This window comes from Phallusia mammillata, chromosome 6 (assembly GCF_965637545.1).
Source record: "Phallusia mammillata chromosome 6, kaPhaMamm4.hap1.1, whole genome shotgun sequence".
Lineage (NCBI taxonomy): Eukaryota > Metazoa > Chordata > Ascidiacea > Phlebobranchia > Ascidiidae > Phallusia > Phallusia mammillata.
In genome coordinates, this window is record NC_137257.1 from 21,463,805 (window position 1) to 21,535,893 (window position 72,089).

At 38.1% G+C, this 72,089-nt stretch overlaps 2 protein-coding genes, 2 long non-coding RNA genes and 2 pseudogenes across 5 annotated transcripts in view; 4 read left to right on the plus strand and 2 right to left on the minus strand.

Annotated features, from left to right (window-relative positions):
* The first annotated feature begins 462 nt into the window (after positions 1–462).
* On the plus strand, positions 463–9,568 carry LOC145233247 (DNA-directed RNA polymerase III subunit RPC4-like). 2 transcript variants are annotated; one of them, XM_080097939.1, is made up of 11 exons: positions 463–1,060; positions 2,237–2,361; positions 4,316–4,365; positions 5,296–5,401; positions 5,764–5,891; positions 6,330–6,399; positions 6,864–6,963; positions 7,860–7,908; positions 8,266–8,404; positions 8,497–8,643; positions 8,885–9,568. In XM_080097939.1, the coding sequence occupies exons 1-11, from the start codon at positions 988–990 to the stop codon at positions 9,008–9,010; spliced, it is 1,113 nt and encodes a 370-aa protein (XP_079954065.1). In that variant the 5' UTR covers positions 463–987; the 3' UTR covers positions 9,011–9,568. The 2 variants fall into 2 exon arrangements, with proteins under 2 accessions (XP_079954065.1, XP_079954066.1); XM_080097940.1 differs by lacking the exons at positions 463–1,060; positions 2,237–2,361 and adding an exon at positions 3,153–3,458.
* A 2,114-nt stretch (positions 9,569–11,682) lies between these two features.
* On the plus strand, positions 11,683–12,429 carry LOC145234493 (fibroblast growth factor receptor 1-like). Its single transcript, XM_080099221.1, has one exon. The coding sequence runs from the start codon at positions 11,683–11,685 to the stop codon at positions 12,427–12,429; it is 747 nt and encodes a 248-aa protein (XP_079955347.1).
* Positions 12,430–16,091: 3,662 nt separating this feature from the next.
* On the plus strand, positions 16,092–24,299 carry LOC145234097 (uncharacterized). The gene is made up of 8 exons (XR_013861272.1): positions 16,092–16,185; positions 16,441–16,515; positions 17,577–18,834; positions 18,903–19,003; positions 19,377–19,491; positions 20,019–20,105; positions 23,384–23,451; positions 23,711–24,299. It is a non-coding gene; the product is annotated as an uncharacterized LOC145234097 (long non-coding RNA).
* LOC145232595 (zinc finger BED domain-containing protein 5-like) lies at positions 21,631–22,841 on the minus strand (annotated as a pseudogene).
* Positions 24,300–35,645: 11,346 nt separating the features above from the next.
* Positions 35,646–38,651, minus strand: LOC145234651 (uncharacterized; annotated as a pseudogene).
* Positions 38,652–39,081: 430 nt separating this feature from the next.
* LOC145233582 (uncharacterized) overlaps positions 39,082–72,089 on the plus strand; it is a 124,475-nt gene continuing 91,467 nt past the window's right edge. Inside the window, exons 1-2 of the long non-coding RNA XR_013861139.1 lie at positions 39,082–39,706; positions 45,870–45,961. This is a non-coding gene — a long non-coding RNA (uncharacterized LOC145233582). The remainder of the gene's footprint in view (positions 39,707–45,869; positions 45,962–72,089) is intronic.

The window sequence follows — 72,089 nt, forward strand, 5'->3', positions numbered from 1 at the left end:
CTCAAACTCCTGTCCTGAGCTTGTCAGGACAGATCCGCGCAAACTCCACACAGGTGTCGGTTCGTTTGTTTATTACTTCTTGATAAAATATATGGACATATACAAAAAAGGAAAGAGGAATAAAATCAACTAGTGCGGTTTTATATATATACAAAGCAGCGTCCAATCACAGCACGGGACGATAAATACGGTTAAAGCAAGTAAACACCAGATCACAAAGTCGCATCTTCATCGATTTGTCAAAACAGTTGGATTCAGTTCTTACTCGCAAGCTTTGAGCTATTTTAGTAAACTATTGCAAAGTTTGCACAAATAGACAAATTATCTTTGCAATCGCCACAATTCAGGTCAGAAATTAAAGTGGAACAAGTTTTCTCAGCAAGCATAGAAATGTAACAATTTAGGTACAGCACCTAAAGGGGAAACACCGATTTTCGTCTCGGCATGGTTTATGGGTCGTGACACATGGGTCGCGCAGGGTGAAAAAATGGGTCGCGCTATGGTGATTTAATTCTGCCCGAACTTTTTTCATTTCATTTCTCCATTATACTGAATTACTGCATCATAAGCATTTATGTTGCTTCATCTATTACACCATAAGCGTTTTTCTGAGAGTTTTGATGTCAGCCAGCTACAGTATAGCCATCATAGCCAACTGCCTACAGCCTCACTCAAACACGTTGTACAGTAAAATAAACCAATCATTACAACATACCGACAATAGTCTTCTAATTTTACTGTTACGCACATTTCAATTGTAACGTCATAGGACGGGTAATAATAGGACAAAGTAATCTGAACTTGGAGATGTAACAGTTAGCGTTAAGGATGAGTTAGTATTCGTACAAAGAACAAAATACATTTTTGTTGTTGTTTGAGGGTTGGGTTGTGAGACCTTCGTAAAGCTCAGATTTGGGTCGCGCTCAAAAAAGTTTGAGAACCAATGCTGTAAAGGTTTAATTTTGCACGAGCTACTAAACCATCATCATGAGCGAAAATCCAACCCCTACGATAAAAAAGGAACCAGGGACCGTAATTAAACAAGAACCAGGAACTTCTGGTGAGTACAAATGCTCATAAAGTTACTGTAAAGATCAGTAAGTTTAAAAAAAAAAAAATTATCTGTATTTTCAGTTTAGAGTTTAGAACAGGGGTGGGCAAACTTTTCAGTGCAAGGGCCGCATTCAAAAGTTTATAATCTTACCGGGCCGCATAGTATTTCACCAACGGCCGCCAATTGCTTGCTTGTTGTTTTGTTTTAAAACAACTGATGCAAAGAATAAGGTTTGTATCATATATATACCATTTAAAGTCGCCTAAAATGCTCTGATTAACAATTTATAACTGATGCATAAATTTAGCTGAACCGAGCTAACTGTTTATGACGTCATAAACTGTATTGTGACGATTGCAGTGCCTGTTTTTTCGCATTGTTTGCAAATAATAAGCGGATAAAAAGCCTGGCACATATGGTTACTAGACTGCTAATCTTTTTTCCAGTCCCACGAAATCTGTTTTAGCAGTTCAAAAATCAAAATATTTAGCAAAATAGATTGCGGCCGCAGGTTGTGCACCCCTGCGCAAAATTATTACATAGTATATTTTCAGCTTTATGCAAATACGTTTGTTCATGATTGTACAAACATTGGTTGAAACGCTACAATTGTAATTGTTTCAAAAAAACAAGCGTTTGTTGCAACAAAGGCTGAACCACGTTTTTTGTTAATAAAGTCCGAGTGCCAACAAAAAGTACTGCAACGACCTAAACATGATCCAAAGTGACCAAAGTTTGGGCATCAACAGTGCAAAGTGGGCTGTTTTTGAAAACGTGAATCGCTTTTACTTTTATCGAACGAAGAAATTGTGTCAAGTGACGATTTGCATAATAACGTGGCAGAAACAACACACGTGAAAAGTATCTGTGTTTAGTTCCAAAGTATCGAACGGGTACAGACATTGCATATGGCATTGGTATCGGCAAGTCGCACCCCCGGTATTTTTAAAACTCTGCGCCTGTGCTCATAGTACTATTCAGCGTTACTCGGAAACATTTGGCGGGCCGCATAAACTCCTTTGGCGGGCCGCATGCGGCCCGCGGGCCGTAGTTTGCCCACCCCTGGTTTAGAATGTAACCTTTATGGTTTTATATAACATTGCATAGTGCTGCGTATATTTGCTGTTGGTAAGCTTTTGTATAGCAAATTAAACGAGCACGTATTACCGCACTTTTCTTTAGATCAAGCTTTTCTAACACGGCCTGGTCGATCAAAGTCTGCTTCCAAAACATCATCAGAATCAACACCTAATCGTATGCCATCATTAAGAGGTCCCAGAGATTTAACTCTGGGTGGGATTAAAAAGGTAAAGTAGATTGATGTTCTGGATCAGTGATTCTTAACCACAGCTCTCAGGGCTGCTTGCGGCTCCCAACTATTTATTTTGCGACCCTCACCAGTATATTTATGATATACTATGAAGCTAGTATATATACAGAAAAACTGATGTTTCAAAATTAACTATTTGTAAAAGTTTACAATGCAGCATATCTTATCATTATTCAACATAATGTACCTTTTACCAATAATAATTATGGGTCCCCTTCCATGAAGGGGACTCATATTGTTTTTGTCCGTATTTTTTTTTCTTTTTTTTGTCTAATGCTGGTTTGTGAGACGCGTTTGGTCAAGAAAGACTGCTTTAAATTTATTCAAATTTACAGAGATGTTAATTAATAATCCAAATTTGATCCTCCTGAAGTTTGACCCCGATTGACCCAGCGTTTCACCCGCAGGCCCCCAAAACGTAAATTTTTTAAAACGGCTGTACTGACTAAAGTACAGCATCTTGGAGTTTCATGCTTTGTTGTTTGGTGCAATGTAAGATTCTTTGAAGAATTTTGTATCTTTTTTTCGGATTTACCCATTTTTTTAAACCCCAAAATATTCGGTTTTAGTTTTAGGCCAAAAATACAAGCCCTATGGTGCAGAAATATTTAAAAATTTTAACAATTGTTTGAGCAGGGTATTCGTTTAGTATTTAAAATTTTGCCAGTTACCTTTACAACCCATAATATGTGTGCGCTATCAGTCATATATAAGTCCCAAGGGAGGAATTCACTGGTTTACGATTAAAGCCGCAGAGCGGGAGTGCTCAGCTTGACGTCCGGACAGACGTTTTATGAGTCAGTCGTTTGGGTGATTGGAAATCAGCTGGTTTTTTTGTGCAGCAATGCTGTGTCGTTTTATTGAGTTATCACGTGCATTTTCAGTTTTGGTGAAGGTTTTACATCTAAGACTTAATTTAAACTCGATAAATGTACTTCGGTTTCGTTTATGTCAGGCAAAACGTCGTTGATCAACATAAATATGAAAAAAACTTGACTTTTTCGAACGCCGCGATAAATGGTCTTTAAATTCTCGTTGTCAGCTTTGCCGTCGCATAACCACGGGTCACAGAAGGTAAACTTGTAGGCATTACAACACAGTTAAGAATTTTTCGTCATAACGTATCTTCTTTATTTTTGACAAATCAATTCAAGAATTAGTACTTAACTCATGTATAAATTAGGCTAAACGGTATTGTTGACTGCTGTTAAAAACAGTGTCAAAAGGCCATTTAACTGTCGTTTTTGCGAAACAAAGTTAAGTGAAAAACAAGTTGTTATGTATACCTTTGTAGCAAATGACTTTTTTCATGTAGTGTATAATGTAACAGTTAAGGCTTTCTAGTAAAATTTGTGTTTAGTAAAATTTGTGTTTACAAAGTATTTGTCCAGTTCTTTTTTGACCAATTTTTTGTAATTATATGACAATAATGATGCAAAAAGAATACGGACAAAAACATTTAAAGTTAAGTTAATGCTTTGTGATAAATTTGTCCTTAAGAATCTAAAAATAACCGCTGCATAGGTTTACCGTGAATCCGCACAAATTTTTTTGCTTGCAAAAACAATCATATATATATGTAGATAAAATTGTGTATAGTATAGTAAATTGATATATATCGTATAGAATATATAAAATGGAAGTATATCAGAAAGCCACTTTTCTAGTTACATAATGTTTTTAATTCATGTGTTAAAAAAACTACCTTTTGGCTCTGACAGTAAAAAAGGTTGAGAAACACTTTTCTGGATAGTAGCTACATTTCCAGTTGTTATAAATTTTGACATGAATTTTAACAGCGTTTTATTTGTACCTATTTAAATATTCACAGTTGTGATTTTAAAAGTGCTATGTAGCCTAAATATTTCAAATAAACTTTATCTGTTTCAGTTTTTTTTTAATATCGGATTTTACTTTTTTATTGGTTGCAGAAAACATTTTCACCCAACATTCCCATTAGAAAAGATCGGACAAAAGTGGAGTAAGTAACAAATAGTTAATTTGACATTATCAATTCTCATATATATATATATGAATTACAAGTACAGGAGTGTTTACTAGAGATTTACCGAATATTCAGTTGCCCAACTTATTCAGCCGAATCGGACATTTGTGCAAAGATTCGGTTTTGGCCGAATAATTTTGTTGCACTTCAGCCGAAACTGAGTTTTTTTAACACAAATTTAAAACAGGTAACATGTTGTTTTTGCTATTCAGGCACCACTCAATCTTTCAACTAAATCCAACAAAAATTGTTTTAATTATTATTATTATTGAAACAATATCGTTTATCCCAATGTAGACAAAACTCAGTAATTTATTGGCAGGTTAGCAATCATGCTTGAGGCAATGCTAAACCCCACAGAACTAAAGTTAGGATGAAACACACTTATTCTGCACTGTTTGCCTGGTTAAGATTGTGTTTTTATGTCAAATGTGTAGCACAAAACTTCTTGTGATGTCATAATGTATTCGGCAAAACTGCTGAATATTCGGTTTCAGCCGAACTGAAGTTTAGCTGATTCAGTACATCCGTACTGTTTACAACTGGTGGGACTAAATACCATATGTTACCGCATGGTATACCGCTTGGAATACTGCAAGGTGTGTGAAATGTGAGAGTACAAACCCCAATAAGCATAAATTCAACCAAATTTTTGAACTATTTTTATTACAAACACGAATAGCTCTAACTTTCAGCGCTTGCAAAAGTCCACAAAAGTATAATTTCGCAAAAGCATAGTCCAGTAACTACCGGTTTACAACCAGCAAATGTTGCTTTGAAATAATCTTATGAAAAAACTTTCACATCTTGCCTACTCTACGAACCAGAATAGTTAAAAATATCTTAACCACAAATTTGCTCTTTGTCATGCATAACAATGTGGGATTTAATCAACTTGATTGGCAGAGTAAAACAAGAAGTAAAACTGGCAACAGATGGACGACAACAAAGGCCAGGAAGGTCAAACACTCCCAGACAAAGAGGAAGGGGAAGAGGGTTTAGAAACAAAGAGGTATTTGCTAAACTAGGGGACCCAACTATTTTAATAGTACATCAATCCAAATCAATCCAATAGTAATGTATCAAAAACAAAATAATTAAATAAAATTGGATAAAATTTTGGCCAGTGAAATAAAAACAATTTGTATCAATTAATAAACAAAATAAAACATAAATTACTGTTGCCTTTCAGCGATAGAGTATCAGTAATTCATGCGCAGAGAGCTTAATCATGGAAATATAGCACAAATACTCGACTATGTTCAGGACTGGTTTTATTGTCACAACTTTTCCAATTTTTTGTGGTTAGCAGAGTGATTGTCTGTGCACATCTTTCTACTGTTGTGTACTGCAAATGAGCTGTTTTGTTGACAGATAATCCAATCACACTCAATTTTTGAAGCTGGCCCGGCAGGTGAAGCAAATAGAAAAGGCCGAGATGCACAAAGTCATAGTGAGCCAGCATCAAATCAAATGCAAAAACCAACAATAAAAAAGGAAAGGTAAGAGTCTTGTTCCATCATATGCCCAAAAGGCTGTTTTTTAAATACTGCTTTATTATGTTAGTAATGAATATGACAAATAAATATAGGTGTGCTTTTTCATTCAAGTTGGTATGTATTACTTGGTGAAGAAAATTACAAGACAATTCATGCACTGTAGTGTCACAGGTAAAAGGCCAACACACATCATTTGGGCAAGATAAATCGGTTGTTATGATGTCAAAAATATTATTTTCATACACCAAAGTCTTTTTTTGAATGATGTAAATAATGCTGAGTTGGGTTGAGTTTTCTTGGTAAAATAACACATAGCAAAATTGTTGCTAAACAATAATATGTTTAAACTTTGTATACTAAAAAAGTAACAGCCACTGCTGTGTTTGTTAAAATAAGCTAGTGTGCTTTCACCATACTTTTGTGTCATTTCAATTATTATAGTTTTGATCCAGCAATGGAAAAAGCTGAGTCTGAGGAAGTAATGAAAAGATTAGAGGAAGGCAATCTGTCGGTAATTATTTGTAACGAATATTCTCTAATATAACCTGGCCTCTAAAATTTGTAAAATAATTTTATAAAATGTAAAATTTGTTATTTTAAAGCAGTGTTTCTCAAACTGTGGTACTTGTTGTATCACTAGTGGTACGCCGGAACTTTTCAGTTGGTACGCGAGTAGCTTTCTGTGATACCTAATTTAAGTCCGATGTAAAATTACAACTCAACTGACCCCACTGATCAGCCCTTGTTTGGGCGAAACTCTTGTTTTGCTCAGTTTTTTGAATAAAATTGCTCAACATGCTAGTCAGGGCGAGAAAAGGGGCCTATTTTTGTCTATCTATTCAAACAGGGTGGTACACAGCGATAGAAAAAAGTTGCCAGGTGGTACACGAACCGTATAAGATTGAGAACCACGGGTTTAAAGGTTAATAGTGATGAAATCACTCCCTTATGCATGTAATGTTTAAATGTTTTTAGTTGATTGCTGATTTACAAAATGACGAAAAGTTAAAACCAACAACTTTGCCAATGCAAGAGGCACAAACACAAAACTTCACAAAAGTTAAAACTGAACCAGGTATTTTTTAAAGAGTTTTTTCTTTGCTGTTACTGCTTGTTTGTTTTGTTTTTATCTTTTGTCCAATGCATGCAATATGTCCACCGACGAGCTGCCTGTAATGTAGTTTGTTGGATCATTTTTGTTCAACCTATGACATGGGTGCACAACATGTTCGCCACAACAGCTGCATTGCAGTTCTGTATTTCCGTAAAGGCCTTCAATTGCCTGCTTTTATCTGTCCAAAATTGCTGAAATAGAGAAATAGGTTTATATCATATAGAAATACCATTTTATTGTACCTAAAACGCCCGGACTATCTTGATGCACAGATTTGAACAGCCTGGCGATCAGTGTTAACTGTTAATGACATTATAATCTTTGTTGGGACGCTTTTGGTACCTGTTTTTTCGCACTATTTGCACACAATATCCGTACAAAAAGTCTGACGTGTAAGGCTGCTTATATTATTTTCAGTCACACAAATATCTTTCAAGCAGTTTGAAAATCAAATTAAGTAGCAAAAATTGTTTTTTATGTCGGGGTCGCGAGTACATATATTTTAATAAACATGTTCATGATCGACAAACTCGTCTCACCCTCCGCAGGTTGTGCACCCTTGACCTATGAGGTTCCTGTGGTTTGCAGCAATGTTGCCTAAAATTACCTGTTTCCTAAAAACTACAATACATAGATTAGAACACACAACCGTGTCAACACAAGGTGACAGCACTAGCCACTCAGCTGTCTTGTCTTGAAAAATATTCTCCAAGCCATTTATTGATTGAGACGTAGTCATTTACAATAAATCCAATTTTACTGTGTGTTGGATAGGCTTATCTATTTGTTTTTAAGTCATCGAAAGTTGTGTGATTGTTTTATTAAATGAGAACCAAAAATGTGTTGTTTTTATGCAGGAATAATGGGAGACATGAAACATCCTTCATATTGTGCATCCATATTCAGGTATGATCAAATCTATTGTGTTGTATAGGGTAGTAATACCACACTACTTAATGTGTTTTTCACAGTTTTAACATGCATTTATGGCCACTATTGTAATGACCAACTTTATTAGCACTTCTGCCACTGGTACCTGCAGTATTTTGGAATGTCTGAAAAAAGTAACATTTTTCTTGTGTTAGTCTGTCGTATGTAGTAAACTATCTGCATACGTTTAAAAAATTCCACTGCAGACTAGATTTTTTTTAGCCTATGCCATGCCATATAATGGTGAATGCTTGGTGACCGGCAGATTCGATATTGCGCCTGGTGTATGGCGTTTTAAATATATTTTTAATAATATTAATTAATATGCTATAGAGATGGATATCAAAATGACAAACTTGTTGTATTTCAACTTCCTGATGTTTTGCCTGGAATTGTTCCATCTAGAGAAGATGAAAAAATTCATGTTAAACAGGAACCTGGTACTCAGAAGAAAGATGATAATAAAACAAATGTCTGTTCTATAATATCTCAAAGACAAACTGATTAAAATTTGGAATAAGCTGAGTTTATTGTGCTTTACTCATTTTAAACCAATACTTTCAGGATAAAGAAGAGGAGAAATGTAACCTTGCAAGTTTATCAGAGGGCAAAATTGGAAAAATTCAGGTTTTAAAGTCAGGAAAATGTCGACTCATATTGGGAAATGTTGTCCTCAACCTTAAAACTGGAGTGTCTTCTTGCTTTTCAGAGGTAAACTCTTTTTTATATGAAATTATGTTTCCTTTAATAAAAGACCTTTACTCCTACAATCATAATTTTACTTTTTTTGTGTGTGTATAAGTTTGCACCACCAACCTAATATTACATAATGTCCAGTGGCTGCTATGATTATAATATCTGCAACGCTTAAATGTATTTTTACATTTTTTCCTGTTATCTTTTCTTGTGTGTTTATGAAACTGAAGTAATCACAATCATATATTCCTTGTAGGAACTGATATCTGTTAAGCTGCCTCCTGAAGACAGTCCTAGTGATATCAAAGGACATGTCAGCGTTTTAGGAGGCGTGGATCACAAATTAATTTGTTCCCCAGATATTGAATCACTTTTAAAGTGACCAACAAGACTTTTTGCATACCTCTCTCTGCATAAAGCGTGGTTGGTGTGGGGTTGCTCTTCATTGCACGAGGCACACGGTCACAAAACCCTAAAAACCTAGTTGGTATTCTGTGATTATTAAAGGGTTTGGACGAAATCCACTGGGTACGTTTTGGTAGATTGGAAACTATACAACAAAGAGAAAAAAGTGCATTTCTTTTACTTCATAACAACATCGTGAATTGTGTCGCAAACCAGGAAGTTACACCCGCTGGAAAGGGTTTGATTTCAACTTTCCATCTACAATTACTTCACTTTGTTGCTGGTCTGAATTACTTTTAAATTATGTCTGATTTAATTTGTCACCAAGATGGCTAAGTGGTTAGAGCTACCCCTCATATTTCCAAGGTGCGGAGGCCTTAGGGTGCCGGTTGGCTATCAAAGCATTTGGTTGAACGATTTGGCAATAAGACTTAACTGTTTATGTCGTCCCCATCTGTATTGTTTCGTTGTTTATGGCTGTTTATTCAATCGTTTGCACGCAAAAAATAAACTCAACTCAATAGCCGTACAAAAAGTCTGGCGCGTATTGATTCTGGGTCTGTAATATACTCTAATGTTACCACTCCAACAAAATCCATTCAGACTAATTTTTTTAAGCCAAATGTTTAGTAAAATAGTTTTATTAAATACACGGCCGCCAATATATGTATATATGTTTAAATGCGGTGTTCGCGGCCGCAACTTGTAAACCCCTCGTCTAGGGTTTATCGGAGGCACTGGTATCGTATCTTTTAGCCAGCTTATTGTGCTCAAGCCTGGTCAACTTATAATTAAACGCTTTGCCAGGAATGCGTTTCTAAAATGTATTCACACACCGCTAAACAGGCGATGTTGGGACTTGCGTTACATTCCATCGCTGTTTACTTTTTGACATCTGTGAGGCATTAATCTATGACGAATGTGCGTTGTCTTAAAAAAAACAAATAGTTTTAGAGCTGCTGTCACTGCACAGACTTGCCATTTGTTTTTGTGCCTTTATTCAACTGCAGCAGCGCAAATCCACACGGTTTGGCATCACTGTTCAACTGAAACCCGTTTTTTTAGTAATGTTTAATTCTACTTTGATTTAAACCTATTCAATAGCACAGCCAGACGTCAAATAGGTTTGCAGAAGTACTTCAATCTCTCGATGGTCCCGGCGAAATTCCTTCACGGACCCCCGTCGGTTTATAACCATCAGACAGGTTTTCCATGCATCACTGCGAAGGGCCACGTGACTGAAGTGGCGATATTTGCGCCGCCACAGTTACTGAACATATTGTATGATAGTTACTGCACAGAATACGCAAAACTGTTGTTGGTATATGTGTTACTAGTTTTGTGTTAATTATGTTGGCATCATTTAATCACCAAAATGTAATACAATTTCGAAATCACACCTTTAACACAGTATGGTCACGTGTTTCGTCAAGTAATTTGTGTTGAGCGCCCCACCTGGTGAAAACAAATTCAAAGTTTTTCCGGTCGTTGGCACTAAAAGACAGAATTGTTTCCATACAAAAAAATTGGAACTTTCCAGGGTGTATCTCGGGCTAGGGTGTATCTCTATTGACTTAGATGGGACCCACCGCATGGGTTGGCATCTTTGACGTGGTGTTGCGTTGATTTACCAAATGGGTAAAATGTGTACAGAAAATAAGTTTGTTTTTTAAATCAGTTATGAGTAACTTTTGCTCAGTAAAACCATGTTCGGGTACCACACATTTGTTAAGCATCAATGGCAGTCATAGGCCACCAGTTCGTAGCATAAATAAAAGTCTTTAGAAGCAGCACGCGTACGTCTACTTGGCCAGACCAAAAACCTATCAGTCCAAATTTTGCACAAACCAAGTATTAGTCTAACAAATATTTAACTAAATAAATTAACGGGTCACAGTACACACATGTTTTTGACAAACACATTTAAGTTTGGATTTGAGGCATACAATTCATCTTGGTGGTTTTCGTGCAACCTGTTTTTAAGATTTATTTGTGTGTACCTATTTTGCTTCATTTGTGCATTTAATTGATCTTCGAAAGTATTTGAACGTGGTTACAGGTTCTGTGTAACTAGAGGTGGGATTAAATTTTTTTGTTAGCCGATTCTATCACAAGAGTCATATTTTTCAGCCGGTTCAGTTACAAAAAGTCTATTGACTGTAACCAGTAATGCTAACCGTTCGCTGAGCTCATAAAATTTCGTGAGACGGTTCTATAGAATCGGTGCGAGCCGGCTGAATTCCACCACTGTGTGTAACACTTATTAATATGTCAGTTTGTAGATACCACTACTGTTAGTGGTGGTACGGTGGTACGATCTTATCTACCGCTACAACATCTTGCGGTTCAAATTCGAACAACACTTATCTCATAACGATTGCTGTTTGGCCTCGACGTCTGAACTTGCTGATTCACTTGTGGTAGGAAGCTTTTTGGGACTGCTGCATATATTTAGATTTCTGCGCAGGATTCAGAACAATGCGCTGCTTTACAGTTTTGTTGTTGGTTGCAACATTTCAAAAAAAATTCGGTACACTTGATATATTGTCGCTGCCGTTAGCAAATGCCGAAGAAGCCTTTGCAGTCGAAACGGGAAAAAATAAATCAATAATTGGCAGGGTGCCTCCGATTTGGACAAATGTAGAGAAAATGAGGCAAACATTTTTAATCACCACTGAAGGAGACAGGGCAAAATTTAAGTGTCTTGCAGACGGTAGCAAACCGTTACATGTTGACTGGTACAAGAACGGAGATCTCGTTACCAAGTCGATAAGATTTGGCAGTTACAAATTTCGACGCAACAACCAAATGTTGATCCTAAGTTCTGTGGTCCTTTCAGATGAAGGTGCTTACCGCTGCGTTGTGGGCAATCAGTTTGGCTCAGTTACTTTTACAGGACATCTGTATGTTGAAGAGCGAACCACACACAGACCCATACTTCAGTTCCATGAGCCAATTAATGAAACTGCACGCGTAGGTGAAAACGTCGAATTTATATTTAGAGTTTTCACTGCTCCTTCCGGTGCTTACGTAGAGTGGTTAAAACACATTGAAGTAAACGGTAGCAAAATTGACCCACAGACGAATACGCCATATGTGAAAGCAATCACTTCACTAAAGGCAAGTCCTGTTGGAGCTGATTGGCAAAGCTATGTGTTGAAGAATGTGACTTTAGATGATTCTGGAATTTACACTTGTCTGGTTAGCAATGCTATTGGAATCTCACATCTTAGTGCGTGGTTAACTGTTACTGAAAAACCTGGTCTCGGCGAAACTAAATCGGTTTTGTATTTTGTTGTAGTTGGCGCATTTGTTGCTATTGTTGTGTTTTTCGTTACAATTTTTCTTGCATATTTACTTTGGCGTGTTTGGCAAAATTGTGTTAACGTTCAGTGACAAAACCTAACAAATGCCTAATCCACATCAGGTCAGTTTATTTCGCTCGGTACTTTGCCCTGTTTAAATGTGTTTTGGGGCCTCTTTTCTCCATAGGCCATTACTTTCAGCAAAAGTTTCGTAATCAGTCAACCGCAACCGAGAAATACCCTGAAAAATTTTTTGTGTGTGTTGCATTTTGTCGCTTTATGAGAAATTTGTTGTGCAAGCTATGTCATTATCCTGATGAAGGCGTCTTGTATAGGACGTTAACCGATAAAATGTTGTTCAGTTTTGTGTGAAAACTATGTCAGTGGACATTATTGTTTTAAAGATACTGTTCTAATGACTGCAGCTTGTTTTTGTTCATAAATAACGTATTATTCATTTTGCATATCTATAAAACTTTTGAAACAAAAACAAAGGCCTTTAAGTAAACAACATTTCTGAAAGCAAATAGTTTAACTGATAGCCAAGATGCAATTTTATTGTACAATTTTGTCCCTGCAGCAAAGTTAACATTCAAACAATCATTTTGATACATTTATTACATTAATCAACACAATTATTGGGTGGTTGCCATACTTGGCGCAGACTCTGCCAGAAATCGAATCTTTCTCCCATCAAGTTTACCCCTAATTAAAGCGGCATGTTTACCACCAGGAGGCGCTGGTCATCTTTTTGGAAACTTGCCTAATTTGTCAGACTCAATGGCGCGTTGGGATTCCTTCGGTTGGCTAAAATCCTTGTGATGGACATAGGGGTTAGTAACACAAAAGCGTAAATTATTACTGAGTAGCTTAGTTAGTAAAGCTCGCAAAGGCTTCGAATCTCACCGCATGCTAGCTTGATTAGAAATAGCGCCTTCAATACGCCTGACGTACAATGCTTGTTGGAAAATAGACTCACCAGCAAGCGACTTAAGGCTACTTTGAAGCAATAAATTAATTTGAATGGTTACCTAAAACGAAAATAAAACACGCATTGCGAGATTAATCACTCCCATGTCACGTTTGTATTTACTTTTTTAGCATTTCACCCTTACTTTTCAAATATTTTAAATTTAACTTACACAGCAAAGTTGCAAATAAACGACATCCACTGCTGGAAGAGGTTTTTCTCGTCTTCAGTAAACTTCATCTCTTTCGCCACAGGTCCGTTGCCAAACGGAACACCAAAAGTGAAAACTTCGTCAACAATATGATCAACTTCACAAAATTCTGGCATATTCGTTATATCCTTGCTAAATGCTTCGTCATGGTGCATTCGTAGTCGCTGAGTCATGTAATACATGTAGGTGAGGTGACCAGCGTATCTTTTCATAAACTCGTTTTCATTCCACCCCAATACACCACTTTGTAACTTAGACTCTTAACCATATGAAGATCATTTAAAATGGGATTCTTTATCAGCTTTACAGGTTTTATTCCCAGAGCTAGAGTGTCAATAATTAAGTAAATTCCTCCCCTGAACAACTGCAATAAACATTTTGTTACCAGATCCACTATGATAATAATCATACGTTTGAGTGTAAAGGGGAATGGACGTTGTTGGTGCACCGTTGTTGGTACACCATACACCTGCGAATGTATTGACTTCGATAATCCAGCACGCTTGCGGTGTGGGCCATTCGACTCAATCGCTGGAGCTTGTATGCACACAGCTGGTAGCTTTGTATACAACAGGACACAAACAGCTGTTTATCAAGTTCCATGTAACGCTGCTGCTATGTAAAAAAAACTTTGTATTGTCTGAATCCGTATTTTATTGCGTGGTTTTTGTGGTTGAACAACAAATTATTTCAATGTAAAAGCATAGAGCCAATAAATGGCTTAAATTATTTCATTATTCTGAAATGCGATGAGAAATTTTTAAATCCTTCCACAAACAAATTGCCCTACCAATTTATTTCCACATTTTTGGCATTAGGTACGTTAGAAACAACTGATTGATGATTTGTCGTTGCATGCTTTACGATTTCTCAAGTGGATTTAAATGCATAATACAAAGCAAAATCCCAAACATTGGAATTTGTGCTTTTTTCTACGAAAGAAAAAGAAAGTGAAAAGAGCCTGGTCACAATTATACAAATATAAGTTTGTAACCCCCACTTATTTTTTTGCTGTGATGATAATAGAGTACATTATTTTTGGCTGCAGTTTATTCAGTATCACTTTTTATGTCAGACACATTATTTTTATCTTGAATTCTGAAATTTGCATTTTCCAACTACTGACTTAAGTTATATGATAATTAACTGAATGTTTGCCAAAACTTGCAGTAAGTCAAAACTAAACGTCTTCATGAAAAGGGTAACCTAAACAAACCTTTAACAAGAACAAAATAAAAGCATAGCACAACCAGTAATGATTTTCAATATTTTCCGTTGTTGTTATGTTGCAAACATCATTCCTCGAATATTTTATGTGTTTATTTAAGTTTATAAGCTCCCTGTACATACATGGGAACACTGTGAGCACCCTTTGGCTACCGACCTTTATTACACCTGTACAAAACCTGAAATACGAGCAAAAACTGTTATAAGTGTATTAGACAATTGTGTTGGCTACTGTGATATTGAATGAACAAAGACGTCTAGAATGAGACGTCCAAACCTGGGAATGTTATTTCCATCATCTGTTGAGCAAAAGAAAAGTTTACGAAATGAAAACAACAATATATTCATTGCATACAGTTTGTTGAAAGCCATTGAAACAAATCTATTCGTGACCTTTAAGTTGGCCTTATGACTTAAATTAACTTTCCCAATCCGATTACTTCATTTAAATTTTCCTTTAGTTTAGATTGCTGGTATGCCTTCAAGGCATTTAATTCACTAAGTCAGTTATTTTAATCACAGAATAAGCAAAAGGAAATTTTGTGAAATATGCCTGAAAACAACACTATTTTCATTGGATACAGTTTGCTGCAAGCAATGGAAAAAAATCTAGCCTTTAGAATGTTTAGATCAATGGTTCCCAACCGCCGGTCCGCGGACCGGTGCCGGTCCACGTAAATATTTTGCCGGTCCGCAAATTACTTTACTTTATTTATACTTTTTAAAGTAGGCCTATTGCAAAGTTGTTGGTACCTATTGCAAAGTTGTTGGCTGTAAAACTGGAGTAGCTTTCCACCGTTAATATCCGCAAAATTACTTAATAAAGCTTTTGTAACGTTTATGATTGTTTTGTCATAAACTGCGTCTAGCGTTCAAGATTTCTTTCTAAAACAGTTATTCTTCACTTTTAAGATGAGATTCATACTGGCAGCTAAACAACATCAAACATCCACTAACATATTGCCTTTGTATGTAAATAGATCGGCGTTTTGTTGTTTAAGTTGATTGCCGTTTGGTTCACTACGATCTTTTGTTGCCGGTCCATGGAAATTTTTTAAGTTTTTACCGGTCCAGTGGCGTAGAAAGGTTGGGAACCACTGCTTTAGATGACTTAAATTAAGGTCCTGATTCCAAATAATTTATTTTAAATTTACTTTAGTTTAGATTGCTGGAAATACTTTAATGGCAGTTAATACATTATGTCAGACTGAAACATATATGTAAGTCTACAGCATGTATAGTTGCTAAACACTAGTTATACTTTTAATTATTTACATTAAACACCATAAAACAGTTTACTTTGAAAATGTCCCTCATGATTTCTATGGACAAAACGTTGTTTTCTTAATCACGTGATCTGCGCGAATCTCTTCTTCACAAGATGAAATACTGAACGAGAGCAAAATGGCGGCATAGCTTAGTAATCTTTGAATATCAAGGTAAGTTTGCGCCAACTGTTCTAAACTTAACTTTTTAGAAGCAGTTTATAGTTTAGGCGATTGTTTGTAGATAGCAAAGCCATTGTTATTGAGTCGCTTTACTAGTTGCTGGTGAAATAACTAAACTATTCTTGTTACGTAACAAAAGTATCATTGCGCCAGTTACCAACCGATAAGTTTGAAAACAAGTCGATGAAATAGTTGTGAATGATTATTAGGTTGGCTTTTCGTTCATTTAATTTGTTTATATTTTAGTTGCATTTGTGAAAAACTGAAGAAAATGTAGAATCTTGAGGCAAAAATCATCCGATAACAGCTTGAAAGCTAAAGGTAGGCTTAAGTTAATTACATGACAGTTAAAGAGTTTGCAGATAAATGTTTTGGTGCACGCTTTTTAGATAAATTTAAGTTTCAGTTAGATAAAGCAAACGGTATTACCACCAATGGTGTTATAAGTTGTAGCTAAACGTTTTATGCTAAACGTTCGTTTTAACACATTTGTGCATTCTAAAATGTAAATGGTCATAACATTGAGGTAGAATTTATGTTTGTTTAAAATTATTTTAAAACATCCTGATAGCATATGAATAACTTAACACTACATGTCATGTGTACAGCTGTTAACAGTTGCAATATTATAGCTCGCAAGTCGAATTTATCACATACCAGTTACACCTTCCTGCACGTTGTTTCAGAGGCGGGGCGCGTTTTGTGCGTGAGGCGCTTTTTGCCTCAAGAAACTTGCCGCAAAGTTGGGGTGTTTTGGTTAAAATTGCACACAGCAACTTGTTGTTGGTCAGTGGTGTACGACCTTTTTTCAGACTGCAGGTCGCTAAGTGCAATTCGATAAAGAGTGTGTTCATGTTTTTTATGTATTACGTCATAAAGAAATAAAAAAGAAAACTTCTGTCATAATATTTCATTTAATAGTGCGTAAAAGTACAAAGCCTTGTGCCATTTCAGTTAAAAATGTATCTGTTTATCAATACATTCTCAAATGCTTATGTCGTCACTATAAAAAGTGTTACGCTTCGTGTGGCTTGTTTTCATGCATTGTTTTTCAAAACAAATCGTAATACACCATCTAGCAAGTGGGCGCTTACCTATATTACGCCAGTAGAAGGACAAAACGTCGTTTGAGACCAATTTCAGAAGGCAAAAGTATAGTTTGGCAAAATTCACAGCGCTAATAGGGTTATGTATGTGTGCAGAACAATTTTTATTACGTGATCAAAATGGCAACAAAATTCGACATTTAAACCGACATTGCGATTTAATCGTATACATTCGATCATACCTTTGATGAATTTACTTGTCGCACAGCATCTATTTTACAGGTTACTTGTGAATACTTCAACAAATTGACCGTAACACTTTCTAATGCATTACAGGCGGAACCAAAACGGAAACATCCCATCGCGTAAAGAGCACGAACTTTTATCAAACAAGCATTGCAGGACCATCAAGATATTCTAGAAACGTTATACCCATACGGACAAACGAATTGCATTTTCGCAAACGTTTTTAAGGACAGTCTTGTGCAAAACTTGCAAATATCGTTGGACTTAAAAAAAACCTGAAATATGTATTTGAAGTTTATTGTTATTTACTGCAATACGGATTTTTAGCTTCTTAGCCCACTTTTCGATTGTTTGATTGTTGTTTAGACATCCCTTTAGGCCATATTATGTTAAATCCAAATACTGCCTCGCACATCTGTAAAATCCGTTTGCAAAACTGCGTTTGCCTTAACTAAACTGTTTTGTACTCAACTCTTCGGGTTTATCACATATAACGCTGTACAACCCCAATATGGCTAAATTCCCAAACCGGTACGCTTTGTCTTAAAGGAAAACCTGAATCCTTTTGTTTCACCAATACTTGAACACAGCATGGTTTTACGCGGCGCATTTTTTTGCTTGCTTCTAATTTACGATCCTTTTTTGCTTTTTCCTTTGAGGGCTTGTGCACGGCCCTGCGTTTTATTTTGTATGTATTATTTTGCGGATTTAGGGCAAGAGTATTGGTGAAACTTTAGGCAAAAACTTTAGCCCTTGAAGGCAAAATGGGAAGGTTTAGAATCCAGTTAAAGTCGTTTAGCCTTTGTACAATGTTATGTGTAGTAAACACGAAAAAATGAGTCACTTCAGTACAGTTGTTGCGAAACGCGGTGATGTAAAACAGTTTTTACAGATGTGTTTCGAAGTTTGCGGATATAATTTGAAATGTCTGATGTGGCATATCCACCTAACGTTCAAAATGTACGATAAATGAACGAGCCAATCGTGTTTTGCATTTTTGTATTGTTTACAAAATGGAATTTTTTACTCCAGCGACGGCTGGCAATAATTCTAAAAACACAGCGTAGGCTGGCGATAAATGAAATTAGCCAATCTTGTTTCATATTTTTGTGTTGTTTACAAAATGGCTTTTTTTACTCCGGCGACGGCTGGCAATAATTCTAAAAACGCAGCAAATGCTGGCGATAAATGAATGAGCCAATGTTGTTTTGCTTTTTTGTGTTGTTTGCAAAATGGTTCTTTTTACTCCAGCGTATTTTCATGTTGCGAGTTATTGTGTTTACAATTATCTTCGCAATTTTTGTTCGCTTCTTGGCTCCGTCTATTTATGCAGTGCATTAAAATAAAAGTAAGTATGCGTTTCGCAGTTAACCAACCTTAAACACAATTTTTACTTAATCTTATTGTGCTTTGCAGGTTGATGCACAACAATGGCGACGTCATCAACCGTTGCTATGGGAACGTGTCCACGTTCGCTAGGGTGGGTGGGCTCATCCGATTTAACGAACTCTCGACTGGTGAGTTTTATTTCTATGGTATTTCATGTTTCCCTGTATTTTTTGCCTGGTATGTGTTTGCACCTGCAGCAGTAGTTTTTAGTATTTGACGCATTTAAAACATAAAAAACTAATTACATTTTAAAATTATTTGGTTTGGTGAGCTTATAAGTAAACAACCGGTTTAAGACAAGCGGTTTGCAAAGTATTTTTCCGATTTTCTGACCCCCCCTATGAAGTATGCATTATTAGTGTACCCGTGTGTTTGCTGTAACTTATATCTGACTGCAGGTTTTTTTAATGCATAATATTGCACATTGACATCATTAATTCTGCAATGTATAGTTTTGTCTGTAACTAAGTTTTAAAATAAAACTACATTTTCTATTACCAGATGAGATGTCTAGATAGTTCTGTCACTAAAGGGATCTCCATGAAGCAGAAAAAAACACCAATTTAAATCCGTTTTCGCGTTAATAACCTTCCTATAAAACAGCAGCTACAAACAGGTTTGAGGATTATTAATTTGTATAACAGGTTTTAAGGATTAAATAAGTTTAATACATTTAATAATTAGTTAAACCAATGATTCTTGAAAGTGGGCACCAGCGCTTCCTAACAGGCGTTTGCAATAATGTAGGGGTAAAATGTCTGCGCAGTAGCTAAATATTTAAATACAGCGTTATTGCTCTCTATCTGTCCAAACTTAGACAATTTAGCGAAATGTTTTCGTAATATTAACTTACATAGAATTTGTGGGCAGTATACCTTGTCAGTGCACGAGCCTAAATCAAGGGAGGGGTTTTAAAGCCAAAGTTTTTGCGAGGGAATATGAAAAAATAAAAGTTTTGCAGCATCACGTTACGCAATACTGTCGGCCGAATGATATCAGGCGATCGAATTAGGCCTGGATTTGTCCTCCAGGGGCGCGGTGGGTTCTTTTCGCCAGCGCTTGGTAAATGGTCAGATCTATAACTCTAAACCTGACAACAGCAATAAGTAATTTTACAAAAATTTTAAACTACTGTTTCCACAGGGTGCTGTGTGATCAGATTGGACAAATGCACGCGACATAACGTAACTTAGCTCAGTGTTCCTTTGACAAAGCTGCAGAAAGCTAAACGTAAGTTTATTTTACGCTCTGTGTCATGTATCTAAACCCTATCCAGAGTTGTAAACGGGCCTGAAACTGGAGCCCAAACCCGAAAGTACAAGCCCGAAATCCGGCCCAAACCAGAATCGTTTTTGGGAAGCGCGTTTTGGCCCGAAAGTTTAATTGGCCCAAACATTAAAGCCTAAGAAAAGAAACAGGGCGTTTTAGGGCTGTTTGGTATTAGGTCATGACCAGCAACTGGCTACTTAGCTAGCTAAATTTATTGAAAAAAATGCTAAAACAAAGTGTAATGTCAGGCCCGAATCGAGCCGATTTTCTTGAATCCTCCCCGACTTACAACTCTGACCCTCTCATACTTGCCCTTGTTTTTTAATTTTAACAAATGTACGTGTACATGTGCAAATGCGTTCCTTAGATCTGTATGTAGGCGTTAGTAGAAAATCGATTCATCAAAAACTGTTAGTCTATAATGTTTTAACAAAACGTGAGAATTTCCAAAGCGTTTCGTTATCAATGCCTAAAGCTTGAAGTGCCTATCAGTAAAATTCGCAGGTAATTTAGACGTATTGTTAGGTCCTGAAAGAATAGCACTGGAAGCATTGATCTGCTCAGGAACAAAATAAGAATTCGTTCGCTATAGCAATGTACTAAAATAGTTTAGAAGGTTATACAGTACCGCAGGCTGCAAAACTATTATATAATGGGTTGCTGCTCTAAAGGCCTTAAAAACCAACCAGAAACTTATTAAAGGCCTTAAAAACCAACCAGAAACGAAACTTATTGATTGCTATGTGGGGCATTTTTTATGAAAAAAAAAGTTGAATGCAGTAAGCTCCCTTCTTTTCCTTATGTAGTAGTGGTTTCCAACCGTTTTTGTCCTGTTCACATCTAATTCTACCCTGCAAATTTAGTTTGCTAAAATATCGACTTGCGGGCTTTTATAGATAACCTTCTTGAATATATCAAAAAATCTGGCATTATCTAAATCACATACTATCACACAAACAAAATGACGCCACAATCAGCTCAACCAAGTGACCTAGACTTGCACAATAGTTCGTAAACAAGTGCAAAGTTCTATCTTTTCCCACTTTCTGCATTGCTGCCCTAAATCGATTGTACGAGAACTCTTTTTTTCTCAACTTATGTATGACAAATGCAACAATAACACATAGCACAGACAACCAGTAAGAGATTAATATTGTGACACAGATTCCCCCTTATAAATTACAAAATTCTCCCCTAGTGGGGAATTCCCTACTGGTTGGGAACCACTGGTTTGGCGGGTTATACACTACCGTGGGTCGCAAAAACTATTATATAATGGGTTGTTGCTCCAAAGCAGTGGTTCCCAAACTTTATCTACTCGCGTACCTTTTTTTTGTTCATGCAGCGTTCTCGTACCACCTAGAATAATTGTTAGAAAACTCCAGAATTCACAACAAAAAAATGATAGGCAAAATGTTTAATGAATACCATTGAATGAGATAATTAAAACTCTCAAGTCAAAAATTAACAAAACCACCACACAATTTCAATGAGATGGATGAAGTTGTTTTTTCTCGACCAGTTGGTCGATGCGAGGATTCACTTTGCTGACAGCACACCGAAAGTCATGTCCAGGCGCAACAAGACGGTTCCGTTTCTTCGATTTAATAGTCATCATAGCAGAGAACCCCTGCTCGCACTCCCACGTAGACGGAAAAATTAATAACTGGGGAACAGCACGCCTTGTTGCATTACCTCGGGAGAGCCAGCGCACTTCCGTATAGTAGAGAAGACAAGTGTGATCGGAGATTAAATCTTCACAGAGACGCTTGAACAACCGAGTATTCAGGGCTGACGATTTAACAAAATTTACGATCTTGATAACTCGCTGCAAGCATGATAACATATTTGGAGGGAGCACCTTAGCGCAAAGGGCAAATCTATGAATGAAGCAATGCACAATAACGGCGTGGGGAGCCACAGCTTTTACATGGGCCGTAAACCCCGATTTTCGGCCAAGCATAGACGGAGCCCGTCTGTTGTGCATCCAACCAACTTTCCCCAGTCCAATTCATTCAGTCTGAAAAAATCGTTAACAATGTTAAAAATATCCTTTCCTCTTGTTGTACTGGGAAGATCCTGGCTCATAAGTAGCTCTGTCCTGACAGAATTATCTTGCGTAAAACGAACATATACAAGTAACTGACAGCAGTTGGTTACGTCCGTTGACTCGTCTAGTTGAATTGAAAACCCAAACTTTGAGGATTTAACTCCTGCAATTACTTGGTCAGCGATATCGACTGACATCTCCTCTATTCGATTCTTCACAGTGTTGTTAGATAGGGGCACACTATCAAGCTTTGCAACCGCTTCCTCTCCGATCACTTGTCTAACCAAGATCTTCGCTGCTGGCATTATGAGAGACTCTGCAATTGTGTGCGCCTTCATGGTTTTAGCCACCAGCAAGGAGACTTCATACGACGCTTTAACAATGCCCATTTTTCTTTGGTAAATAGTGCCAGTTTTGTCCAAGCGTTGCCGCTTAACATTCTCGCCAAGTCGTTGAAAGTAACTGGCATCTCGGTCCTTGGTGCTAGCATGATTTGTCTCCAGATGGCGTTTGAGCAGGCTGGGTTTCATTGCTGCATTAGCAAGAGTCTTCATGCATACTACACACTGCGGCAGTAACTCTCCTCTGTGCTCGATTACTATGAACCCGTACTTTATATAATCTGGGCTATACTTTCGTTTTGACATGTTACTAAACTTTACTAACTAACCTTAGTAACTTTAGCCTTTAGTAACCTACAAAAAGTACTCAAACTTTTACCGCCCTGGCTACAGTGCTACTGTCAACACAAGTACTAGCTTATTATAAAAACTGACTAAGGATTTATTACGTCGTAATAAACCTATTTCGTCACAAAGAAACCCTGCTTTACAGTTCAATGCGTCAATACACCAAGGAATTAGAATTTAGTAGGGAATATAGTATGAAATTTCACGCTCTACGTAACTTGTGTGAAAAAAATAATGCTTACGATAATCACTGGAAGATCATTTGCGATCGTTTGGTGTGAACTTAATAAGTTGCTCGCGTACCACCTTGGAGACCTTCGCGTACCACTAGTGCCATAGTTTGGGAACCACTGCTCCAAAGGCTTTAAAAACCAACCGTCACAAACTTATACATTACCACGTGTGGCATTTTTATGCCAAAAAAGTTGAATGCAGAAATCTCCGTCCTATTCCTTAGCCTTGTGACTAGTTTGGTAATAACTGACATATCTTTTGCACAGGCGATCTGGATTTCGTTGCTGTTTCGACTCATACCTTGCCATCGACGTAAACTTGCCAACAACCCAAGGTACGGGACATTTTTCGGGCCACCATCTTCTACCAACTGCAATTACGACTTTAAAATTATGTAAACATAAGCTATTGCTGCCAGGCAAAATAGCTCTTCTTGCAAATGTATTTTTATTCCGACGTTTCGAAATCCTATACAGGCCGCCTTCATCAGGGTGCTTAAAACTATTTGTTTGGCTAATTTATGAAAATAACTGCATAACACAAACGTATTTGGCACATGGTACTTAATTTCTTAACTTATTTTTCTTTTTTAGACTCTTCAGAACCAGCACTCTTCCCTGAAGCACACAGCCTACCTTCAACTTCAAAATTACGGGCTGTCAGTTATTCATAAGAGACTGCTGCGTTATAGTCAACACTGAATGCGAGATTTCCACCTAGGCCCATAACTCTATGCTAACTTGCGCTGGGCCTCCATTCGTCATTGTCAGGTCCAGCGGATTGGAGGCCCAAGTTATTTTTGTTTTTTTGGTGCTACAAATTAAGTCGCAATTAGGTTTACGTAGTTGTAGCACCGATAAATAGGGTTAAAATAGTTAGGCTGGGGTTTTTATGGGTTCGCGCGCCGCATTCTCTCACAGTTATGGGTTTAGTTAGGCGCGGCGCGTTAATATTTAGCGTTAAAACCTAGGGCTAGAACACGTCGCCTCTCACCCACCCAGGCCCGCTGGGGTCCAAATTCCACCGGAGTTTGATCCCCAAGAGTCAAAATTCCACCGGAGATGGGTACCGGTGCAGGCGGCCTCAGTCTCCCCTCACTCTTGGGCTGAAGAGGAAAGGTTCGCGAGCACGCCGGCTAAAAATACCGTAAGGCTGTTTTCAATTCCCCGTTAAACTGTCCGAATTCGGGAGGGTCCGTCTTTGATGATGATTCTTTTTCTATCCATCTTTGATGATGATGATGATGATGATGATGTTGTTGTTGTTTGTGGCAGTTGCCTACTTCTATCTGTTCTGCGCCTTTATACGTGGCTTTATCGGGGTCTTCCCTTGTCGTCATAAGCTTGAGCGCATTGTAAGTAGGGACTTGTCGCTTGATGTCGCACTGCTCCTCCAGTGCCGTGCATCTGTATTGGCTGAACGACCCACTCTCAGTTTATTCTTCCATAAGAAGACCCTGGACTGTGGCTGGGTTGCGATGTCATGCAGGTGCACACAAAACTTCTGTTCATGTTCTGACGAAGACTGGACTCCAAAATGCGTGTTGTTGTTTTTTCCACAGGTTTTAATTATCACTTATTTCAGGTCCGGTTCGTTATTTTTTTTCACAGGTTTTCAGTACCATCCGGTTTTTAATATTTTTTATTATTACTTTTAGCTTTTTACCATACCTACTCAAATCTCGCATTCATGTTGACTCGGCCTTGTAAATCCACTTAAAAGCTATGTTTGTTTCATAACTTTGCTTTTGGTGAAGTTTGCACTGTCAGGCGCGACAGCCTCACATTTTACTTTCATGGGCTAACTGCTGTTGCAAGGCCAGCCAGATAGCTAGCGAGCGAGCTCAGAAGTTGTTTTTCTATTGTTTTTGTTTGTGATCTAGTTGCGGCGGCAATATAGGGACGCGCAGGACGATGGCGGTCCACCTGTATGTTTGTGTGGGAATGTTTGTGTAATAACGTGAGGTGCAAATCGCACTGAAGAAGATGAACAACCAATCATGTACGATTTAATAGGAGTTCAACCAATCGTGTACCAGATGAACGAAGGAAAATTTATCCATTAAGAAAACAAGTGGACATTAGTATAACCTAAACATAATTGAACTATGTTCTAAACTGGTTCAATTGCTTAATAGGGCTTTTTGGAGGAACCGATATTGTTTCATTGACCACAACTAAACTTTGGTGGTGACTTCTGGGTTGAAATTCTATTCAATTGACCACGACTAACCCCTAGTGGCAACTTTTTGGGATAAACGTATTGGTTTTGGCGACCACAACTAAATTTTGGTGGTGACTTTTGGGCTGAAAACTTATTTAGTTGTCCACGCCTAACCCTGGTGGCTACTTTTTGAGTTAAAAACGTTTGTTTTCGTTACTGCAACTGAATTTTTGGGTGAAACTATGATATTTTAGTTCACCACAACTAAACCCTAGTGGCAACTTTTTGGGGTAAAAATATTTGTTTTTGGCCACAAATAAAGTTTGGTTGTGATTTTTGGGACAAAATTCCGCTTAGTTGACCACGACTAAATATTAGTGGCAACTTATTGAGTAAATAATATTGTTTTTGACACCACAACTAAAATTTGGTGGCATCTTTTGGGTGAAATTCTTATTAGTTGACCACGACTAAATACTAGTGGCAATTCTGGTAAAAAATACTCGTTATTTCGACCACAACTAATTTTTGGTGGTGACTTGTGAAATTTTATTTAGTTGACCACGACTAAACCCTGGTGGCAACTTCCAGTAAACCTAAAATATAACCACCTTTTATTTCTACCAGATTCCAGTTTAGGAAGCAATTCCAATTTATGCACAGTTTAAAATACTGCCTTATATAAGTAGTTTAATATAGGAGCATTAGAACCTATAGCTACTTTTAATATGTTTGCATGTTAATTAAAATACTTTTAGTTTTGTTTGTTGTTAAAAGACGCGTCGCAATATATGCATTAACTCTTCCTTCCATTAATGGAAAAGTGATTTAATACTAATAACTTAATTTATTATTGATGTGAATGTGATGTATATGAGGTTATATTCTCTCTAATTCGGCGCTGCGAAGACTAATACAGTTTAGTTTTTTGAAAACTGCGAGCTGCTTCGTGGTTAAGGCAGTCTAGCTAGTCGGGCCGCCATTGTCAAAAGCTAGCATTCAGACGTACAGGGTCATAGTAACAGAATCTGAGCTGCTTTTAGAATCTGCTATGAAAATGGAACAAGTCAGCCAATGAGGAGCCACAAAGACTATTTAGAATGCCGATTATTTGAATCTAACGGTTTTGTTTTCCAGGTTTATCAAGAAAGAAGCGGAATAAAAATTAGTTGTTAATATCTCATGTTAACTTGTTTTCATTGTTACAGTAGTCATGTGAAAACAAAAAATGCTTTACATTGGCAGTTTGGCCTCAAAATATTATCTGGTAAAGTCCTGCAATTTTCTTGTTTTTTTTTGCCAAATTAACCTGTACTTTATTTCTTTCAGGTCAGATATACCAACAAAGCAAAAAAAATAAAAATAAACACAGTAAATGGGAAAAAGTACGGTTTTAGGTAAAACTTAGGTAAGTCTTATTTAAAATAATGCAATGTCTTATAGCTGGTTGCAGAAATTTTAACAAAAATTTTGTTTGCAGGAAATAACTAACAAAATTCGAATGACAAAAACTGAACGTTGTACTGGTTTTCTTTTCTTAAGGTAAGCCGTTTTATAATGGCACGTTAAGTTCTTTTTTTATCGTTTATAACCTTTGTTCTTTGTTTTAAAGCAAATATAATGAGAAAAAAACATAAAAAACGCCCAAATGATGACAAGAGTGAAATAATAAGGTAAGCATTTTCATGCCATTTTCCACTTCACTTTTACAAACATCCCCATAACCTTAATCTTTTTTTTTTCAGGGTAAAAACGGGCGAATTTTACTCATACAAAGGATCCACATAACTCAGAGGTATGTTTATCTGGGGACGTACATGGACTTATTCCCTTTGTATGCCCCCACACCAGTCTGTCTTCCTCGTCACGGTTGTAGTTCCGCACCGGACGAGGGTCTCTCTACTGACTTAGACGAGACCCACCGCATGGGTTGGCACCTTGACGTGGTGTGGTGGCTTCTTGACAAAGTCCAACTCGCAGAACCCAAACACTATTAAAACTTTCAAAAGTTGGATTATGCTCAAAAACTGCAGCTGTTAGTGCACTGTTTCTCAAAGTATAAGTTGGGCCCCATGAAAATTATTTTGGTCGCCTTTATTTGCAGCAAGAGCATCTACTACTTAACTTCGTTTCTTTGCGCTTTTTATTTCCCCAAGACCTCAAACTATTGCACAATACTAATAACATGGCAACTATGTTTGACGTAATAGTGGATGATTTCGTTTGTGATGTCATAAATTGTTTGTCGTCTCACTGTGAAGTGTTGTTTGCTTTAAATGCGCAAAAAATAACCAAACAAACCTTAATTCAAACTGATCAGTTGTTTCGTATGTATATGGGCTGCATTGTGCATCCAAGACCGCGCAGGCAACAATTAATAGTAATTTTAAGCTAAGATTTGTAAGAAACACTCTAGGCTACTAGACGCTAAAATTCCGGACATTTAGGTTTTTTTTGTATTTATTTTCGGACACAGATTTTACGCCCAACTTTAGGATATGTCCGGAACATTTTACTCTTATGCACATATAGGTACACTTCATTTGTTAACGGTAAAAGATCAGAAAAGTTGATTCGATTAACGTTTTGTCGACACTGGTTCGTAAGCCCGTGCCGTAACCTTTTGCTGCCATTCCACTACAAATCTCCACAGTGGATACGGTTGCCACAGAATGCGCTTCCACCAACAAAAGCATGTTGATAGACTGTGAGACCTGCTGGGTCAACCTTAGCTCCAGGGCAGATGGCGTTAATGTTTTTCGTTGTGTTGACGGTTCAGAACTAAAATAAATCAATAAAGTTGTTATTCAAGTAAATGATGCCAAATTTTACTTTTTAGATTTTAGAAGCTACATGATTAGCCTAAATCAATATAGCGTCCAAATTACGTTAGTTGGTAAAAATATCCAAATAGTCGGGTTTCGGGCCAAAAACTGAATTAGTAAAACCTGATCGACCTGTAGCAATAGATGTTTTGAAAAGAATGCGATATTATGATTGTAGATATTTTAAAAGTACGGACAGAAACGAAACATTCTCAAAACGGCACATTCCACCAACTGCGGGTAATCTAATATATATATATTTATATATATATATATTATATATCCTGCAGTTAAATAATACTATTTAGCGTTGCTCGGTAAATTTGTCTGTCAAATTTACTAACATTTGACGGGCCGCATGAACTCCTTTGCTGGGCCGCATGCGGCCCGCGGGCCGTAGTTTCTGAACTAAAAGATCATGGTCTTTTGTTTTTGAACTAGTTTAGGAGTAGAACCCAATCAGTTGCCCCACTAACCCCCTAAAAAGGGCGAATTTATAATAATGTAATAATGTTCGAATGGAATGAAATTTGGACAGCTTGTTCATTGTGTCATGTTAGTTGTTAATTGTTGTTTTCCAACCTGTAGTCCGGAACTTTTGCCCACTAGCCCCTAAAATGGGTGAATTTTTAAAACAAAGTCCGAATTTAATTGAAATTTGGACAGCTTATAGAGCAGCGATCTCAAACATGCGGCTCGCACAGCCCTTCAATGAGCGATGTTACTTTTAAAAGTGGTTTTACTGAGGCGGAATGCCGTTTTAGACCCGTGAGTTTACATTTAAACGATACCATCACTCTCTATTTCGGGTATATGCAACGTTTTAATAGGAAATAGCCCATTTTTAGAATCAGCAATGGCGATTGTTGCCTCCTATTTTTTTACATTGTTGCGTCATTGTATACCATTGTTTCCACACAAAGCAAGAAAGCACAGTTGACACTTATATTGTTTTAATGTAGTTAATGACTTTGATAAACATTTAACTTTTTATTCATGCAATATTTTTGTTGCCATGTTACACTGTAACAAATGTTTCGATGGTGTGGCCCTCGACTTACTTTAAATTTTGTTTTTGGACCTCAAACTTTTGAGTGTGAGACCCCTGTTGTAGAGTATGCCATTTCTAGTTGTCGACTGTTGTGTTCAACCCTATGGCCCCAACCATAGGCGCCGAATAGGCGGTGACTGAGTGGCGCCACCACCCTCTAGTAGCCCCGCAAAATATATTTATACCAGTTTTTATACCCTAAAAAATAAGTTTAAATCAACGCATGACCGCTGACACATATACTTCCATATTCAGTATCGCACCCGCACTAATTCGTGTCCGAGTACGCACCCAGTCAGAAATTTTTTTGTGTTTTTCTCCGACCAAGCAAAAACTTTCCCCCACGTATCCTTACGACACCTACCTTCTGCCATGTTTGTATAACACAAATCAACGTGAAAGATAAATCTGTGTTGTGCAGTGGTATGGGCCATACATACCAAAACCACACATGACACAAACATAAACGCCAGATATGACAGGTAGATCGCCAAATGCTCTGCCGTTTAACATATTTAACCGATACAGTTGGGGTTGTATAGGATGTCAAAACTTCGATTGTATATAATAAAACTGCTAGCAATACTCGGTTATACATTATGTCTGGCAGTAACAGTTTATTAATTTGGGGTTGTCATTAATAATCATTATCAGCACAAATAACCCGACCGTTTATTATGCTATTCTTGAAAATTGTCACAGATGTGTTTGCAGTGCATGAGCATAACTCGCAGCAGTTTTTTGGGTTTCAGTCGAGCGTGATCGTTTTGTGATAAAAAATGAGGTTGTCGCATGGTTTCTAATACGGTTTAAGAAAGTTCAAAAACGTGGGGCTTAGTGATACAAAACCTTCTGGCCAATCAGCTACAAACCTCTAATTTTTTAAACAACGAATGACAATGTCAATTGTGACGTTGTCCAATCACATCGTGTTCTATTTGAGAAATCAAAATGTCGCAATGCTACGAGACAATCATTTGCGGTTATTGTACTTTCTGTAGAGGACGCTTATAACACAGCAATTGCTAGCTAGAATTCGTAGAACTGTTCGTAAGGAAGTATTTGGCAAAAGAATGCACCGTGAGTGGTCTTGGTGACAACAGCTTTACTCCAGTAAGTGTATGTTTATTATTCATAAAGTAAATATAACTTTTTAAGCAATTTGCAAGTAAAGACGAGTGAGAATTAGTATTTAGATTCAGTTTAAGCCAAAACCGATACGTGGCAGCAAAAAGTCTGATTCACATTATGAAAGTCAATTATTGTTATGGTAAGTTTTTATTTTTCCTGTACAATTGAATTTAACTCTTCTGTATCTGTAGGTGAGATGAAAGGAAGGAAATTATCCAGCAGTGTCATAAAGTGAATTGGAAGATGCTGTTTATTTGGTGTTTCCTGGGCTGTTTATTTTGTACGTCGAAGTGTGAGTACTGTCAATGGTGTAAACGTTATGCGCTAAAAATATATTGCAAAGAGACCATATTTGATGTATTGTGTTTGCTGGAGAGGTCAGTGGGATAAAAACGCAGTAAATTATAGCTGATCATAGTTAAAATGGTGAAAATTGTCAGGTAACCTAAAAAGGCCCAAAGAAAAAACAGAGAAAAGCTGACAAAGGCCCGCAGATGAACCATACAAAAATTCTTATCTATGATTTATCTGTGGTCCGGCGTCAAGTTTCATGGCAAGTTAGGTAGATATAGGTTCCTGATATCATTGGCTCAGTATCAACTTTTCATCCTACTTTTTCCCCGGGTTTCCATTTCGGGGGAAAAGTCATGGATGGCGGGAGATAATTTTTCTGACTTGGCATACGTCGGCATATGTTGATATGTGTTACACGACGCATCATACGAAGTTTGGAAATTATGAACTCAGCTTGTTTGTTATGGAAAACTTCAAAATATTTCGTCACTACAAATTTAATAGCTACAAATCCGTTGTAAATGTTTGTGCAGCGGGTGTGACGTGTTGTTGAGTGCATGTGTGTTGCAAATTGTTTTTGAGAACCATGCTTATCATGAGAGTAAATGTTTATTTTAGGTTATAAAAGAGAGTATGGAAACCACTCCTTAAATTGATGACAGACATGTCATGTGAATTGATGATTGCACCTTTTACACAGTTAGCGTAGCATCGCGACAGAAAAATTAAAAAGTTCAGTATGCGACTAACGTAATTCAGTCGCGGCTTGATACAAGCGTGTTTTTCACAAAAACAATATCGGTAAATCGTTGCCAAGTCTATTTTTCCGCTACTTGTGCCCCTGCACCAGTACTTCGTTATTATCTTGAGAAAATTAGTTATAATTGTGGCTATAATTTTTTTTCCTGATGTTATTTATTTGTATGATTGCGCATAAACATCACGACAAAAAGACGATTACAGCGAGCAAACACATATAGCCATTAGCGCAGGTGGGCATTCAACTTCACTCTATATTTCCACATAGTATCATTTTTTTGAGAAACATTTTTTTTCATTGCACTTACAACGTTTCATCTCATAAACAAACATTTCCACCGTTGGCCTCAGTTTTTGAATCCTACTTTTGTAAACAACAAATCTGGCAATCAAAAGCAAGCAGTTAATCAAGTTCAAAAAACATTTTTCAAAGCATTCATTGTTGATTCCAAAGAGTTTTATACAATTGTTAAGGTCGATTCGATTACACATGGCACTGTCAATCCAGGCACTTACGCTTTCCCAGTATACCTGGACATGAATACATTCACAAAATAAATTATACATGGTTTCTCTGCACACACCACAAAATTTGCATACATCAGCATCCGCAATCCCAAATCCATAAAGCTTATCGTTTAGAACAGGGGTGGGGAACCTTTTCGTTTATAAAGGCCACCAAATGGTTTATCAATAGTCGTTTAGGCCGCATGGACTATTTCCCAGGCCTAGGATCGTGGTGTGTTCAAACTTTGTGACGTACAGAATGGTCATTATGCAAATCCCTTGTAGAGTTAACGCACTTACGGTCCAAGCTAAATACAATTCTTTACTGCATTTCAATCTTAACTGCAACATCCAGGATTTATTTGACCTAGAAACTCGCTTGTTTACAAATATATAAGAGCACCTTGTGACATTACAGACGAGTTTAAGACTTTCGATTATGCGTAAACAATTGTTCTTTTGCAACACAAGTAAGATTGTAAAATCTTGGACTCTTGGTTGTACTACGGAAATCGCAATGTAAACCACTATGGGACCGTTCGGCTCTAGTTTAAAAACCGCTGCCCTAGAACTAATGAAATAGTAATGTGAAATAAAGGTCGAAAAATACGTTTCTGTCTACTTTTCAACGCCTGGTGCAGTCTGTAATATTAACATTCTAAAATGTATTTTGAGATCGAAGGCCGCACTTAGTGCCCTATAAGGCCGCATTCGGCCTTTAGGCCGCAGGTTCCCTACCCCTGGTTTAGAATAGTGGTTCCCAACCGGGGTGCCGCGGCACCCTCTGGTGCCAATTGCAAAGTTCAGGGGTGCCGCGAGATATTGATATTGCAATACTGCGCATTTTTTCTTTCCATTCTTTTCCCATTATTTACTTTTCCCATTCGACCCATTCTTTACTTTAACTTTCACCCGTTAAGTGCGGAATTTATTTCTAACCGAGTTTCTGTGTGTATTAAGTTTCGCGTCTCGCAGTTTTTCCAGCTCCATTCTGGAGAGTCGCTTCGTGGGGAAGTCGCTGGCGGTAAGTTTATACTTCGCGGTAAGCTTTGTTTTCTCGCCCAGGAAAAAACAGAATGAAAGAGATTTCGACTCGTTGCGTTTCTTTCCATAAACAAGTTTGAATAGAATAACGATGGAAAATTTAAGCGTAACGATGGAAATTTTAAGCTTCTGCACAAGCAGATGTCTCTCGACGCGCATAAAAAATGAAAATGAATATCTTTGCGTTGGAAAGAAAGCTATTGTGCTTTTGTTGCAGTTTTCCTCGTCATACCTATGTGAGAGTGGATTTTCCGTATCAACGAACATGAAAATTAAAAAAACGAGAACGACTACTTATAGTCGAGGAAGAAATGCGGGTGGTTTGTTAAGGGACTTTGTGCAAGAAGCCAAGCCCAAATTTCACACTGCTTTTGAATAAATACATTTATTTACACGCGCTATACTGTACAACTCAGTCTGTGTTGTTTCATACAGTTATTTGAAATACAGAAACCTCATAAAATTGGTCCAGTTTTGCCAGGGTGCCGCAAGGTCAAAAAGGTTGGGAACCACTGGTTTAGAACAATGGCTCTTAGGTTGAATTTAATTTGGAAGGAGCGCAGTCTAGTTTCCATTGCACAGTCGTACAAGTTTTTGTAGATATTTGACCAGTTTAAGGGCGCCCCTTGTAGAATTAGTTCCCATTTTTGTTGCTGCTTGATCGGTTGCTGTTTATTACACGAAGCAAAGAACTCGTACGCATTTTTGGCTGTGGATAATTTGTCTTGTATTCCTGTCCATATTTTGTCCAGGACTGTTTCTCTGTCTGGTTTGTCAGGTGTGTATGTTTCCCAAGTTGTTGGAATTGCCGCAATAAGGCACTGGTAGTTTGCATGGTTTTAATTGTTGTTTATCAGTTTGTAATTTTCGCAAACGGTTTCGAAGCTGCGATAGTCTAAATTGTTGTCTTTGTTGGTACTTTAGTATACCAGCGTTTATAAAACTTTCGAAGGCGATGGGTTTCCGTTTGAATATTACTTTGTTGTTTAACCAGATACCATAGTTATAAACTGTGTTCTGCTGCCAAAGTTGGTTACACATTCTTTCCATAGGTCAAATCGATGAATGTCGAGAGGGGAGTTAATTTTGTGACCTCTTTGTGCGAGAGTTTTAAATTGGTGGCTGCAATGCAGATCATGGCGTTTAGTGAAGTAATACTAGTTTCAATTGTTTTCCAATAAGAATCATGGTTAGCATCAAATAGTTTCCGTATCCAGGAGAAACGAAGTGATTTTGCATAGGCTTCTAGGTCTATCATTTCCACGCCACCGTCCTCTATTCTACAATACAATATTTTCCTGCCGACTCTCTCCAAGTTGGAGCCCCAAAGAAAAGTAAAAAGTTTTCGTTTCATTTCTTTCAGAAATTTTTGCGGTATACTAATGGGCAAAACGCTCAGTTTGTACAGCAGTTTGGGTATCGCAAGGGTTTTAATAATGATCACTCGTGATTTTGCCAGCCTTGGTTTTGTTACAGCTTCAATTTCCTTTCCTATAGATTCAAAGTTGAGTGAAAACAGATTGGTTTATCACTGGAATTTTTACGCCTAGATATTTTATGAACGTATTTGGCCATGAAAGACCTTCCGAAGAGAGGTGGTGATTGGCGTTAGGTTGTCTTTCGCCTATGAGTACATGGCACATGATTTCGCAATATTAATGTTACAGCCAGTGTGTTTGCCAAATTCCTTTGCTTCTGCAAAAGCTGCACGAAAGCTTTTTTCTGAACCGTCTAGAAAAAGTAAAGAGTCGTCCGCAAAAAGCGAAATTTTAACTTCCTTTGCACATACGTTAATTCCCTTTACGGCTTTGTTCTGTTTAATAGCCAAGGCCAGAAATTCTATGGCTATAACAAACAACGAAGGGGACAGCGAAACCCTTGTCGAACGCCTCTTTCTATCCTAAAAGGGGCAGACATGTGGTTGTTATTAATGATCAAGCATTGTGAGATAACATAGAATGTTTTAATCCATCTGCACATATCTTTTCCAAATTCAAATTTGGAACAAGCTATGTTAACAAAGTTCCAATCCACTGAATCAAAGGGTTTACATATATCTAAAAACAGTAGGGCCCCATGCAATCCTTGCTCAGAAATATGATCCAAAATGTTGACAAGCGTTCTGATATTATCTCCTATGTATCTACCTTTTACAAACCCCGACTGTTCAGGTGCTATAATCGTGGGTAGTACTTTTTTTAAGCGACTGTTGATGGCTTTAGAAGCTATTTTAAAATCTGCGTTCAATAGGGAAATAGGGCGATAGTTTTCGGCGTATAAAAGGTATTTTTCTGGTTTGGGGACTAAAGTTACGACCCCCAAGTCATTTGCCCAGAAAAAGCACCTGTTTCAAACGCGTGGTTAACCAACGGACATTTTATATCTTTCCAAAATACTTTGTAAAACTCCGCCGGGAAGCCGTCTAGTCCCGGGGATTTGTTGTTTTTCATTGTCTTCAGTGCTTCATAGCATTGCTCGCCGGTCAGTTTCTCTTCCCACGCGTTCGCGTTTTCCTTATCTAATCTTGGACACCCTACACTGTTTACGTAGTCGTTCATTTCATCTTTTGTAGTGCGGCACGGGTTTTTACTTGCCCTATACAGCGTTTCAAAATGGTCTTTTTGAACTTGTAGAATAGTCTTTTGGTCTGTTTCTATTTTGGAGTTTGAGTTTAATCTAGTAATGGCCTTTTTCTCCATTCTTTTTTTTTGCCACCATATTCTGCCCACCGCGCCCTACTTCTCGCTTTTGCGCTTTTGCTGTATCTTTCAATAATATTGTCGTATTGTTGTTGGGTTATTGCGATTTCGCTCGTCGTGCGTTCGTCATGGGATTGGGGTGATTTTTGCATATCTGAAAGTTTATTCTCTAGCTCTGTTTGTTGGGCTTTAATTTGTAAAATTGTATTTTTCGCGCGGCAGTTGCTATGCGTATTTTTTCCTCCGGTTTTATCTACTTCATCATAAAGTACGCAGTTGAAGTCCCCCGCTAAAATAAATTCATCTGTTCCGCTTTCGGCGCGTTGCTCCTCCAAACGGTTAAACAGGTTGTCGTAAAAATGCGGGCTGTCTTTGTTAGGTCCGTAAACATTACATAGTGTTAAACGCTGGTCGGATATTTCAAGGTCTATGATAACAAACCGCCCAAGATTGTGAACTATCACTTCGTGTTTTAAGTACGATAGGTTCGTGGAGAACAATACCGCCACTCCTTTGCTTTTTGTTGTGCCGTGCGAGGCTATAATTTCCCCACCCCATTCTAATTCCCATTGTTTGAGGCAGGATGCGGATGTGTGCGTTTCTTGTAGACAAATTATATCATTTTTTTTCTGACGCAGAAAATAAAACACACTTCTTCGCTTCTTGGGGTTTTGTAACCCAGCAACGTTGTAAGTTATGATAGAAAGCGGCATTTAAACACGTTCTACACCTATTTCAATGTCAAATTCATATTCAAAGCCACAATCGCATAAGTACGGGTTGTTAGGTCCCATTAACTGAGATGCTATTTTCCCACAGCTACAGTGGACAAGCGTATTTGTGCATGCATTATTTACACAGTTAGTAGTCATTGTCCGTTTTGGTATAGCGTTAACAGTTTTACAAATGCAAAACATTGAATACCTTTTGCATTCCACGCATTCGAAAGTTATTTTATCTGTTTGGTACTTCGGCTAAAACTTGTGACAGCACGGCATCCTTCTCATGGGTTGGTGGCATGTGACACAGTTAGTTATCACCTCCTTATCCGGGACCAAAAATCTATCAATTTCGTTGCAGCACGATGCAGCAATGTTGAACTCCGATGAACATTTCCAGCAGAAGAATGTTGAATTTTTTTTCTGTTACGTACCTCTCCTCTACATTTCGGGCAGGAAATTGGTATTTTTAGTTCACTTAGACTTATAGATTTCGCTTGATGTAAGTTTCCTTCGGTTGGGCTTTGTTGGTGCCGTTTCCTTGATGACCTATTTTTAGTTTCCAAAAGCGATCCGTTAATTAGCTGTTTATCAGGAAACTTAGTTTCGGGTTTTCTTGTCTCCTTTTCTGCTGTTTCGCTTGGTGTCTGGACGGTATCAAAATCTATTGTTGTCCCGTTCGAGTCAACAGTGCCCTTATCTTCTCCCGCGCCGTCCAAGTTGTTTCGTTTCTTATCAGAAGCGGTGCAATCCTTGCCTTCTTGGTTCACCTTCTTGCTTGTTTCTGAGAGTTTTGGGTAGTCTTGTATTCTTTTTGGACAGTCTTGCTGTTTATGTCCGACTTTTGAGCAATATTTGCAGGTTATTTGCTGGCCGTTATACGTACAATAAAACTCATATCCGTTTAATGTCACGTAACTAGGTATTGGATTTTTTTCCACATCAGCTTTCTCTAGAGCAGTGGTTCTTAACCGGGGTTCGATCGAACCGCAGGGGTTCGGCAACGCCGAATCAGGGGTTCGACGAAGGTGTTTTTGAAGTACAATACAAATACTCGTTTTTGTTAAACTTTAGGGTCTATAGTCGCTGAAAACGGCAATTTGTATTTGCTCAATATCAAAACACTGGAAGGTCAAACTTAGGCAGGGGTGTTTTAAACTACTCCAAACAATTTTTGTGGTACTAAAAAGAGTATTACCAGCCTAATAACCATATGTGTCAGACTTTTTGTACGCCTATTGTGTGCCAACAATGCGAACAAAACAGGTACCACAAGCATCACAATATAGATTATGACATCATAAACACTTAAGACTGATCTCCTCGCTGTGCAGTTCAATCTATGCACCGAGCTAGAAATTAATCTGGGCTTTTTGGGCGCTATTAGATGGTAAATGCTTGATATAAACCAAGTATTTTAAAACAGAAATAAGCAGCTAGGTAAATGGCGGCTGTTGGTAAAATAAGAATCTGAGACGCGGCAGTCCTAGCAAAATGTTTGTGCGACCCTGCACTAAGGTTTTATTTTCTTTCTTTTTTTGACGTAACAAAGAGCATTGTTCGCAAACAGAAAAAAAACGAAATTTTGTTGGCAGCAAAAATTTATTGCTTCATCTTTTTCATGTTAGTGTAGAGATGCTAAAAATACAATGCTTTATTTTGGTAAAAACTAAAAATTGCCGGAATTAAAGCAATCCTGAAACAAGTTGCTTGTATTATGATGTCAGAATTTAACAAAATGACAAACAGTAACTGTTGCCACTACGTTTGACAAAAAAACAAAAACTAATTATGACCCACCAAACAAAATGGGTTAGAAACCTAGGATGTAACTTGTTGGGGTTCGACCAAAGGCTGAAGAATATCGTAGGGGTTCGGCCGTTATAAAAAGGTTAAGAACCACTGCTCTAGAGTAACAATTCTCATTCCAGTTAGTAAACCATTCTTGTCTTTTCGGTGCTGGATATTCTTCACTTCTCCGAATCTTTTTTGAAATTCTGTTTTGATTTCTTCATTAGGGAAGGGTATAGGCACCCATCCTACCGCCACATTAAGCTTATCAGATTCGTAGAGTCGAACCGAATAGATTGTGTCTACCTGAACCAGTTTTTGAAACAATTCTAAAACAGCCTTTCTTGTAGTACATGTAATGTCGACTAGGTTTCCCTTCCTTTCTGAAATTCCAATCAGTTTTTGGACAGAGAAACTTTCTTTTTCTATGATATTCAAAATATCATCTCTTTTACTTTGATTTTTCGTTTTAAAACTTAGACAGGTGGGCCTCTTTAAATAGCTCCACCCTTTTGTTGCGTGATTTGCGCAAAACTTGGACCTTTATCCATTGCTTGATTGCGTCCGCTCGCTACGAGCGCCAACCGTAAAAAATGATTGTGGCTACAAATTACGGTCGCGCACGTAAGTTTATCAGTTGCGTGGCGCGACTGTGCGACTGTGCGACTGTGCGACCGCATTTTTGCACTCCTGTTGTAGAGTATGCCATTTATATGTGTACATTGTTGTGTTCAACCCTGTAGCCCTATTATTTACCCCACTAGCCCCCTACAATGGGTGAGTTTTTTAAACAATGTCTGAATTGAATGAGATTAGGACAGCTTGTGCAATTGATGACTGTTGTGTTTTAGCGTATTTTTCAGGTAAAACATACAATAGAAAAACCTTCAAAATGTATAAATGAAATGAACATTGGATGGTTTGTACTCCATACAGCTTGTTTATTTATGCACAGTAGCAGTCATATATATCAGTAGCAATCACTGTGTTTGACTCTACAAAACCAAACTTTCACATATGGTTATCTCTTGAATTGCATTATGAGTCTGCTTGCAGAAACAACTAAGATTATAAAAGACAGTGGCTGATATGGGACCCAATATAACATAAGTGTGGGGAATATATATTTTTTTTAACAGGTTATAGTGTATATGCAAGGGCAAAATGTGCTAAGCCACCCTTCTAGTTTTTACCTAATCATCAGTTTGACACTGCGGCCCCTAAATCTTTAAATTGTTGAAATCAAACAGTTTGCATAATATACTATTGTGGTGTATGGAATAATTCAATTCAACTTGATCAGTGCAGCTCGAAAATTGTAGAATGCATTTCAGACAATTTTGCATAATTCCGGACATAAACTGTAATTGATTTGTTTCAATGCAATGATTTCTGCCTAAGCAGTATAATGATGGCATCATTTTAGTGAAAAAATGTTGGTAGTTTTGTACAGAATTCAAAAAAATCGCACAACTGTCAATTTTCTCACTCCAGCACTGGCACTTTGCTCCCATGCTGTTCAACTTCAACCATCAAAATTTATTCAGAAGACAAACAACCGAATAATTTCCTGCCTTATAAGAAAAAAGTTGCAACATTTTGAAAGGTGTCTTGAATTTTGTTTTATTCTAGGATATGCTTTTAGGGAATCCTTTTCTGGCCTGTGATCTATTTAGTATTAGTCAGTCCCAAACTTTTGCGTAACCGTGCAAACGGGAACGTGACATCTATGTCCAAAGTTATCCCACCAGTTTGAATTTGGAAAGTTTGTCGAAGGTGGCATTGTAGGGTGTGGGCTGTTGTGTTTTTTTAAGCCTTACAGACCCCTTATAAAGATAACATTTTTAAACAATGCTTGACAGTGTCGTTGTAGGATGTCTATTGTTGTATGTCACTCTATAGTCCCACCAGCTACACCACTGGGCACCTAAAAAGAGTTGGAAGTGGATTGTATTGAGATAGTTTGTCTAATGTAATGTTTTGGGGTGTCAACTGTTGTGTTTTACCCTACAGCCTTACCGGTCCTCCTTAAAAAGATTAGCCAAACTCGTGCAGTTTGTAATACTTTTTGAGGTGTGAGTATTGTGTTTTACCATATAGCACCACTAGTTACTCCACGGGATGCAAAAAAATGATTTTCAATTTTATGGAATTGTTTTTTGGTATCTTTCGTTTAGACCTCCAAGCACCAAAATTCAAAAAAATCAAATTTTTAGCTTTTTAAGTAAGTTGCAATGTTTTGAAAAATGTCTTGAACCTTGTTTTGTCCTGCGATATGCTTTTTAGGAATGCTTTTCTGCCTGTGATCTATTTAGTATTAAAGGTATATTTCAGGATAGAACTATCTGGAATACTTATTCTCTCTGGTGGTATATTTTTTTATTTTTGGTTCTTTTTGGTATATTTTAAAAATACTAGGTAATAAACATGTACATGCATGAAAACAATCCACCTCATTGCAAGTTGAGTAATTTTTCCATCATTTTGAGAAAAAGATTAATATGCAGTGTACTTTTGTAACCATAGATTTATGGTCAAGGTTTTTGATAAAAATTGTTTTCTAGCTTTTCTCCCTATGTCTTGTATGGAAAAATTCTTCTACTTATACTGGTCGCCAACACTTTATTTCAAGTTCATGCTGTTAAACTTAAACTTAAGAAGTAACTAACAATGTTTTCGTTGATTTTGTTCTATATGATAATAGTTATGGTAATAATGCATTGGGGTACTTGATGACGTCATATTTTGTTGTCTAAATCATTAGGTTGTGTTCCCCTTCAAGCAAGGGGACGCATATTGATTTCACTTTTTTTCTCACTTGAAGTTTGCTAATGCACTTTTGGCATGAAATCTTTGATGGATTTGGATGAAACTTTTACAGGTGATAGATATAGTTATGTAGATGTGCCATTTGTTTTCTTTGACTCATTAGCCCTACTATTTACCCCGCTAGCCCCCTAAAATGGGTGAAGTTTTAAATGATTTAGAAATTAGCTAAAATTTGGACAGTTTGTGTATTTTGCCATTTATAGCTGTCGATCATTGTGTTTTACCATGTAGCCCCACTATTTACCCCGCTAGTCCCTAAAGTGGGTGAATTTTTAAACAATGTGCAAACTTCATGACATGTGGATAGCTTGTGAAGTTTGCCATTTATTGGTGTCGAGTGTTGTGTCTCACCCTGTAGCCTCGAAATTTACCCTGTTAGCCCCCTAAAATGGGTAATTTTTTAACAATGTCCAAATTAGCTGAAATTTTGACAGTTTATTCATTTTGTCATAACTAGGTGTCGATCATTGTGTTTCAGCCTTCAGCTTTACTATTTACCCCCACTATCCCCCTAAAATGGGTAAATTTTTAAACCATGTCCGAATTGGATGAAATTTGGACAGTATGTTGATTTTGCCATTTATAGGTTCTGACTATTGTGTATCAGCCTGTAGCTCCAACATTTACTTTTCTGTCTTTTAAAATAAGGTAAACTTTTAACAATGTCTGAATTGCATAGCAATAAACCCTGAAATGCATTGTGTACAACCTTGTGTGTTTGTTTACTGCCTGCAGAAACAAACCAAGGTTATAAAAAATGTTGGCACATGTGGGACCCAAAATAAAATAATTATAGGCAATATATTAACATTTTGAAATAAGGTATAGTATCAACGGCAAAATGTGCTAAGCCGCCCTTCTAGTTTTTTAAGTTACCCCACAAATTCACTTTGTAGAATGTGGCATTGTAGGGTGTGGATTGTTTTGTTTTATCCTAAAGCCCCACCAGTTGCCTCACATACGCCCTCAAAAAAATGATAATATTGTTTAACAATGTTTGATAACTTTAAATTTTCAACCAGCTTTAAAAGTTGCAACTGAATTGTATATTTATCGTTATGTTTTTTCCTTTGAAGCATCAAAATTCTATTAGATTATTCAGTGAAATGCATATTTAATTACACCTGTGGGGGCCCTTGAGTTTCTGCTTGTAAAGCAACCTAGGTGATCCAACTGTTGCCAGATATTAGACCCAATGTTGAATAGTTTAGTTAATACTAAGTAAATGCTGTTTTTAAAACAGGTCATACTTATGTGCAATGGTTATATCAGCAAACCTACTGTTAGTTGATGTTCAAGTTTACAAACTAAAAGTGTGAAAGGCATTTTAACCATTAAATGTTTCGGAAAAGCACAACATATGTGGTAAAAACTTTCAATTGCTCAAATCCATAAATAACAAAATTGAGGTAATGAAATCATATAATTCTAAAAAGTTTTGTGATTAAGTTTTGTTGGGAATGTGAATTAACAAGTGTTAGGCAAATAACACTTTTTCATTTTCAGGTATATACATTATAAGGGGACGCATATTGTTTTTGTCCCTATTTTTTCTGTCTGTTGCTGGTTTGATCCCAATGTTTGGTCATGAAAGAGTGTTTCGAACTGTTCAAATTTACAAACATGTTTGTTTGTTATCTAAAGTTGCTTCTCCCAAAGTTTGACCCTGGATGACAAAGTAATTTTCAAAACTTCTTCCTTACTAAAGTACATAATCCAGGAGTTCTATACTTATTCGTTGGTACATTCCAAACCAGTTTAACGCAAGTGCATCATTTTGTGATGTTTTGTTGGATTTACCTCTTTAACTCAAAATAATCTTTTGTAGGTTTACCAGTCCTTTAGTCTGAAAATACTAACCCTAATGTGCTGAAATTTTAAACAGCTGTTTGTAGGATGTTTTTAGGCAATGTTCATGCTAAAATGAAGTTGCAATGTTTTTTGTCACTATTGTCATGGGTATCAGATGTCAAATATGTTGTTGGACTTGCTACTCTGCTGCCTGTACAGTAGTTTGTGTAGTCCTATGTTATTTCCAACGATAGTCAGCCCATGTGTTTTCAGGTTTCAGTACAAGGTTGCATATTTTCCCACTTATTTTTTGTACACATCAGATAAAACTTTATGGTTGAATAGACAATAAAATGTGTGTCATCAAAACTAGAGATGTACCGAATATTCGGTTTGCCGACTTTATTCGGCCGAATCGGCCACTTTTGCAAAAATTCGGTTTCGGCCCCATAATTTGTTGTGATTCGGCCGAAGCCGAATCTTTATATTTTTTAACACATTATCGTTTTTCCCACTGCAGACAACTAATCAGTAATTCATTGTCGAGTTGGCAATCATGCTTGAGGCAATGTTAAACCCCACAGAACTAAAATAGGGACAAAACACAACCATTCTGCACTAATTGCCTGGTAGATAAACTTATATTTTCATGTCGAACGCGTAGCGTACGACTTCGCGTGACGTCATAACTCATAAATGATTCGGTTGATTCAGCCGAAATTATTCGGCAAAACCACTGAATATTCGGTTTCGGCCGAATCGAAATTTCGCCGATTCGGTACATCACTAATCAAAACAGGTGAAAGGTATTAATGGGTTCATCCTGTTTACCCGAATTGTTTGTTTGTTTTTCTCTGAAAGTTTGTCTAACTCGTTTTGCCATGATGGATTTGGATGAAACTTACACAGATGGTAGATATAGTTACATAGATAACCCCAGTATTTATCTTGCTAGCCCCCTAAAATGGGTGAGTTTTAAAGAATGTCAGAATTGGCTGAAATTTGGATAGCTTGTAGAATATGCCATTTACAGGTGTCAATTGTTGTGTTTAACACTGTAGCCCCATCATTTTCCCCACTAGCCCCTATGTTGCTGGGCACCACAATTGACAGGTTTCTGTGGTGTAATAGTGTTATCAGGGCAACCAGAAATATGGGATTGTGTTTGTGTGGATAGCTTGGTGGACGTTTTTGTGCCATGGCAGTTAGGGGGTTGTCAACAGCCTTATGATTTTACAACTTTTACTGACTGTTGTTAAAAAGCCCCTAGTGTTCAAAATTTTTGACACTGGCCTATTGGGAAAAAATGTTATAGAACTGTTAATTGGGTCATTGTGGTTGCACATTTTACTAGTTTGGGTGTAGAACCCTAATAGTTACGAATAGCATGAAATTGGGATAGCTTGTAAAATATGCCATTTATTGGTGTTGATGGTTGTGTTCAACCCTGTAACCACAACATTTTACCCCACTAGCTCCCTAAAATAGGTCTATTTTTCAAACAATGTTTCATTTGTATTTAATTCGATAGCTTGTAGAATTTGCTATTTGCAGATGTTGATTGTTGTTTTTTATCCTATAGCTCCAACATTTACCATACTAGCCCACTAAAATTGGGGAATTGTTTTTAAAATGTTGAAATTAAATTTGGACAGCTTGTAGAATTTGCTATTTATAGTCGTCGATTGTTGTGTTTCACTCTGTTTTGCCACTATTCACCACTTCCTTCCTTTGAAAAAGAACGTTAAATAGGGCAAACATTAAACAATGTCTAAATTAAATCAGATTTGTATAATTTTTACTTTTAATAGCATAACTATTTAAGCCTAGTACTGGTCACTGTGTTTTACCTTACATTACCAAACTTTCTCATGGTTATCTGTTGAAATCTATTATTTTTAACTTTGTATGTGTGGGGATCTATGAGTTTTAGGCTGCAGAAACAACCAAGGTTATAAGAGACAGTGGCTAATATTGGACCCATTATAAAACAAGTTTAGGAGATATATTAATGTTTCAAAATGGGTTAAAGTGTATACGGAGTAGCAATATGTGCTAAGCCACCCATCTAGTTTTAAATAAAACTGATTTGTCATACCTTTGTCACTGTGTGACTGTTTCAAAACAGTTCTTGGACAACAATATCAAGGTTAAAGTTATATTTTTGGGAGTAACATTGTAATGTCATAAAATGAATATAAACAGAGCCTTTTGGGTTGATGCTTTCTACTAATTTGTCCTATGAAATATCCTATGAAAAATATTCACACCATATTAATAATGCTACTAGTTTGTGTAAACTCATGTGTGGGTACCTATTTATGTTTGCTTGCAAAAACAATCATGTTAATAGGTGAAATTGTGACAAATATGTTCAGAATCTGTTCGAACTGAAAAAAAAAACTTTTCTTAATTGCTTTGGTTGAAAAGAAGTCTCAATTTTGTGCCCCAGGTTGGAGGTTTGGATTCAGTGTTTAATGTTCAGCAAAGTTTTTGTCATTACATAATTGCATAAGTAATGTTGTGCATCTAAACTTGCCATCAGTTATGGACCTAATGTCCTAAGCAAACACCATTCCTCAGCTTTCCCATAAATTTGATAATTATTTATGATTGCACACAGTGTTAGTTCACAGAAGTATGCCTGACTTTAATCTGTCTTATCAACAAAAATTTTGCCAAACAAGCAATATACAATATGAAACATGAGACAAGTATGTTACTTATAAATGGTTCAAAGTAAACAATAGTATGCCAGGCCTAATAAAAGGTCATACTGAAACAGCCAGTCCACAAGCATTCCCCAGTATGGCAAGGTATAGGCAAGAAACATCTTGCCCTCAGTGGGACACTTAAGGCAGTTGGACTTTCGTTCAACTGGCCTGAAGTGCAAAGTATTTATATAGTAATGTAAGATAAAAAAGGTAACAAAATCAACATTTTCACATATTGTTTTGGACTGGTACAGCATGCAACATTAATGTCCAGGGTCATACTTATTGTTCCAAAAGGCTACATGTGGCGTTTAGGCCGAATTAGGTTTCTTAGGATTCCCATCCCGACATCTAACCAGTTTGCCCTCTTGGTTAATGTCGGCTACTGATAAACAAACAATTAAAAAATTAAAATTTTAATTTTTTTTCTCTTAGCGTTTTGCAGATACAGTGACAAGCAGATGCATGAGAAGGAATTTCTGGGTTTGGATTTGTCTACACTGTCATAAAACATCTTTGGAAACAAGGTGTGATATTTAAAATGTTTTTGTTTTTTTATGAGGAACGCTTCAAGATTTTAAAATATTTTCTCTCCTACTGTTTGTTCACCCCCTTTTGTCATGAAATGTTAGATAGGGTCTAAACTTTTACATCTGTGTTATTTAACTAAAAAACCCCGGTGTTTAGCCTGATGGTGTCATCACCTTCACTGGCTATTACCCATAATTTTGGTCCAAATTTCAAACTGTTTCTTTTTTTGACCCCCCAAAATCGAAAAAACGGAAAGGCTACTGCTTCAGGTTTTTTTTTCAAAAATCGGGTCAAAATTTTCGATTTTCTATCCACTATCCACTCAGCTATTAAGACGTGATATGAATATCATATGTGACATATTAAAACTTAATTTCTTGTTTGCAACTTTTATTCCCCAGTCCTGAAGATTCTAAGTAAACAAACAATAACTAAACCTTAATTTATACTGGGCAAAAATGCACTACAAACAACAGTTCAATTGCCTAAACATTCCATAAAAAGAACTACCGTGCGTTAAATAATATCTATTGCGTCCTAACAAGTAAAGTTTAAAAGCAACCCAATAGTTTTTTTCCTAAAAAAAGCTTTCAAAAACTTCAGAGTTCAGACTACAGAGACTATCGCTAAAATCTGATTCGAAACCATCCGCCTCCAGTTTCTAATCAACCATGACCGATGTCCAGGCCTGTAATAGAGGGCGCCATGGTTAGAGTCCAAAAATATCAGTTTATACCCCGCGAGTTTACATATATATGTCACACGCACCTTTTGCAAGTTGCAATGGAAGCGTATCGTTGTTCCGCACGTTTTGATACCCAATATGTAGCTGAGTTGTGTAAAATCATCAATGCGCCAAAGAAAACCGTACGATGACCCTTTAATTATTCAAGGTTTTTAGTTAGAGTCCAAAAATATCAGTTTATACCCCGCGAGTTTACACATATATGTCACACGCACCTTTTGCTAGTTGCAATGGAAGCGCATCGTTGTTCCGCACGTTTTGATACCCAATATGTAGCTGAGTTGTGTAAAATCATCAATGCGCCAAAGAAAAACCGTACGATGACCCTTTATGTAAGGTTTTTAGTTAGAGTTCAAAAATATCAGTTTATACCCCGCGAGTTTACACATATATGTCACACGCATCCTTTACTAGTTGCAATGGAAGCGTCTCGTTGTTCCGCACGTTTTGATACCCAATATGTAGCTGAGTTGTGTAAAATCATCAATGCGCCAAAGAAAAACCGTACGATGACCCTTTATGTAAGGTTTTTAGTTAGAGTCCAAAAACATCAGTTTATACCCCGCGAGTTTACACATATATGTCACACGCACCTTGTACTAGTTGCAATGGAAGCGTCTCGTTGTTTCGCACGTTTTGATACCCAATATGTAGCTGAGTTGTGTAAAATCATCAATGCGCCAAAGAAAAACCGTACGATGACCCTTTATGTAAGGTTTTTAGTTAGAGTCCAAAAATATCAGTTTATACCCCGCGAGTTTACACATATATATCACACGCACCTTGTACTAGTTGAAATGGAAGCGTCTCGTTGTTTCGCACGTTTTGATACCCAATATGTAGCTGAGTTGTGTAAAATCATCAATGCGCCAAAGAAAACCGTACGATGACCCTTTAATTATTCAAGGTTTTTAGTTAGAGTGCAAAAATATCAGTTTATACCCCGCGAGTTTACACATATATGTCACACGCACCCTTTACTAGTTGCAATGGAAGCGTCTCGTTGTTCTGCACGTTTTGATACCCAATATGTAGCTGAGTTGTGTAAAATCATCAATGCGCCAAAGAAAAACCGTACGATGACCCTTTATGTAAGGTTTTTAGTTGGAGTCCAAAAATATCAGTTTATACCCCGCGAGTTTACACATATATGTCACACGCACCCTTTACTAGTTGCAATGGAAGCGTATCGTTGTTCCGCACGTTTTAATACCCAATATGTAGCTGAGTTGTGTAAAATCATCAATGCGCCAAAGAAAAACCGTACGATGACCCTTTATGTAAGGTTTTTAGTTAGAGTCCAAAAATATCAGTTTATACCCCGCGAGTTTACACATATATGTCACACGCACCCTTTACTAGTTGCAATGGAAGCGCATCGTTGTTCCGCACGTTTTGATACCCAATATGTAGCTGAGTTGTGTAAAATCATCAATGCGCCAAAGAAAAACCGTACGATGACCCTTTATGTAAGGTTTTTAGTTAGAGTCCAAAAATATCAGTTTATACCCCGCGAGTTTACACATATATGTCACACGCACCTTTTGCTAGTTGCAATGGAAGCGCATCGTTGTTCCGCACGTTTTGATACCCAATATGTAGCTGAGTTGTGTAAAATCATCAATGCGCCAAAGAAAAACCGTACGATGACCCTTTATGTAAGGTTTTTAGTTAGAGTTCAAAAATATCAGTTTATACCCCGCGAGTTTACACATATATGTCACACGCACCCTTTACTAGTTGCAATGGAAGCGTCTCGTTGTTCCGCACGTTTTGATACCCAATATGTAGCTGAGTTGTGTAAAATCATCAATGCGCCAAAGAAAAACCGTACGATGACCCTTTATGTAAGGTTTTTAGTTAGAGTTCAAAAATATCAGTTTATACCCCGCGAGTTTACACATATATGTCACACGCACCCTTTACTAGTTGCAATGGAAGCGTCTCGTTGTTCCGCACGTTTTGATACCCAATATGTAGCTGAGTTGTCTAAAATCATCAATGCGCCAAAGAAAAACCGTACGATGACCCTTTATGTAAGGTTTTTAGTTAGAGTCCAAAAACATCAGTTTATACCCCGCGAGTTTACACATATATGTCACACGCACCCTGTACTAGTTGCAATGGAAGCGTCTCGTTGTTTCGCACGTTTTGATACCCAATATGTAGCTGAGTTGTGTAAAATCATCAATGCGCCAAAGAAAACCGTACGATGACCCTTTAATTATTCAAGGTTTTTAGTTAGAGTCCAAATATATCAGTTTATACCCCGCGAGTTTACACATATATGTCACACGCACCCTTTACTAGTTGCAATGGATGCGTCTCGTTGTTCTGCACGTTTTGATACCCAATATGTAGCTGAGTTGTGTAAAATCATCAATGCGCCAAAGAAAAACCGTACGATGACCCTTTATGTAAGGTTTTTAGTTAGAGTCCAAAAATATCAGTTTATACCCCGCGAGTTTACACATATATGTCACACGCACCTTTTGCTAGTTGCAATGGAAGCGCATCGTTGTTCCGCACGTTTTGATACCCAATATGTAGCTGAGTTGTGTAAAATCATCAATGCGCCAAAGAAAAACCGTACGATGACCCTTTATGTAAGGTTTTTAGTTAGAGTTCAAAAATATCAGTTTATACCCCGCGAGTTTACACATATATGTCACACGCACCCTTTACTAGTTGCAATGGAAGCGTCTCGTTGTTCCGCACGTTTTGATACCCAATATGTAGCTGAGTTGTGTAAAATCATCAATGCGCCAAAGAAAAACCGTACGATGACCCTTTATGTAAGGTTTTTAGTTAGAGTCCAAAAATATCAGTTTATACCCCGCGAGTTTACACATATATGTCACACGCACCTTGTACTAGTTGCAATGGAAGCGTCTCGTTGTTTCGCACGTTTTGATACCCAATATGTAGCTGAGTTGTGTAAAATCATCAATGCGCCAAAGAAAACCGTACGATGACCCTTTATGTAAGGTTTTTAGTTAGAGTCCAAATATATCAGTTTATACCCCGCGAGTTTACACATATATGTCACACGCACCCTTTACTAGTTGCAATGGAAGCGTCTCGTTGTTCTGCACGTTTTGATACCCAATATGTAGCTGAGTTGTGTAAAATCATCAATGCGCCAAAGAAAAACCGTACGATGACCCTTTATGTAAGGTTTTTAGTTAGAGTCCAAAAATATCAGTTTATACCCCGCGAGTTTACACATATATGTCACACGCACCTTTTGCTAGTTGCAATGGAAGCGCATCGTTGTTCCGCACGTTTTGATACCCAATATGTAGCTGAGTTGTGTAAAATCATCAATGCGCCAAAGAAAAACCGTACGATGACCCTTTATGTAAGGTTTTTAGTTAGAGTTCAAAAATATCAGTTTATACCCCGCGAGTTTACACATATATGTCACACGCACCCTTTACTAGTTGCAATGGAAGCGTCTCGTTGTTCCGCACGTTTTGATACCCAATATGTAGCTGAGTTGTGTAAAATCATCAATGCGCCAAAGAAAAACCGTACGATGACCCTTTATGTAAGGTTTTTAGTTAGAGTTCAAAAATATCAGTTTATACCCCGCGAGTTTACACATATATGTCACACGCACCCTTTACTAGTTGCAATGGAAGCGTCTCGTTGTTCCGCACGTTTTGATACCCAATATGTAGCTGAGTTGTGTAAAATCATCAATGCGCCAAAGAAAAACCGTACGATGACCCTTTATGTAAGGTTTTTAGTTAGAGTCCAAAAACATCAGTTTATACCCCGCGAGTTTACACATATATGTCACACGCACCTTGTACTAGTTGCAATGGAAGCGTCTCGTTGTTTCGCACGTTTTGATACCCAATATGTAGCTGAGTTGTGTAAAATCATCAATGCGCCAAAGAAAAACCGTACGATGACCCTTTATGTAAGGTTTTTAGTTAGAGTCCAAAAATATCAGTTTATACCCCGCGAGTTTACACATATATGTCACACGCACCCTTTACTAGTTGCAATGGAAGCGCATCGTTGTTCCGCACGTTTTGATACCCAATATGTAGCTGAGTTGTGTAAAATCATCAATGCGCCAAAGAAAAACCGTACGATGACCCTTTATGTAAGGTTTTTAGTTAGAGTCCAAAAATATCAGTTTATACCCCGCGAGTTTACACATATATGTCACACGCACCTTTTGCTAGTTGCAATGGAAGCGCATCGTTGTTCCGCACGTTTTGATACCCAATATGTAGCTGAGTTGTGTAAAATCATCAATGCGCCAAAGAAAAACCGTACGATGACCCTTTATGTAAGGTTTTTAGTTAGAGTTCAAAAATATCAGTTTATACCCCGCGAGTTTACACATATATGTCACACGCACCCTTTACTAGTTGCAATGGAAGCGTCTCGTTGTTCCGCACGTTTTGATACCCAATATGTAGCTGAGTTGTGTAAAATCATCAATGCGCCAAAGAAAAACCGTACGATGACCCTTTATGTAAGGTTTTTAGTTAGAGTTCAAAAATATCAGTTTATACCCCGCGAGTTTACACATATATGTCACACGCACCCTTTACTAGTTGCAATGGAAGCGTCTCGTTGTTCCGCACGTTTTGATACCCAATATGTAGCTGAGTTGTGTAAAATCATCAATGCGCCAAAGAAAAACCGTACGATGACCCTTTATGTAAGGTTTTTAGTTAGAGTCCAAAAACATCAGTTTATACCCCGCGAGTTTACACATATATGTCACACGCACCTTTTGCTAGTTGCAATGGAAGCGCATCGTTGTTCCGCACGTTTTGATACCCAATATGTAGCTGAGTTGTGTAAAATCATCAATGCGCCAAAGAAAAACCGTACGATGACCCTTTATGTAAGGTTTTTAGTTAGAGTTCAAAAATATCAGTTTATACCCCGCGAGTTTACACATATATGTCACACGCACCCTTTACTAGTTGCAATGGAAGCGTCTCGTTGTTCCGCACGTTTTGATACCCAATATGTAGCTGAGTTGTGTAAAATCATCAATGCGCCAAAGAAAAACCGTACGATGACCCTTTATGTAAGGTTTTTAGTTAGAGTTCAAAAATATCAGTTTATACCCCGCGAGTTTACACATATATGTCACACGCACCCTTTACTAGTTGCAATGGAAGCGTCTCGTTGTTCTGCACGTTTTGATACCCAATATGTAGCTGAGTTGTGTAAAATCATCAATGCGCCAAAGAAAAACCGTACGATGACCCTTTATGTAAGGTTTTTAGTTAGAGTCCAAAAATATCAGTTTATACCCCGCGAGTTTACACATATATGTCACACGCACCTTTTGCTAGTTGCAATGGAAGCGCATCGTTGTTCCGCACGTTTTGATACCCAATATGTAGCTGAGTTGTGTAAAATCATCAATGCGCCAAAGAAAAACCGTACGATGACCCTTTATGTAAGGTTTTTAGTTAGAGTTCAAAAATATCAGTTTATACCCCGCGAGTTTACACATATATGTCACACGCACCCTTTACTAGTTGCAATGGAAGCGTCTCGTTGTTCCGCACGTTTTGATACCCAATATGTAGCTGAGTTGTGTAAAATCATCAATGCGCCAAAGAAAAACCGTACGATGACCCTTTATGTAAGGTTTTTAGTTAGAGTTCAAAAATATCAGTTTATACCCCGCGAGTTTACACATATATGTCACACGCACCCTTTACTAGTTGCAATGGAAGCGTCTCGTTGTTCCGCACGTTTTGATACCCAATATGTAGCTGAGTTGTGTAAAATCATCAATGCGCCAAAGAAAAACCGTACGATGACCCTTTATGTAAGGTTTTTAGTTAGAGTCCAAAAACATCAGTTTATACCCCGCGAGTTTACACATATATGTCACACGCACCTTGTACTAGTTGCAATGGAAGCGTCTCGTTGTTTCGCACGTTTTGATACCCAATATGTAGCTGAGTTGTGTAAAATCATCAATGCGCCAAAGAAAAACCGTACGATGACCCTTTATGTAAGGTTTTTAGTTAGAGTCCAAAAATATCAGTTTATACCCCGCGAGTTTACACATATATGTCACACGCACCCTTTACTAGTTGCAATGGAAGCGCATCGTTGTTCCGCACGTTTTGATACCCAATATGTAGCTGAGTTGTGTAAAATCATCAATGCGCCAAAGAAAAACCGTACGATGACCCTTTATGTAAGGTTTTTAGTTAGAGTTCAAAAATATCAGTTTATACCCCGCGAGTTTACACATATATGTCACACGCACCCTTTACTAGTTGCAATGGAAGCGTCTCGTTGTTCCGCACGTTTTGATACCCAATATGTAGCTGAGTTGTGTAAAATCATCAATGCGCCAAAGAAAAACCGTACGATGACCCTTTATGTAAGGTTTTTAGTTAGAGTTCAAAAATATCAGTTTATACCCCGCGAGTTTACACATATATGTCACACGCACCCTTTACTAGTTGCAATGGAAGCGTCTCGTTGTTCCGCACGTTTTGATACCCAATATGTAGCTGAGTTGTGTAAAATCATCAATGCGCCAAAGAAAAACCGTACGATGACCCTTTATGTAAGGTTTTTAGTTAGAGTCCAAAAACATCAGTTTATACCCCGCGAGTTTACACATATATGTCACACGCACCTTTTGCTAGTTGCAATGGAAGCGCATCGTTGTTCCGCACGTTTTGATACCCAATATGTAGCTGAGTTGTGTAAAATCATCAATGCGCCAAAGAAAAACCGTACGATGACCCTTTATGTAAGGTTTTTAGTTAGAGTTCAAAAATATCAGTTTATACCCCGCGAGTTTACACATATATGTCACACGCACCCTTTACTAGTTGCAATGGAAGCGTCTCGTTGTTCCGCACGTTTTGATACCCAATATGTAGCTGAGTTGTGTAAAATCATCAATGCGCCAAAGAAAAACCGTACGATGACCCTTTATGTAAGGTTTTTAGTTAGAGTTCAAAAATATCAGTTTATACCCCGCGAGTTTACACATATATGTCACACGCACCCTTTACTAGTTGCAATGGAAGCGTCTCGTTGTTCTGCACGTTTTGATACCCAATATGTAGCTGAGTTGTGTAAAATCATCAATGCGCCAAAGAAAAACCGTACGATGACCCTTTATGTAAGGTTTTTAGTTAGAGTCCAAAAATATCAGTTTATACCCCGCGAGTTTACACATATATGTCACACGCACCTTTTGCTAGTTGCAATGGAAGCGCATCGTTGTTCCGCACGTTTTGATACCCAATATGTAGCTGAGTTGTGTAAAATCATCAATGCGCCAAAGAAAAACCGTACGATGACCCTTTATGTAAGGTTTTTAGTTAGAGTTCAAAAATATCAGTTTATACCCCGCGAGTTTACACATATATGTCACACGCACCCTTTACTAGTTGCAATGGAAGCGTCTCGTTGTTCCGCACGTTTTGATACCCAATATGTAGCTGAGTTGTGTAAAATCATCAATGCGCCAAAGAAAAACCGTACGATGACCCTTTATGTAAGGTTTTTAGTTAGAGTTCAAAAATATCAGTTTATACCCCGCGAGTTTACACATATATGTCACACGCACCCTTTACTAGTTGCAATGGAAGCGTCTCGTTGTTCCGCACGTTTTGATACCCAATATGTAGCTGAGTTGTGTAAAATCATCAATGCGCCAAAGAAAAACCGTACGATGACCCTTTATGTAAGGTTTTTAGTTAGAGTCCAAAAACATCAGTTTATACCCCGCGAGTTTACACATATATGTCACACGCACCTTGTACTAGTTGCAATGGAAGCGTCTCGTTGTTTCGCACGTTTTGATACCCAATATGTAGCTGAGTTGTGTAAAATCATCAATGCGCCAAAGAAAACCGTACGATGACCCTTTAATTATTCAAGGTTTTTAGTTAGAGTCCAAATATATCAGTTTATACCCCGCGAGTTTACACATATATGTCACACGCACCCTTTACTAGTTGCAATGGATGCGTCCCGTTGTTCTGCACGTTTTGATACCCAATATGTAGCTGAGTTGTGTAAAATCATCAATGCGCCAAAGAAAAACCGTACGATGACCCTTTATGTAAGGTTTTTAGTTAGAGTCCAAAAATATCAGTTTATACCCCGCGAGTTTACACATATATGTCACACGCACCCTTTACTAGTTGCAATGGAAGCGTCTCGTTGTTCCGCACGTTTTGATACCCAATATGTAGCTGAGTTGTGTAAAATCATCAATGCGCCAAAGAAAAACCGTACGATGACCCTTTATGTAAGGTTTTTAGTTAGAGTTCAAAAATATCAGTTTATACCCCGCGAGTTTACACATATATGTCACACGCACCCTTTACTAGTTGCAATGGAAGCGTATCGTTGTTCCGCACGTTTTAATACCCAATATGTAGCTGAGTTGTGTAAAATCATCAATGCGCCAAAGAAAAACCGTACGATGACCCTTTATGTAAGGTTTTTAGTTAGAGTCCAAAAATATCAGTTTATACCCCGCGAGTTTACACATATATGTCACACGCACCTTTTGCTAGTTGCAATGGAAGCGCATCGTTGTTCCGCACGTTTTGATACCCAATATGTAGCTGAGTTGTGTAAAATCATCAATGCGCCAAAGAAAAACCGTACGATGACCCTTTATGTAAGGTTTTTAGTTAGAGTTCAAAAATATCAGTTTATACCCCGCGAGTTTACACATATATGTCACACGCACCCTTTACTAGTTGCAATGGAAGCGTCTCGTTGTTCCGCACGTTTTGATACCCAATATGTAGCTGAGTTGTGTAAAATCATCAATGCGCCAAAGAAAAACCGTACGATGACCCTTTATGTAAGGTTTTTAGTTAGAGTTCAAAAATATCAGTTTATACCCCGCGAGTTTACACATATATGTCACACGCACCCTTTACTAGTTGCAATGGAAGCGTCTCGTTGTTACGCACGTTTTGATACCCAATATGTAGCTGAGTTGTGTAAAATCATCAATGCGCCAAAGAAAAACCGTACGATGACCCTTTATGTAAGGTTTTTAGTTAGAGTCCAAAAACATCAGTTTATACCCCGCGAGTTTACACATATATGTCACACGCACCCTGTACTAGTTGCAATGGAAGCGTCTCGTTGTTTCGCACGTTTTGATACCCAATATGTAGCTGAGTTGTGTAAAATCATCAATGCGCCAAAGAAAACCGTACGATGACCCTTTAATTATTCAAGGTTTTTAGTTAGAGTCCAAATATATCAGTTTATACCCCGCGAGTTTACACATATATGTCACACGCACCCTTTACTAGTTGCAATGGATGCGTCTCGTTGTTCTGCACGTTTTGATACCCAATATGTAGCTGAGTTGTGTAAAATCATCAATGCGCCAAAGAAAAACCGTACGATGACCCTTTATGTAAGGTTTTTAGTTAGAGTCCAAAAATATCAGTTTATACCCCGCGAGTTTACACATATATGTCACACGCACCCTTTACTAGTTGCAATGGAAGCGTCTCGTTGTTCCGCACGTTTTGATACCCAATATGTAGCTGAGTTGTGTAAAATCATCAATGCGCCAAAGAAAAACCGTACGATGACCCTTTATGTAAGGTTTTTAGTTAGAGTTCAAAAATATCAGTTTATACCCCGCGAGTTTACACATATATGTCACACGCACCCTTTACTAGTTGCAATGGAAGCGTCTCGTTGTTCCGCACGTTTTGATACCCAATATGTAGCTGAGTTGTGTAAAATCATCAATGCGCCAAAGAAAAACCGTACGATGACCCTTTATGTAAGGTTTTTAGTTAGAGTCCAAAAACATCAGTTTATACCCCGCGAGTTTACACATATATGTCACACGCACCTTGTACTAGTTGCAATGGAAGCGTCTCGTTGTTTCGCACGTTTTGATACCCAATATGTAGCTGAGTTGTGTAAAATCATCAATGCGCCAAAGAAAAACCGTACGATGACCCTTTATGTAAGGTTTTTAGTTAGAGTCCAAAAATATCAGTTTATACCCCGCGAGTTTACACATATATGTCACACGCACCCTTTACTAGTTGCAATGGAAGCGCATCGTTGTTCCGCACGTTTTGATACCCAATATGTAGCTGAGTTGTGTAAAATCATCAATGCGCCAAAGAAAAACCGTACGATGACCCTTTATGTAAGGTTTTTAGTTAGAGTCCAAAAATATCAGTTTATACCCCGCGAGTTTACACATATATGTCACACGCACCTTTTGCTAGTTGCAATGGAAGCGCATCGTTGTTCCGCACGTTTTGATACCCAATATGTAGCTGAGTTGTGTAAAATCATCAATGCGCCAAAGAAAAACCGTACGATGACCCTTTATGTAAGGTTTTTAGTTAGAGTTCAAAAATATCAGTTTATACCCCGCGAGTTTACACATATATGTCACACGCACCCTTTACTAGTTGCAATGGAAGCGTCTCGTTGTTCCGCACGTTTTGATACCCAATATGTAGCTGAGTTGTGTAAAATCATCAATGCGCCAAAGAAAAACCGTACGATGACCCTTTATGTAAGGTTTTTAGTTAGAGTTCAAAAATATCAGTTTATACCCGCGAGTTTACACATATATGTCACACGCACCCTTTACTAGTTGCAATGGAAGCGTCTCGTTGTTCCGCACGTTTTGATACCCAATATGTAGCTGAGTTGTGTAAAATCATCAATGCGCCAAAGAAAAACCGTACGATGACCCTTTATGTAAGGTTTTTAGTTAGAGTCCAAAAACATCAGTTTATACCCCGCGAGTTTACACATATATGTCACACGCACCTTTTGCTAGTTGCAATGGAAGCGCATCGTTGTTCCGCACGTTTTGATACCCAATATGTAGCTGAGTTGTGTAAAATCATCAATGCGCCAAAGAAAAACCGTACGATGACCCTTTATGTAAGGTTTTTAGTTAGAGTTCAAAAATATCAGTTTATACCCCGCGAGTTTACACATATATGTCACACGCACCCTTTACTAGTTGCAATGGAAGCGTCTCGTTGTTCCGCACGTTTTGATACCCAATATGTAGCTGAGTTGTGTAAAATCATCAATGCGCCAAAGAAAAACCGTACGATGACCCTTTATGTAAGGTTTTTAGTTAGAGTTCAAAAATATCAGTTTATACCCCGCGAGTTTACACATATATGTCACACGCACCCTTTACTAGTTGCAATGGAAGCGTCTCGTTGTTCTGCACGTTTTGATACCCAATATGTAGCTGAGTTGTGTAAAATCATCAATGCGCCAAAGAAAAACCGTACGATGACCCTTTATGTAAGGTTTTTAGTTAGAGTCCAAAAATATCAGTTTATACCCCGCGAGTTTACACATATATGTCACACGCACCTTTTGCTAGTTGCAATGGAAGCGCATCGTTGTTCCGCACGTTTTGATACCCAATATGTAGCTGAGTTGTGTAAAATCATCAATGCGCCAAAGAAAAACCGTACGATGACCCTTTATGTAAGGTTTTTAGTTAGAGTTCAAAAATATCAGTTTATACCCCGCGAGTTTACACATATATGTCACACGCACCCTTTACTAGTTGCAATGGAAGCGTCTCGTTGTTCCGCACGTTTTGATACCCAATATGTAGCTGAGTTGTGTAAAATCATCAATGCGCCAAAGAAAAACCGTACGATGACCCTTTATGTAAGGTTTTTAGTTAGAGTTCAAAAATATCAGTTTATACCCCGCGAGTTTACACATATATGTCACACGCACCCTTTACTAGTTGCAATGGAAGCGTCTCGTTGTTCCGCACGTTTTGATACCCAATATGTAGCTGAGTTGTGTAAAATCATCAATGCGCCAAAGAAAACCGTACGATGACCCTTTAATTATTCAAGGTTTTTAGTTAGAGTCCAAATATATCAGTTTATACCCCGCGAGTTTACACATATATGTCACACGCACCCTTTACTAGTTGCAATGGATGCGTCTCGTTGTTCTGCACGTTTTGATACCCAATATGTAGCTGAGTTGTGTAAAATCATCAATGCGCCAAAGAAAAACCGTACGATGACCCTTTATGTAAGGTTTTTAGTTAGAGTCCAAATATATCAGTTTATACCCCGCGAGTTTACACATATATGTCACACGCACCCTTTACTAGTTGCAATGGAAGCGTCTCGTTGTTCTGCACGTTTTGATACCCAATATGTAGCTGAGTTGTGTAAAATCATCAATGCGCCAAAGAAAAACCGTACGATGACCCTTTATGTAAGGTTTTTAGTTAGAGTCCAAAAATATCAGTTTATACCCCGCGAGTTTACACATATATGTCACACGCACCTTTTGCTAGTTGCAATGGAAGCGCATCGTTGTTCCGCACGTTTTGATACCCAATATGTAGCTGAGTTGTGTAAAATCATCAATGCGCCAAAGAAAAACCGTACGATGACCCTTTATGTAAGGTTTTTAGTTAGAGTTCAAAAATATCAGTTTATACCCCGCGAGTTTACACATATATGTCACACGCACCCTTTACTAGTTGCAATGGAAGCGTCTCGTTGTTCCGCACGTTTTGATACCCAATATGTAGCTGAGTTGTGTAAAATCATCAATGCGCCAAAGAAAAACCGTACGATGACCCTTTATGTAAGGTTTTTAGTTAGAGTTCAAAAATATCAGTTTATACCCCGCGAGTTTACACATATATGTCACACGCACCCTTTACTAGTTGCAATGGAAGCGTCTCGTTGTTCCGCACGTTTTGATACCCAATATGTAGCTGAGTTGTGTAAAATCATCAATGCGCCAAAGAAAAACCGTACGATGACCCTTTATGTAAGGTTTTTAGTTAGAGTCCAAAAACATCAGTTTATACCCCGCGAGTTTACACATATATGTCACACGCACCTTGTACTAGTTGCAATGGAAGCGTCTCGTTGTTTCGCACGTTTTGATACCCAATATGTAGCTGAGTTGTGTAAAATCATCAATGCGCCAAAGAAAAACCGTACGATGACCCTTTATGTAAGGTTTTTAGTTAGAGTCCAAAAATATCAGTTTATACCCCGCGAGTTTACACATATATGTCACACGCACCCTTTACTAGTTGCAATGGAAGCGCATCGTTGTTCCGCACGTTTTGATACCCAATATGTAGCTGAGTTGTGTAAAATCATCAATGCGCCAAAGAAAAACCGTACGATGACCCTTTATGTAAGGTTTTTAGTTAGAGTCCAAAAATATCAGTTTATACCCCGCGAGTTTACACATATATGTCACACGCACCTTTTGCTAGTTGCAATGGAAGCGCATCGTTGTTCCGCACGTTTTGATACCCAATATGTAGCTGAGTTGTGTAAAATCATCAATGCGCCAAAGAAAAACCGTACGATGACCCTTTATGTAAGGTTTTTAGTTAGAGTTCAAAAATATCAGTTTATACCCCGCGAGTTTACACATATATGTCACACGCACCCTTTACTAGTTGCAATGGAAGCGTCTCGTTGTTCCGCACGTTTTGATACCCAATATGTAGCTGAGTTGTGTAAAATCATCAATGCGCCAAAGAAAAACCGTACGATGACCCTTTATGTAAGGTTTTTAGTTAGAGTTCAAAAATATCAGTTTATACCCCGCGAGTTTACACATATATGTCACACGCACCCTTTACTAGTTGCAATGGAAGCGTCTCGTTGTTCCGCACGTTTTGATACCCAATATGTAGCTGAGTTGTGTAAAATCATCAATGCGCCAAAGAAAAACCGTACGATGACCCTTTATGTAAGGTTTTTAGTTAGAGTCCAAAAACATCAGTTTATACCCCGCGAGTTTACACATATATGTCACACGCACCTTTTGCTAGTTGCAATGGAAGCGCATCGTTGTTCCGCACGTTTTGATACCCAATATGTAGCTGAGTTGTGTAAAATCATCAATGCGCCAAAGAAAAACCGTACGATGACCCTTTATGTAAGGTTTTTAGTTAGAGTTCAAAAATATCAGTTTATACCCCGCGAGTTTACACATATATGTCACACGCACCCTTTACTAGTTGCAATGGAAGCGTCTCGTTGTTCCGCACGTTTTGATACCCAATATGTAGCTGAGTTGTGTAAAATCATCAATGCGCCAAAGAAAAACCGTACGATGACCCTTTATGTAAGGTTTTTAGTTAGAGTTCAAAAATATCAGTTTATACCCCGCGAGTTTACACATATATGTCACACGCACCCTTTACTAGTTGCAATGGAAGCGTCTCGTTGTTCTGCACGTTTTGATACCCAATATGTAGCTGAGTTGTGTAAAATCATCAATGCGCCAAAGAAAAACCGTACGATGACCCTTTATGTAAGGTTTTTAGTTAGAGTCCAAAAATATCAGTTTATACCCCGCGAGTTTACACATATATGTCACACGCACCTTTTGCTAGTTGCAATGGAAGCGCATCGTTGTTCCGCACGTTTTGATACCCAATATGTAGCTGAGTTGTGTAAAATCATCAATGCGCCAAAGAAAAACCGTACGATGACCCTTTATGTAAGGTTTTTAGTTAGAGTTCAAAAATATCAGTTTATACCCCGCGAGTTTACACATATATGTCACACGCACCCTTTACTAGTTGCAATGGAAGCGTCTCGTTGTTCCGCACGTTTTGATACCCAATATGTAGCTGAGTTGTGTAAAATCATCAATGCGCCAAAGAAAAACCGTACGATGACCCTTTATGTAAGGTTTTTAGTTAGAGTTCAAAAATATCAGTTTATACCCCGCGAGTTTACACATATATGTCACACGCACCCTTTACTAGTTGCAATGGAAGCGTCTCGTTGTTCCGCACGTTTTGATACCCAATATGTAGCTGAGTTGTGTAAAATCATCAATGCGCCAAAGAAAAACCGTACGATGACCCTTTATGTAAGGTTTTTAGTTAGAGTCCAAAAACATCAGTTTATACCCCGCGAGTTTACACATATATGTCACACGCACCTTGTACTAGTTGCAATGGAAGCGTCTCGTTGTTTCGCACGTTTTGATACCCAATATGTAGCTGAGTTGTGTAAAATCATCAATGCGCCAAAGAAAAACCGTACGATGACCCTTTATGTAAGGTTTTTAGTTAGAGTCCAAAAATATCAGTTTATACCCCGCGAGTTTACACATATATGTCACACGCACCCTTTACTAGTTGCAATGGAAGCGCATCGTTGTTCCGCACGTTTTGATACCCAATATGTAGCTGAGTTGTGTAAAATCATCAATGCGCCAAAGAAAAACCGTACGATGACCCTTTATGTAAGGTTTTTAGTTAGAGTTCAAAAATATCAGTTTATACCCCGCGAGTTTACACATATATGTCACACGCACCCTTTACTAGTTGCAATGGAAGCGTCTCGTTGTTCCGCACGTTTTGATACCCAATATGTAGCTGAGTTGTGTAAAATCATCAATGCGCCAAAGAAAAACCGTACGATGACCCTTTATGTAAGGTTTTTAGTTAGAGTTCAAAAATATCAGTTTATACCCCGCGAGTTTACACATATATGTCACACGCACCCTTTACTAGTTGCAATGGAAGCGTCTCGTTGTTCCGCACGTTTTGATACCCAATATGTAGCTGAGTTGTGTAAAATCATCAATGCGCCAAAGAAAAACCGTACGATGACCCTTTATGTAAGGTTTTTAGTTAGAGTCCAAAAACATCAGTTTATACCCCGCGAGTTTACACATATATGTCACACGCACCTTTTGCTAGTTGCAATGGAAGCGCATCGTTGTTCCGCACGTTTTGATACCCAATATGTAGCTGAGTTGTGTAAAATCATCAATGCGCCAAAGAAAAACCGTACGATGACCCTTTATGTAAGGTTTTTAGTTAGAGTTCAAAAATATCAGTTTATACCCCGCGAGTTTACACATATATGTCACACGCACCCTTTACTAGTTGCAATGGAAGCGTCTCGTTGTTCCGCACGTTTTGATACCCAATATGTAGCTGAGTTGTGTAAAATCATCAATGCGCCAAAGAAAAACCGTACGATGACCCTTTATGTAAGGTTTTTAGTTAGAGTTCAAAAATATCAGTTTATACCCCGCGAGTTTACACATATATGTCACACGCACCCTTTACTAGTTGCAATGGAAGCGTCTCGTTGTTCTGCACGTTTTGATACCCAATATGTAGCTGAGTTGTGTAAAATCATCAATGCGCCAAAGAAAAACCGTACGATGACCCTTTATGTAAGGTTTTTAGTTAGAGTCCAAAAATATCAGTTTATACCCCGCGAGTTTACACATATATGTCACACGCACCTTTTGCTAGTTGCAATGGAAGCGCATCGTTGTTCCGCACGTTTTGATACCCAATATGTAGCTGAGTTGTGTAAAATCATCAATGCGCCAAAGAAAAACCGTACGATGACCCTTTATGTAAGGTTTTTAGTTAGAGTTCAAAAATATCAGTTTATACCCCGCGAGTTTACACATATATGTCACACGCACCCTTTACTAGTTGCAATGGAAGCGTCTCGTTGTTCCGCACGTTTTGATACCCAATATGTAGCTGAGTTGTGTAAAATCATCAATGCGCCAAAGAAAAACCGTACGATGACCCTTTATGTAAGGTTTTTAGTTAGAGTTCAAAAATATCAGTTTATACCCCGCGAGTTTACACATATATGTCACACGCACCCTTTACTAGTTGCAATGGAAGCGTCTCGTTGTTCCGCACGTTTTGATACCCAATATGTAGCTGAGTTGTGTAAAATCATCAATGCGCCAAAGAAAAACCGTACGATGACCCTTTATGTAAGGTTTTTAGTTAGAGTCCAAAAACATCAGTTTATACCCCGCGAGTTTACACATATATGTCACACGCACCTTGTACTAGTTGCAATGGAAGCGTCTCGTTGTTTCGCACGTTTTGATACCCAATATGTAGCTGAGTTGTGTAAAATCATCAATGCGCCAAAGAAAACCGTACGATGACCCTTTAATTATTCAAGGTTTTTAGTTAGAGTCCAAATATATCAGTTTATACCCCGCGAGTTTACACATATATGTCACACGCACCCTTTACTAGTTGCAATGGATGCGTCCCGTTGTTCTGCACGTTTTGATACCCAATATGTAGCTGAGTTGTGTAAAATCATCAATGCGCCAAAGAAAAACCGTACGATGACCCTTTATGTAAGGTTTTTAGTTAGAGTCCAAAAATATCAGTTTATACCCCGCGAGTTTACACATATATGTCACACGCACCCTTTACTAGTTGCAATGGAAGCGTCTCGTTGTTCCGCACGTTTTGATACCCAATATGTAGCTGAGTTGTGTAAAATCATCAATGCGCCAAAGAAAAACCGTACGATGACCCTTTATGTAAGGTTTTTAGTTAGAGTTCAAAAATATCAGTTTATACCCCGCGAGTTTACACATATATGTCACACGCACCCTTTACTAGTTGCAATGGAAGCGTATCGTTGTTCCGCACGTTTTAATACCCAATATGTAGCTGAGTTGTGTAAAATCATCAATGCGCCAAAGAAAAACCGTACGATGACCCTTTATGTAAGGTTTTTAGTTAGAGTCCAAAAATATCAGTTTATACCCCGCGAGTTTACACATATATGTCACACGCACCTTTTGCTAGTTGCAATGGAAGCGCATCGTTGTTCCGCACGTTTTGATACCCAATATGTAGCTGAGTTGTGTAAAATCATCAATGCGCCAAAGAAAAACCGTACGATGACCCTTTATGTAAGGTTTTTAGTTAGAGTTCAAAAATATCAGTTTATACCCCGCGAGTTTACACATATATGTCACACGCACCCTTTACTAGTTGCAATGGAAGCGTCTCGTTGTTCCGCACGTTTTGATACCCAATATGTAGCTGAGTTGTGTAAAATCATCAATGCGCCAAAGAAAAACCGTACGATGACCCTTTATGTAAGGTTTTTAGTTAGAGTTCAAAAATATCAGTTTATACCCCGCGAGTTTACACATATATGTCACACGCACCCTTTACTAGTTGCAATGGAAGCGTCTCGTTGTTACGCACGTTTTGATACCCAATATGTAGCTGAGTTGTGTAAAATCATCAATGCGCCAAAGAAAAACCGTACGATGACCCTTTATGTAAGGTTTTTAGTTAGAGTCCAAAAACATCAGTTTATACCCCGCGAGTTTACACATATATGTCACACGCACCTTGTACTAGTTGCAATGGAAGCGTCTCGTTGTTTCGCACGTTTTGATACCCAATATGTAGCTGAGTTGTGTAAAATCATCAATGCGCCAAAGAAAACCGTACGATGACCCTTTAATTATTCAAGGTTTTTAGTTAGAGTCCAAATATATCAGTTTATACCCCGCGAGTTTACACATATATGTCACACGCACCCTTTACTAGTTGCAATGGATGCGTCTCGTTGTTCTGCACGTTTTGATACCCAATATGTAGCTGAGTTGTGTAAAATCATCAATGCGCCAAAGAAAAACCGTACGATGACCCTTTATGTAAGGTTTTTAGTTAGAGTCCAAAAATATCAGTTTATACCCCGCGAGTTTACACATATATGTCACACGCACCCTTTACTAGTTGCAATGGAAGCGTCTCGTTGTTCCGCACGTTTTGATACCCAATATGTAGCTGAGTTGTGTAAAATCATCAATGCGCCAAAGAAAAACCGTACGATGACCCTTTATGTAAGGTTTTTAGTTAGAGTTCAAAAATATCAGTTTATACCCCGCGAGTTTACACATATATGTCACACGCACCCTTTACTAGTTGCAATGGAAGCGTCTCGTTGTTCCGCACGTTTTGATACCCAATATGTAGCTGAGTTGTGTAAAATCATCAATGCGCCAAAGAAAAACCGTACGATGACCCTTTATGTAAGGTTTTTAGTTAGAGTCCAAAAACATCAGTTTATACCCCGCGAGTTTACACATATATGTCACACGCACCTTGTACTAGTTGCAATGGAAGCGTCTCGTTGTTTCGCACGTTTTGATACCCAATATGTAGCTGAGTTGTGTAAAATCATCAATGCGCCAAAGAAAAACCGTACGATGACCCTTTATGTAAGGTTTTTAGTTAGAGTCCAAAAATATCAGTTTATACCCCGCGAGTTTACACATATATGTCACACGCACCCTTTACTAGTTGCAATGGAAGCGCATCGTTGTTCCGCACGTTTTGATACCCAATATGTAGCTGAGTTGTGTAAAATCATCAATGCGCCAAAGAAAAACCGTACGATGACCCTTTATGTAAGGTTTTTAGTTAGAGTCCAAAAATATCAGTTTATACCCCGCGAGTTTACACATATATGTCACACGCACCTTTTGCTAGTTGCAATGGAAGCGCATCGTTGTTCCGCACGTTTTGATACCCAATATGTAGCTGAGTTGTGTAAAATCATCAATGCGCCAAAGAAAAACCGTACGATGACCCTTTATGTAAGGTTTTTAGTTAGAGTTCAAAAATATCAGTTTATACCCCGCGAGTTTACACATATATGTCACACGCACCCTTTACTAGTTGCAATGGAAGCGTCTCGTTGTTCCGCACGTTTTGATACCCAATATGTAGCTGAGTTGTGTAAAATCATCAATGCGCCAAAGAAAAACCGTACGATGACCCTTTATGTAAGGTTTTTAGTTAGAGTTCAAAAATATCAGTTTATACCCGCGAGTTTACACATATATGTCACACGCACCCTTTACTAGTTGCAATGGAAGCGTCTCGTTGTTCCGCACGTTTTGATACCCAATATGTAGCTGAGTTGTGTAAAATCATCAATGCGCCAAAGAAAAACCGTACGATGACCCTTTATGTAAGGTTTTTAGTTAGAGTCCAAAAACATCAGTTTATACCCCGCGAGTTTACACATATATGTCACACGCACCTTTTGCTAGTTGCAATGGAAGCGCATCGTTGTTCCGCACGTTTTGATACCCAATATGTAGCTGAGTTGTGTAAAATCATCAATGCGCCAAAGAAAAACCGTACGATGACCCTTTATGTAAGGTTTTTAGTTAGAGTTCAAAAATATCAGTTTATACCCCGCGAGTTTACACATATATGTCACACGCACCCTTTACTAGTTGCAATGGAAGCGTCTCGTTGTTCCGCACGTTTTGATACCCAATATGTAGCTGAGTTGTGTAAAATCATCAATGCGCCAAAGAAAAACCGTACGATGACCCTTTATGTAAGGTTTTTAGTTAGAGTTCAAAAATATCAGTTTATACCCCGCGAGTTTACACATATATGTCACACGCACCCTTTACTAGTTGCAATGGAAGCGTCTCGTTGTTCTGCACGTTTTGATACCCAATATGTAGCTGAGTTGTGTAAAATCATCAATGCGCCAAAGAAAAACCGTACGATGACCCTTTATGTAAGGTTTTTAGTTAGAGTCCAAAAATATCAGTTTATACCCCGCGAGTTTACACATATATGTCACACGCACCTTTTGCTAGTTGCAATGGAAGCGCATCGTTGTTCCGCACGTTTTGATACCCAATATGTAGCTGAGTTGTGTAAAATCATCAATGCGCCAAAGAAAAACCGTACGATGACCCTTTATGTAAGGTTTTTAGTTAGAGTTCAAAAATATCAGTTTATACCCCGCGAGTTTACACATATATGTCACACGCACCCTTTACTAGTTGCAATGGAAGCGTCTCGTTGTTCCGCACGTTTTGATACCCAATATGTAGCTGAGTTGTGTAAAATCATCAATGCGCCAAAGAAAAACCGTACGATGACCCTTTATGTAAGGTTTTTAGTTAGAGTTCAAAAATATCAGTTTATACCCCGCGAGTTTACACATATATGTCACACGCACCCTTTACTAGTTGCAATGGAAGCGTCTCGTTGTTCCGCACGTTTTGATACCCAATATGTAGCTGAGTTGTGTAAAATCATCAATGCGCCAAAGAAAACCGTACGATGACCCTTTAATTATTCAAGGTTTTTAGTTAGAGTCCAAATATATCAGTTTATACCCCGCGAGTTTACACATATATGTCACACGCACCCTTTACTAGTTGCAATGGATGCGTCTCGTTGTTCTGCACGTTTTGATACCCAATATGTAGCTGAGTTGTGTAAAATCATCAATGCGCCAAAGAAAAACCGTACGATGACCCTTTATGTAAGGTTTTTAGTTAGAGTCCAAAAATATCAGTTTATACCCCGCGAGTTTACACATATATGTCACACGCACCCTTTACTAGTTGCAATGGAAGCGTCTCGTTGTTCCGCACGTTTTGATACCCAATATGTAGCTGAGTTGTGTAAAATCATCAATGCGCCAAAGAAAAACCGTACGATGACCCTTTATGTAAGGTTTTTAGTTAGAGTTCAAAAATATCAGTTTATACCCCGCGAGTTTACACATATATGTCACACGCACCCTTTACTAGTTGCAATGGAAGCGTCTCGTTGTTCCGCACGTTTTGATACCCAATATGTAGCTGAGTTGTGTAAAATCATCAATGCGCCAAAGAAAAACCGTACGATGACCCTTTATGTAAGGTTTTTAGTTAGAGTCCAAAAACATCAGTTTATACCCCGCGAGTTTACACATATATGTCACACGCACCTTGTACTAGTTGCAATGGAAGCGTCTCGTTGTTTCGCACGTTTTGATACCCAATATGTAGCTGAGTTGTGTAAAATCATCAATGCGCCAAAGAAAAACCGTACGATGACCCTTTATGTAAGGTTTTTAGTTAGAGTCCAAAAATATCAGTTTATACCCCGCGAGTTTACACATATATGTCACACGCACCCTTTACTAGTTGCAATGGAAGCGCATCGTTGTTCCGCACGTTTTGATACCCAATATGTAGCTGAGTTGTGTAAAATCATCAATGCGCCAAAGAAAAACCGTACGATGACCCTTTATGTAAGGTTTTTAGTTAGAGTCCAAAAATATCAGTTTATACCCCGCGAGTTTACACATATATGTCACACGCACCTTTTGCTAGTTGCAATGGAAGCGCATCGTTGTTCCGCACGTTTTGATACCCAATATGTAGCTGAGTTGTGTAAAATCATCAATGCGCCAAAGAAAAACCGTACGATGACCCTTTATGTAAGGTTTTTAGTTAGAGTTCAAAAATATCAGTTTATACCCCGCGAGTTTACACATATATGTCACACGCACCCTTTACTAGTTGCAATGGAAGCGTCTCGTTGTTCCGCACGTTTTGATACCCAATATGTAGCTGAGTTGTGTAAAATCATCAATGCGCCAAAGAAAAACCGTACGATGACCCTTTATGTAAGGTTTTTAGTTAGAGTTCAAAAATATCAGTTTATACCCCGCGAGTTTACACATATATGTCACACGCACCCTTTACTAGTTGCAATGGAAGCGTCTCGTTGTTCCGCACGTTTTGATACCCAATATGTAGCTGAGTTGTGTAAAATCATCAATGCGCCAAAGAAAAACCGTACGATGACCCTTTATGTAAGGTTTTTAGTTAGAGTCCAAAAACATCAGTTTATACCCCGCGAGTTTACACATATATGTCACACGCACCTTTTGCTAGTTGCAATGGAAGCGCATCGTTGTTCCGCACGTTTTGATACCCAATATGTAGCTGAGTTGTGTAAAATCATCAATGCGCCAAAGAAAAACCGTACGATGACCCTTTATGTAAGGTTTTTAGTTAGAGTTCAAAAATATCAGTTTATACCCCGCGAGTTTACACATATATGTCACACGCACCCTTTACTAGTTGCAATGGAAGCGTCTCGTTGTTCCGCACGTTTTGATACCCAATATGTAGCTGAGTTGTGTAAAATCATCAATGCGCCAAAGAAAAACCGTACGATGACCCTTTATGTAAGGTTTTTAGTTAGAGTTCAAAAATATCAGTTTATACCCCGCGAGTTTACACATATATGTCACACGCACCCTTTACTAGTTGCAATGGAAGCGTCTCGTTGTTCTGCACGTTTTGATACCCAATATGTAGCTGAGTTGTGTAAAATCATCAATGCGCCAAAGAAAAACCGTACGATGACCCTTTATGTAAGGTTTTTAGTTAGAGTCCAAAAATATCAGTTTATACCCCGCGAGTTTACACATATATGTCACACGCACCTTTTGCTAGTTGCAATGGAAGCGCATCGTTGTTCCGCACGTTTTGATACCCAATATGTAGCTGAGTTGTGTAAAATCATCAATGCGCCAAAGAAAAACCGTACGATGACCCTTTATGTAAGGTTTTTAGTTAGAGTTCAAAAATATCAGTTTATACCCCGCGAGTTTACACATATATGTCACACGCACCCTTTACTAGTTGCAATGGAAGCGTCTCGTTGTTCCGCACGTTTTGATACCCAATATGTAGCTGAGTTGTGTAAAATCATCAATGCGCCAAAGAAAAACCGTACGATGACCCTTTATGTAAGGTTTTTAGTTAGAGTTCAAAAATATCAGTTTATACCCCGCGAGTTTACACATATATGTCACACGCACCCTTTACTAGTTGCAATGGAAGCGTCTCGTTGTTCCGCACGTTTTGATACCCAATATGTAGCTGAGTTGTGTAAAATCATCAATGCGCCAAAGAAAAACCGTACGATGACCCTTTATGTAAGGTTTTTAGTTAGAGTCCAAAAACATCAGTTTATACCCCGCGAGTTTACACATATATGTCACACGCACCTTGTACTAGTTGCAATGGAAGCGTCTCGTTGTTTCGCACGTTTTGATACCCAATATGTAGCTGAGTTGTGTAAAATCATCAATGCGCCAAAGAAAACCGTACGATGACCCTTTAATTATTCAAGGTTTTTAGTTAGAGTCCAAATATATCAGTTTATACCCCGCGAGTTTACACATATATGTCACACGCACCCTTTACTAGTTGCAATGGATGCGTCTCGTTGTTCTGCACGTTTTGATACCCAATATGTAGCTGAGTTGTGTAAAATCATCAATGCGCCAAAGAAAAACCGTACGATGACCCTTTATGTAAGGTTTTTAGTTAGAGTCCAAAAATATCAGTTTATACCCCGCGAGTTTACACATATATGTCACACGCACCCTTTACTAGTTGCAATGGAAGCGTCTCGTTGTTCCGCACGTTTTGATACCCAATATGTAGCTGAGTTGTGTAAAATCATCAATGCGCCAAAGAAAAACCGTACGATGACCCTTTATGTAAGGTTTTTAGTTAGAGTTCAAAAATATCAGTTTATACCCCGCGAGTTTACACATATATGTCACACGCACCCTTTACTAGTTGCAATGGAAGCGTATCGTTGTTCCGCACGTTTTAATACCCAATATGTAGCTGAGTTGTGTAAAATCATCAATGCGCCAAAGAAAAACCGTACGATGACCCTTTATGTAAGGTTTTTAGTTAGAGTCCAAAAATATCAGTTTATACCCCGCGAGTTTACACATATATGTCACACGCACCTTTTGCTAGTTGCAATGGAAGCGCATCGTTGTTCCGCACGTTTTGATACCCAATATGTAGCTGAGTTGTGTAAAATCATCAATGCGCCAAAGAAAAACCGTACGATGACCCTTTATGTAAGGTTTTTAGTTAGAGTTCAAAAATATCAGTTTATACCCCGCGAGTTTACACATATATGTCACACGCACCCTTTACTAGTTGCAATGGAAGCGTCTCGTTGTTCCGCACGTTTTGATACCCAATATGTAGCTGAGTTGTGTAAAATCATCAATGCGCCAAAGAAAAACCGTACGATGACCCTTTATGTAAGGTTTTTAGTTAGAGTTCAAAAATATCAGTTTATACCCCGCGAGTTTACACATATATGTCACACGCACCCTTTACTAGTTGCAATGGAAGCGTCTCGTTGTTACGCACGTTTTGATACCCAATATGTAGCTGAGTTGTGTAAAATCATCAATGCGCCAAAGAAAAACCGTACGATGACCCTTTATGTAAGGTTTTTAGTTAGAGTCCAAAAACATCAGTTTATACCCCGCGAGTTTACACATATATGTCACACGCACCTTGTACTAGTTGCAATGGAAGCGTCTCGTTGTTTCGCACGTTTTGATACCCAATATGTAGCTGAGTTGTGTAAAATCATCAATGCGCCAAAGAAAACCGTACGATGACCCTTTAATTATTCAAGGTTTTTAGTTAGAGTCCAAATATATCAGTTTATACCCCGCGAGTTTACACATATATGTCACACGCACCCTTTACTAGTTGCAATGGATGCGTCTCGTTGTTCTGCACGTTTTGATACCCAATATGTAGCTGAGTTGTGTAAAATCATCAATGCGCCAAAGAAAAACCGTACGATGACCCTTTATGTAAGGTTTTTAGTTAGAGTCCGAAAATATCAGTTTATACCCCGCGAGTTTACACATATATGTCACACGCAC

What these genes read in the sequence shown, in the direction of transcription:
- LOC145233247 (XM_080097939.1), top strand. Translation starts at nt 988, where the DNA reads ATGAGCGAAAATCCAACCCCTACGATAAAAAAGGAACCAGGGACCGTA. An exon ending in CTCTGGGTGGGATTAAAAAG is followed by an intron (nt 2,362 to 4,315) that starts GTAAAGTAGATT and finishes TATTGGTTGCAG; the next exon opens with AAAACATTTTCACCCAACAT. An exon ending in GAGGGTTTAGAAACAAAGAG is followed by an intron (nt 5,402 to 5,763) that starts GTATTTGCTAAA and finishes TTTTGTTGACAG; the next exon opens with ATAATCCAATCACACTCAAT.
- LOC145234493 (XM_080099221.1), top strand. Translation starts at nt 11,683, where the DNA reads ATGAGGCAAACATTTTTAATCACCACTGAAGGAGACAGGGCAAAATTT.